This window comes from Papio anubis, chromosome 5, assembly GCF_008728515.1.
Source record: "Papio anubis isolate 15944 chromosome 5, Panubis1.0, whole genome shotgun sequence".
NCBI classification, from domain to species: domain Eukaryota; kingdom Metazoa; phylum Chordata; class Mammalia; order Primates; family Cercopithecidae; genus Papio; species Papio anubis.
The window spans coordinates 125,748,050-125,805,372 of NC_044980.1; the positions used below are offsets into that span (position 1 = coordinate 125,748,050).

Genomic DNA, 57,323 nt, shown 5'->3' on the forward strand with positions numbered 1-57,323 from the left:
AAAAAAAAAATAAACCCACTAAGACAGCACGAACAGGAGAGGAGTGCATAGGGGTGCATCTCCTTATATAAACTTTCTACCAGTCTGCTTTCAAGCCCTCCTTGTGCCTTGGCTGGCAGAAGTCTATGGTGCCATCAAGTTTGGAAGCTTTTCAGAGTCTGCGGCTTGCTTCCTGTTGTCTTTTACTCACTGTGGGCTTAGGCTTTGGCTTTCTTTGGTTATTCAAGTCAACATCCACTTTTCAGGTTCCAGTATGGTTGTCATTTCTCATCTGTTTCATCTCTTATGGTGATGAATTTTATGTGTCAATTTTACTGGGCTAAGGGATGCCCAGATAGCTGGTAAAACATTATTTCTGGGTGTTTTGGGAAAAGATTAGCATTTGAATCAGTAAACTTACTAAAGAAGACCCATTCCCCTAGGCATTATCCAATCCATTGAGAGCCTATATAGAAATAGAAAAGGCAGAGGAAGAGAGAATTCTCTCTCTCTCTTTTTTTTTTTGAGACAGAGTCTCACTCTGTTGCCCAGGCTGGAGTGCAATGGTGCGACCTTGGCTCACTGTAACCTCCACCTCCCAGGTTCAAGCAATTCTCCTGCCTCAGCCTCCCGAGGAGCTGGAATTACAGGTACCCCACCACCATACCTGGCTAATTTTTGTGTTTTTAGTAGAGATGGGGTTTCACCATATTGGCCAGGCTGGTCTCAAACTCCCGACCTCAGGTTATCTGCCCACCTTGGCCTCCCAAAGTGCTGAGATAACAGGCGTGAGCCACTGCACCCGGCCTCTCTCTTTGAGCTGAAACATCCATCTTCTCCTGTCCTTGGACTTTGGAGCTTCTGGTTCTTGGGTCTTTGGACTTTGGGACTTAACATCAGCAGCCTCTCTGCTTCCCAGGTCTTTTTGGACTCAGATTAAGTTACACCACTGGCTTTCTTGTCCTCAAGCTTGCAGACAGCAGATTGTGGGACTTCTCAGCTTCCATAACTGCAAGAGCCAATTCCCACAATAAATATCCTCATATATATCTGTATGTTTATATGTGATATGTGTATATATATAGTCTCCTATTGGTTCTGCCTCTCTGGAGAACACTGACTAGTACATCTCCCCTTTTTTTTCTTCATGCTCTTTTGTCTATTTTCTGCTATTTTAGTCAAATTTTAAGAGGAAATAATAGTGAAAATTGGGTTCAATTTACCATGTTTAATTGAAAGTTCTCTTTTTCGTGTTCCTTTTTTTTTTTTTTTTTTTTTTTGAGACAGGGTCTTGCTCTGTTGCTAGGTTGGAGTGCGGTGGCACTATCTCCACTCACTGCAACCTCCGCCTCCCAGGTTCAAGTGATTCTCCTGCCTCAACCTCCAGAGTAGCTGGGACTACAGGCATGTGCCACCACGCCCAGCTAGTTTTTGTATTTTTAGTAGAGATGGGGTTTCACCATGTTGGCTGGGATGGTCTCCATTTCTTGACCTGGTGATCCTCCCGCCTCAGCCTCCCCAAGTGCTGGTATTACAGGCATGAGCCACTGTGCCCGGCCAACTATTCTTTGTTTTTTTTGTTGTTGTTGTTGTTGTTTTGAGATGGAGTTTCGCTCTTGTTGCCCAGGCTGGAGTGCAATGGCGCAATCTTGGCTCACCGCAACCTCCGCCTCCGGGTTCAAGTGATTCTCCTGCCTCAACCGCCCGAGTAGCTGGGATTACGGGCATGCACCACCACACCTGGCTAATTTTGTATTTTTCGTAGAGACAGGGTTTCTCCATGTTGAGGCTGATCTCGAACTCCTGACCTCAGGTGATCCACCTGCCTCGGCCTCCCAAAGTGCTGGGATTACAGGCGTGAGCCACCGCACCCTGCTTTTTTTTTTTTTTTTTTTTGAAACAGAGTCTTGCTCTGTCACCCAGCCTGGAGTGCAGTGGTGCAATCTCGGCTCACTGCAAGCTCCGCCTCCCGCGTTCAAGAGATTCTCCTGCTTCAGCCTCCCGAGTAGCTGGGACTACAGGCATGTGCCACCAAGCCTGGCTAATTTTTTTGTATTTTTAGTAGAAATAGGGTTTCACCGTGTTAGCCAGGATGGTCTTGATCTCCTGACCTCGTGATATGCCCGCCTCAACCTCCCAAAGTGCTGGGATTACAGGCGTGAGCCACCGCGCCCGGCCATGTTCTTTGTATTTTGTTTGTCTCGTCTCCCCAACTAGATGGCGAATTCCAAGGAAACCACTGTTGAAGTGTTATTTATATGTCTTTGTATAGTACTTTCCAAAGAAGAGTTCTGTTAACGTTTGTGGTTATTACTGATTAGCTTGAATAGCAGACACAAATGCCCTTGGGGGTACACAAAAAACTTTCAAGAACATTGGCAACATCCAGGTCTTCAATTTCCATGGGTACCCACTCCTAAAGTTGAACTGAGAAGGAATCTGTAGCCCAGGTATCATATTGGTTTTCTTTTCTCTCTTCTCCTTTGATAAAGCTGTTCTCCCTCTTTGGCACAAACACACCTCTAAATCTCTTTATGGCACAATTTTTCCCAGGGTGTAAAAACCTACAGGGAAGCATACAAAAGTACAATTTGAAATCGTGTTTTGGGTCAACTTGTTTCAATTAAGGCACCATAATTCAAGGTCTGGTTTCCAGTATTTTCTTTTCTTTTTTTTTTTTTTTTAAATTTCTGTCAAAGGCACAACCTGGTGTCAGAAAATGGATATTCTCCTACTTCAGCCTCCCAAATAGCTGGGATTACAGACATGCTCCACCATGCCCAGCTAATTTTTGTATTTTTAGTAGAGACAAAAATTAGCTGGACGTGGTGGCACATGCCTATAATCCCAGCTACTCGGGAGGCTGAGGCAAGAGAATCACTTGAACCTGGGAGGCAGAGGTTGCAATGAGCAGAGATCGTGCCATTGCACTCCAACCAGGGCAACAAGAGCGTAACTCCAGCTCAAAAAACAAAAAACAAAAAACATGAAAACCATTATTTGGGGTCAGGCTCAGTGGCTCACACCTGTAATCCCAGAACTTTGGGAGGCTGAGGCAGGCGGATCACCTGAAGTCAGGAGTTTGAGACCAGCCTGGCCCACAGGACGAAACCCTGTCTCTACTAAAAACACAAAAATTAGTCAGGCGTGGTGGCAGGTGCCTGTAATCCCAGCTACATGGGAGGCTGAGGCAGGAGAATCACTTGAACCTGGGAGGCAGAGGTTGCAGTGAGCTGAGATTGTGCCACTGCACTCCAGCCTGGGTGACAGAGAAAGACTCTTCAAAAAAAGAAAAAAGAAAACCATCATTTGGAAAAGAAGATAGTATAGTAATAATTGTTGTAGACAAGGTCCACTGATCCACTAAAACTAGTGAGTTTTGCATATACTCAAAATATCTTCCCTAAAGTATCTGTCAACAAACAAGGAAAAGGTAGTAATATACAGTGGAAAAATCTGATTATAACCTTTTTTTAGTTAGGGTCTCACTCTGTCACCCAGACCAGAGTTCAGTGGCCTGATCACGGCTCACTGCAGCCTGGACCTCCTGGGCTCAAGCGATCCTCCCACCCTCTGCCTTCTGAGTAGCTGGGACTTCCGGTGTATGCCATGCCACCATGCCTGGCTTTTTTTTTTTTTTTTTTCTTTTGAGGCGAGGTTTGGTATTTTTGCTCAGTCTGGAGTATGCAGTGGCACAATCTCGGCTTACTGTAGCCCGGGCCTCCTGGGCTCAAGCCATCCCTCCACCTATTCTTCCCCCGTAGCTGGAACTACAGATGCACACCACCACGCCTGGCTAATTTTTTTTGTGGGGGGATGAAGTCTCACTCTGTCGCCCAGGCTGGAGTGCAGTGGTGTGATCTCGGCTCACTGCAACCTCCGCCTCCCAGGTTCAAGTGATTCTCCTGCCTCAGCCTCCTGAGTAGCTGGGATTATAGGCATGCAACACCATGCCTGCCTAATTTGTATTTTCAGTAGAGACGGGATTCACCATGTTAGTCAGGCTAGTCTCAAACTCCTGACCTCATGATCTGCCCGCCTTGGCTCCCAAAGTGCTGGAATTACAGGCATGAGCCACCATGCCCAGCCATGCCTGGCTAATTTTTGTGTTTTTTGTAGAGATGCGGTTTCACCATGTTGCCTAGTCTTGAACTCCTGAGCTCAAGCAATCTGCCTGCTTTGGCCTCCCAAAGTGCTGGGATAACAGCCGTTAGCCACCGCGCCCAGCCTGGAACCACTTTAATCAAGTGATCAAGGTCAACATTGCCAGTAATAAATAAGACACATGAACATTATTAATCTCATGATATCATTGACTGAGGACATTCCATTTCTGTGATATTCTTCCAAAAAGCATAACCTCAGTTCAATCACAAGAAAACATCGGACAAATCCATATTTTTTTTTTTAGAGTCTCACTGTCACCCATGCAGGAATGCAACAGCACGATCTCGGCTCACTGCAACCTCCACCTCCCAGGTTCATGCCATTCTCCTGCCTCAGCCTCCTGAATAGCTGGGACTACAGGCGTGCGCCACCACACCTGGCTAATTTTTTTGTATTTTTAGTAGAGACGGGGTTTTACCATGTCGGTGAGGCTGGTCTTGAACTACTGAACTCAAATGATCCAGCTGCCTCGGCCTCCCAAAGTGCTGGGATTCCAGGTGTGAATCACTGTGCCCGGCCAAACCCAGATTGAGGGGTATTAGACAAAATAATTCTTTAAAAGTGACAAGGGCATGAAAGACAAGGTAACACTGAAATATTGAGACTGTAGTAAAGGTACAAGTATCTAAATGTATTTTCTGGGTAGTATTCTGGAATAGAAAAAGGATATTAGTGGGAAAATGAGCAAAATATGAATAAAGTTTTCAGTTTAATAGTATTTTACTATGCTATAATAGGATGTCTTTAAAAGATAGTATTTTACTAGATGTTAAATTTCTTGGTTCTGGCAACTGTGACATGGTTATGTAAGATGTTAACACTATGGGAAGCTAGATGAGGTTTATAAGGAAATTGTACTATTTTTGTAACTTTTCTATAAATCTACAGTTCAAAATGTAAAAAGAATAAATATGGCTAAGAATATGAAACACCCTCTCTGCACTTTTTTCACTTCCAGTGTTAACTTATGGCTAATGCTGTATTTTCATTCTAGGGCAAAATTGCTATATTGTACAGTCTATTAATAACACAGTATGTGTGTGGAATGAAAACCTATGATCTAATGACTCCTTTTGATATGAATGTGGTTAAGTAACATACTCACTACATTTGCCAGAGACTCAACTTCCAGAGTCCTGCCTTCAGGCAGGACTAAAAATAAAACTCTCTAAAAGTTAGTTTCCACTTTGCCATTGATTCTGTTTTTTGTTTTTTCTCACTCTGTCACCCAGGCTGGAGTGCAATGGCACACTCATGGCTCACTGCAGCCTCAACCTCCTGGGCTCAAACTATTCTCTTGCCACAGCCTCCTGAGTAGCTGGGACTATAGGGGCACATTACCATGCCCAGCTAATTTTTAAATTTTTTTGTAGAGACGGAGTCTTACTATGTTGCCTAGGCTGGTCTCACACTCCTGGACTCAAGTGATTCTCCTGTCTTGGCTTCCCAAAATGTTGGGATTAGAGGCGTGAGCCACTGTGACCAGCCTGATTCTGTGTTTTTGAGTGAAATGCTTGACAAGAAGAACTGAGTTCCTGCTCTCTCTACTTCTCCAGTCATACTTTTAACAGCCATAATAGTAAAACTCTAAAATTGGAATTTGTTCAAATGTCTTTACACCTCAAATGGAATAAGAACTGGCATTAAATAAAACAGTAAAGACATAACAGAATTTTAAGCTTGTGAGCACAAATTGTGAGTTTTATTTAACTGCAAGTGATGCAACCTATGTAACACATTCTTTTCTCATCCGTGTTCTTTAACTGCTAATATTACCTTTACAGAGACAAACATTATAAAATGTACCTGATTGGTAATTTATTAACTCTATCTGTCAAGTGATAATATTCTGTAGGCAGCCTTTGAAATGATGTTTTGAGAATTTATTTACAACCATTGAACACAGATGGTTTTGTAAAACTGACAATTATAGGCTCCTTAAACTCACAACATACATATATTTTAATATTTAAATAGCCTGTTTTCTTCAAAAGTAATTTTCTACTGCTTTTTCATAAAAATATAAAAAAGACAACATTTATAGTTTTAAAAACCTATATTTAACCCAAATCAAATTTTTTCTACAAATGATACCTCTTTCCAAAAAGTTAAAAAGACATCACAGAATACTGTGATGTTAAACCAAAGACTCATCACAATAACAGCATTTTGCTTTTAAGAAATATTGTGCAGTATTTCCTTTTTGACCTTTCATGCTAGATTTCAACTATGTATATCCTATGTAAACACACCAGATTAATCGTAGTCATTCATATATATGCAGTAGACTGTCATATATATGACCAGTTACCATACAAACTGTCATAACGTGTTTTCAAAAATAGCAAAGGCAATCTTTTATGAAAGCTTAAAAACAGCTTTTAATAAAAGGTGACCAACATTGCCCTAATTTTCAGTAAAAATTACGTCTTCTTCCTACCTTTCCCCCTGCTTTGAATGGTACCTTTTATTGCATGTTAATACACAAAGATATTTCTAGCACTTCTACTTGAGTTAGCCTCTTACATGGCTGCTTTCTTTTCTGATACACTGACTTTTGTCAGAAGGCACCAATATTAGACTCCTAAGTAGTTTCAAATGTTTTGTCCCTTTTTAGGTTCCTCTAGAATAATTTTCCTCAGAAAAGGATAACTTGAAAAACTTAAGGAACCAGAAGAAAATGAATGATATAACACAGTAATTTGAAACTTATAGCATTCAAAAACTATAAATATATTAATAGGCTCCTTGAACATACCACTTAGGACAAAAAGGCAGATAACTTTCTGAACATAAATGTAAAAATAGAGCACATTTATTAACGGTAGGAAAACTAAGCTTACAGTAACAACATATTATATCTTACATAACACGCAGCCAAAAGCATTAGAAATTCACTGCCAGATGTCCTGATGCACCATCCTGAAAATATGTCTGATACATACCACCAACATATATAACAAAGTATGGCATTTATTTCACAGAGAGAAAAGATAGTTTCATCACACAAACAGATTTGCAGATTTCAGCTTTAAGTTCTAGAGATATATTTTAAAGATAAAAAAGAAAAACAAGATTCACCCTTCAAATAAAAAAGTCTCTCTCTATAAGCCATTATTAATACTCTTTATGCTCTTACAATGTAAAACATTGACAAACTTTTGAATTCTAGAAATGTTCACCAGTTAACCTACTTGGCCTTAACATATTCTAAATTCCCTTTCAAGAATCACATTAATGTTTTCAGTCCATCGGTCCAATATGGATGGAGCAACTCTATTTCTTTTTCTTCTTCTTTGGTGGTTCATCGTCAGAGCTGCTATCTGTGCTGGTGCTGCTGCTACTGGAAGAACTGGAGTCTGAGTCTGAATCAGAGGAGGAGGAAGAGGTTGTGGAGGAGGCTGAGGATGAGGAACTAGAGGAGCTTTCATCAGTGTCACTGTCCTCTGAGGAGGAAGAGGTAGATGTTTCTTCACTCTCTGATGAAGAATCACTGGCAGAACTGTCACTGCTACTGCTACTGGAACTGGTTACACTCTTAGACCTATCAGACAATACACAGTTATATACATGGGAAGGTGACATGTAATAGAATGTTAAAAGTAATTTCATTTTTTTTTCTTTTCAGGACGGAGTCTTGCTGTGTCACCCAGGCTGGAGTGCAGTGGGTGCACTAAAAATACAAAAATCAGCCCAGCTGATTTTTGTATTTTTAGCAGAGATGGGGTTTCACCATGTTCATCATGTTGGCCAGGCTGGTCTCGAACTCCTGACCTCATGATCCACCCGCCTCAGCCTCCCAAAGTGCTAGGATTACAAGCATGAGCCACCATGCCCAGCCAAAAGCAATTTCATATGATTCCGTTTATAAATATGCTTATATACTGAAGCTTTGCTAGCATGTTATCCTTAGGTTTGATGTTTTGGAGATTGCCTAACTGTTGTAAACCACAGCTCCTCTCTCTACAAGGCATTGTTACTTCAGCAACTTAACTCTCTTGGATGGAATTCAAGATAAGCATATCTACTATATTACGTTTCAGAGGGAATAATGTTAGAATAAAGCTGCAGTGTAACAATTGGGTCTATTTAAACCTCACGTAGCATAGCTGGTGACTGTTTCGTCATCTTTATTTTAACTACTTTGGACTAGATATGGCGGGCCAATAATTTCCTACCAGTCTATTAACACTTCCTATTCTAAGCCAAGGGAAGACAATTATTTATTGTTTCCAGGTATAAGGACTCTAGAAAGTTGGAGTAAAAGGAGAAACAGAAGCAATGCACTTCCAGACAGGTTAAAAAAAGGAACTTATCAGAAAATAGGATTATTATTTAATTATAAATTGCAATAAGAGACTTCAGATCCAAATCTTATAGCTATTTTTTTTGAGACAGAATTTGCTCTGTCGCCCAGGCTGGAATGCAATGGCATGATCTTGGCTTACTGCAACCTCTGCCTCCTGGGTTCAAGCAAGTCTCCTGCCTCAGCCTCCTGAGTAGCTGGGATTACAGGCATGTGCCATGACACCCAGCTAATTTTGTATTTTCAGTAGAGAAAGGGTTTCACCATGTTGGACAGGCTGGTCTCGAACTCCTGACCTCAGGTGATCCACCCACCTCGGCCTCCCAAAGTGCTGGGATTACAGGCATGAGCCACCGCGTCCAGCATAGCTATTATTTTAAAATCACCTTTCCCATCCCTCCAGTTAGTATTACATGTTATCTATAAAACACTACTAAAACCACACATACCTTTTTTTCTTGGCCTTTCTTTCCACATTGGTTTCTCCAATGCTGATAAACATGAGGGGGAAAAAAAGCTCCTGTTAATAGAGTGATTATACACCGCTCAGACAAGCCCTTCTGCTATCCCCCAAACCATTTTACTCTGGAGAAACATTCTGTCTTTTTATCACATCTAGAGTACAGTATTTCTTATTATAAGCAAGTGGAAAGTCTGCTATTGTAGGATGTATATGGTACATGCAGTCAACTTAACCAGCATTTAAGCAAGATAACATATCTTAGCACCTGTATAAAAGTCAGGTAGGTTAGTAGTTAAGATGATTACTTTTTTTTAGTCTGAAACTGAGGCTGACATAGCTATATCACTACTTACTGAACAACAGAACAAAGCAAATAGCACAATAGCCGTAATTTGTAGTTTGAGTTCTCAGAATCATATAAATAGCTATTTCATAATTTTTCAAAAGCAGCCCTTTAATTTAAAATATTTCTTTTTCTGTATGTCCCCCAACTGTTGAGTTATTTACTCTTTTTTTTTTTTTTTTTTTTGAGATGAAATCTTGTTCTGTTGTCCAGGCTGGTGCAGTGGCACGATGTTAACTCACTGCAACCTCCACCTCCCGGGTTCAAGCAATTCTTCTGCCTCAGCCTCCTGAGTAGCTGGGACTACAGGTGTATGCCACCAAGCCCGGCTAATTTTTATATTTTTAGTAGAGATGGAGTTTCACCATACTGGCCAGGCTAGTCTCAAACTCCTGACCTTATGATCCGCCCACCTTGGCCTCCCAAAGTCCTGGGATTACAGGTGTGAGCCACCCTGTCTGGCCGAGTTATTTCCTTTTTTTTTTTTTTTGAGATGGAGTCTCGCTGTCGCCCAGACTGGAGTGCAGTGGCGCAATCTCGGCTCACTGCAAGCTCCGCCACCAGCGTTCACACCATTCTCCTGCCTCAGCCTCCTGAGTAGCTGGGACTACAGGCGCCCGCCACCACACCTGGCTAATTTTTTGTATTTTTAGTAGAGACAGGGTTTTACTGTGTTAGGATGGTCTCGATCTCCTGACCTTGTGATCCGCCCGCCTCGGCCTCCCGAAGTGCTGGGATTACGTGCGTGAGCCAGCCGATTTACTCTTTAAAGACCAGAAATTTGGCCAGGCATGGTGGCTCAACCTGTAATCTCAGCACTTTGGGAGGCCGAGGCGGGTGGATCACAAGGTCAGGAGATTGAGACCATTCTGGCTAACATGGTGAAACCCCGTCTCTACTAAAAATACAAAAAACTAGCCAGGCGTGGTCACGGGCGCCTGTAGTCCCAGCTACTAGGAGGCTGAGGCGGGAGAATGGCGTGAACCCGGGAGGCGGAGCTTGCAGCGAGCGGAGATCGCGCCACTGCACTCCAGCCTGGGCGACACAGCGAGACTCCGTCTCAAAAAAAAAAAAAAAAAAAAAAAGACCAGAAATTTAATACTTCAAAAGTATGTTCACTCACATTATTTATAAAGAATAAAGTCTGGTAAATCTGAACGAAAGGGACAAATGGCTTGCTGCTACTATTCTGTCAAACAACATGCATACTAAATGAGGTTTTTAAATTACAGAATTAGGCCAGGTGCAGTGGCTCACACCTGTAATCCCAGCACTCTGGGAGGATGAAGCGGGCAGATCATTTGACGTCAGGAGTTCAAGACCAGCCTGGCCAACATGGTGAAACTCTGTTTCTACTAAAAAAATACAAAAATTAGCCAGGCTTGGTGGTGCACGCCTATACTCCCAGCTACCCAGGAGACTGAGGCAGGAGAATCTCTTGAACCTGGGAGGCGGAGGTTGCAGTGAGCCGAGATCGCACCATTGCACTCCAGCTTGGGCGACAGAGCAAGACTCTGTCTCAAAATAAAAACAACAACAACAACAACAACAAGAAAAAACAGAATTAATTCTATCACCACTGTCCTGAAAATTTAACTTTTTTTTTTTTTCTTTTTGAGACAGGGTCTCACTATTACCCAGGCTGGAGCGCAGTGGCACGATCTTGGCTTATTGCAACCTCTGCCTCCCAGGCTCAAGCAATCCTCTCACGTCAACCTCCGGAGTAGCTGGGCATACAAGCATGCACCACCAAGCCTAGCTAAATTTTGTATTGTTTGTAGAGACGAGGTTTTACCATGTTGCCCAGGCTGGTCCTGAACTCCTAAGCTCAAGCAATATGCTCACCTCAGCCTCCCAAAGTGTTGGGATTACAAGTGTGAGCCACCACACATGGCCAACGTTTTTATCTTCTGGCCTTCTCTATATTTCCTAGATAATGCTTCCATCCTTATTTCCTGAGTCTCCAAACATAAACATGTATTTATGTAAAGTTTTTTACACAATGGAATTACTTACTGAATTGTCATTTTGGGAGTAAAATAAGAGGGTGAAGTATACTTACTAAATTATAACTGAATCAAAACTCAGCATTCTTTTTTTTTTTTTTTTGAGAATGGAATCTCCCTCTGTTGCCCAGGCTGGAGTGCAGTGGCGTGATCTTGGCTCACTGCAAGCTCCACCTCCCGGGTTCACGCCATTCTCCTGCCTCAGCCTCCTGAGTAGCTGGGACCACAGGCGCCTGCCACCATGCCCAGCTAATTTTTTTGTATTTTTAGTAGAGACAGGGTTTCACCGTGTTAGCCAGGATGGTCTCAAGCTCCTGATCTTGTGATTCACCTGCTTCGGCCTCCCAAAGTGCTGGGATTGCAGGTGTCAGCCACGGTGCCCGGCCAGCAGTCTTTTCTTTAACAAAGCCAGATTTATGTAATTATATATGTTTTAGACCAAAATACTTGTGAGATACAATTAGAAAAACGTAAATGTCAAAATAAAATTTTATTTATTTATTTATTTTTTGTAGAGGTGGGTCTTGCTATGTTGCCCAGGCTGGTCTCAAACTCCTGTCCTCAAGTGATCCTCCCACCTTAGCTTCCCAACGTGCTGGGATTATAGGTGTGTGCCTAAACTAGAATGAAAATTTTCATAACCCGTATTTCATTCTTTAGGACAGGGGTTTTCAAACATTTTTTTTTGCTTACATTCCTAATAAAATAATTTCTGGAAAATTTGTACTAGCAATTCTAAGTTTCAGTATTTGCAAAGGGCATGTTATATAAATATTATTAAAAGTTCTACAATAATTTAATACCTATTATTCACATAAGAACATGTGAACATGTTTAACAGTTGATGCTTTTTTTTTTTGAGGCAGAGGCTCGTTCTGTCGCCCAGGTGGGAGTGCTGTTGCGTGATCTCAGCTCACTTCAACCTCCTCCACCTCCCAGGTTCAAGCAATTCTCCTGTCTCAGACTCCTGAGTAGCTGGGATTACAGGTGCCCGCCACCATGCCTGGCTAATTTTTGTACTTTTAGTAGAGATGGGGTTTCACTATGTTGGCCAGGCTGGTATCGAACTCTTGACCTCAGGTGATCCACCCACCTTGGCCTCCCAAAGTGTTGGGATTATAAGCGTAAGCCATCACACCCAGCCTTTTTTTAAGGAACAGGGTCTTGGCGATACTACTTAGTTCAGGGCCTGGTGGCTAGGCTGGCTCTCTCCTTTCCTGGCGGAGGCTTCTGCCGCAAACATGCTCCGCCAGCTCACGGGTCAGGCCAAGAAGCATGCGAAGCTGATCCCCCTCTTTGTATTTATTGGAACTGGAGGTACTGGAGCAGCACTGTTTCTCTTGCATCTGGCATTGTTCAATCCAGATGTTTGTTGGGACAGAAAGAATAACCCAGAGCCCTGGAACAAACTAGGTCCCAATGATCAATACAAGTTCTACTCAGTGAATGTGGATTACAGCAAATTAAAGAAAGAAGGTACAGATTTCTAAATGAAACGTTTCACTATAAAGCTGCTTTAGAATGAAGGTCTTCCAGAAGCCATCTGCCCAATTTTCCACTTAACCAGGAAATATTTCTCCTCTAAATGCATGAAATCATGTTGATGTAATCTACTGGAGATTACACTGATTAATAAATAACTGAAAGTTAAAAAAAAAAAAAAGAAACAGGGTCTTGCTATGTTGCCTAGACTGGTCTTAAGACTCCTGGCCTCAAGTGATCCTCTTATCTTGGCCTCCCAAAGTGCTGGGATTACAGGCATGAGCCACAGCATCTGGTTGATAGTATAAAGTTTAATAATTATTACATTAAAACAAATTTATTGGTAATGTATATACACATATGTGTGTGTATGTGTGTGTGTGTGTGTGTGTACGTGTATATATATATATTTTTTTTCTTGGTGAGATAGAGTCTTGCTGTATCACCCAGGCTGGAGTGCAGTGGTGTGATTTCAGCTCCCTGCAACTTCTGCCTCCTGGGTTCAAGTGAGCCTCCTGCCTCAGCCTCCCAAGTAGCTGCAATTACAGGGTGCACCACCGCACCCAGCTAATTTTTGTATTTTTAGTAGAGGCAGGGTTTTGCCATGTTGGCCAGGATGGTCTCGAACTCCTGACCTCGAGTGATCCACCCACCTCGGCCTCCCATAGTGCTGGAATTACAGGCATGAGCCACTGTGACCAGTCCGGAAATGCATTTCTTAATGACAGATTTTTTTCTAGTTTATGTATCTATAAATAAATATTTCTTCATAGTAGAATGTGACCAGGTTCGGCATCAATTAAATTCCTATTTTTAAATTTTATTTTTTCAATAGAGATGGCTCCTGGGGAATTAATTCTTATTATTTATTTTTTTTTGAGATGGAGTTTTGCTCTTGTTGCCCAGGCTGGAGTGCAATGGTGCAATCTCGGCTCACCACAACCTCTGCCTCCCTGGTTCAAGCAGTTCTCCTGCCTCAGTCTCCCAAGCAGCTGGGATTATGGGCATGCACCACCATGCCTGGATAATTTTGTATTTTTAGTAGAGACGGCGTTTCTCCATGTTGGTCTCAGGTTGGTCTCGAACTCCCAACCTCAGGTGATCCGCCCGCCTCAGCCTACCAAAGTGCTGGGATTATAGGCATGAGCCACCATGCCCAGCTTAATTCTTATTTTTAAGTGTTACATATTTAACCTAGAGAAACCATAATCTAAATAGATTGATTGGAATGGAAAGACTTTTGTTACTTCCCTATCACTCAATTCTCTGCATTCCATCTGTTATATTCCACAAGTCACATAATAATATACCATTAAAATATATTTTTTAATTGACAATTCAATTAGGTCCTCTTCAATTTTGTTTAAGGAAAAACCTTAAAAAAGAATTTACTCTCGGCTGGGTGCGTTGGCTCACGCCTGTAATCCCAGTACTTTGGGAGGCCGAGGCGGGTGGATCATGAGGTCAGGAGATCAAGACCATCCTGGCTAACATGGTGAAACCCTGTCGCTACTAAAATTACAAAAAATTAGCTGGGTGCGGTGGCACGTGCCTGTACTCCCAGCTACTCTGGAGGCTGAGGCACAATCACTTGAACCTGGGAGGCAGAGGTTGAAGTGAGCTGAGATCGCACCAGTGCACTCCAGCCTGGGTGACACAGCGAGACTCTGACTCAAAAAAAAAAATTTTACTCTCAAAAATTATGGCCAGCTGGGCACGGTGTCTCACCTCTATAATCTCAGCACTTTGGGAGGCTGAGGTGGGTGGACTGCTTGAGCTCAGGAGTTTGAGACCACCCGGGCAACATGGCAAAATCCCATCTCTACCAAAAATACAAAAAATTAGCCAGGCGTGGTGGTGGGCACCTGAAGTCTCAGCTACTTGGGAGGCTGAGGTGGGAGAAGTACTTGAACCCAGGAGGTGGAGGTTGCAGTGAGATGAGACTGCACTCCAGCCTGGGTGACATAGTGAGACCCTGTCTCAAAACAAACAAACGAACAAACAAACAAAACTATTATGACCATTCACTTTCTCAGCCCAAACGTCACCATTCTGAAAAACCGTCTAGGTTTTCATACATGAGGACAATACACTAAGGTATGTTAGAGATGGGTGAGAGGTATACCTTTCTTTTATGAGATTAGAAAAGCATCATTAGAAAAGGGGAAGTAGAAAAGGAGACCAGTAGGCAAGTCCTCATCCAGATTTGTTTTAGGAAGAATTGTATATGAATGTTGATAATCTAGAAATTGGTTATCTGTTCCTGCATAACTCTTGAAGAACTTTCATGTCCACAAATTGGAAGACTGCTGCCTTGAAAGTCTAAATACTTAAGAAACTATTCTACAGCTAACAGCCCTTATGAAGATGCTGCTTTTTTTGTTTGTTTGTTTTTTGTTTTTGAGACAGAGTCTCGCTCTGTCGCCCAGTCAGGAATGCAGTGGCACGATCTCAGCTCACCAAAACCTCCATCGCCCAGGTTCAAGTGATTCTCTTGCCTTAGCCTCCTGAATAGCTGGGATTACAGGTACCTGCCACCATGCCCGGCTAATTTTTGTATTTTTAATAGAGACAGGATTTCACCATGTTGGATGGTCTCAAACTACTGGACTCATGTGATCTGCCCGCCTCAGCCTCCCAAAGTGTTGGGATTACAGGTGTGAGCCATTGTGCCCAGCCAATTCTTCTTTTTATAAACATAAATCATAGCATATTATATATTCTGTTCTCTACCTTATTTAATATACCTGATACTTCTTGGATAGCTTTCCATGTCAGTTCATATAATCAATCTCTTAATTCAATTGTCATTTCATTGACAGTTGAGGCAATAAAGCAAAATGACTAAGACCATGAATCTGGGGGACAGGCTGCATGCTTTAACACATACTTTTTCTTCTTACTAGCTGTATGACAATGAGTAAGTTATTCAACATCTCCTTGCTTTAGTTTCTTCATATGTAAAATGAAGACAATAATACTACCCACCTTAATAGTGTAGATATCAGGTTTAAATAAACTAATACTTATAAAGACCCTAGAATAGTGCTTGGCACATAGTAAGCATCCATTAAACATCACTAACATTATAATTAAAATCTGGAGAACCACCATTAAACATTTGGTCCTTTAATAAAGTCTATAAATACACATTAAAAAAAATTCCTTTGTATACCACATGTAAACCTACCTTTGCTGTAATAATAATCTGTTTTCTTTTTCTTTTAAAGCTTTCTTTAGTTCTGCTGTCCTTGAGGGCCTGTGTAGGTATTTTCTTTTTCCTGTGCATTCGTAAGTCCAATGTCCAAATTCCAAGCATTTCTGACATCTTACATGTTGCTTATTTGCTTCACTACAGAACAAAAAGTAGAATACAAGCCTTAAAATTCTATCTTGTGACTTTCACACTGAGAACTATAAAAAATATGAAGAATAAAATTATGTTTACTCTTATGGTCCAATTCACAAAAATAAACATTTTATTCTTTGTATTATGTGAGATTGAATACAAGTCTAATAAGTATAATTATATGGTTTGGCTGTGTCCCTATCCAAATCTCATATTGAATTCCCACATGTTGTGGAAGAAACCTGGTGGGAGGTAACTTAATCATAGGGGCAGACCTTTCCTGTGCTGTTCTCGTGATAGTGAATAAATCTCACAAGATGTGATGGTTTTAAAAATAGGAGTTTCCGGCCAGGAACGGTGGCTCATGCCTGTAATCCCAGCACTTTGGGAGGCTGAGGCAGGCGGATCACGAGGTCAGGAGATGGAGATCATCCTGGCTAACACGGTGAAATCCCATCTCTACTAAAAATACAAAAAATTAGCTGGGCATGGTGGTGGGCGCCTGCAGTCCCAGTTACTGGGGAGGCTGAGGCAGGAGAATGGCATGAAGCCGGGAGACGGAACTTGCAGTGAGCCAAGATCGTGCCACTGTACTCCAGCCTGGGTGACAGAGTGAGACTCCATCTCAAAAAAAAAAGAAAAAAAAAAAATAGAATCAGAAAATCAGGCCAGGCGCAGTGGCTCATGCCTGTAATCTCAGCACTTTGGGAGGCCGAGGTGGGTGGATCACGAGGTCAGGAGTTCGAGACCAGCCTGGCCAATGTGGTGAAACCCCGTCTCTACTAAAAATACAAAAATTAGCTGGGCGTGGTGGCAGGCACCTGTAATCCCAGCTACATGGGAGGCTGAGGCAGGAGAATCATTTGAACCTGGGAGATGGAGGTTGCAGTGAGCCTCGATTGCGCCATTGCACTCCAGCTCGGGCAACAGGGTGAGACTCCCATCTCAAAAAAAAAAAAAAAATCAGCAAATCAACAAGGGGGTAAAGAATAATCAACCTGACCAGCTGAACTGGCTCACGTCTGTAATCCCAGCATTCTGGGAGGCCACAGGTGGAACGATTGCTTGAGGCCAGGAATTTGAGACCAGCCAGGCAGGACAACACAGCAAGACTCTATCTCTACAACAAATTTTGGAAAATTAGCCCAGGCCAGGCCCGGTGGTTCACGCTTGTAATCCCAGCACTTTGGGAGGCCAAGGCAGGCAGATAATTGGAGCTCAGAAGTTTGAGACTAGCCTGGGCAACATGGTAAAACCCTGTCTCTACAAAAACTACAAAAATTAGCCAGGTGTGGTGGCAAACACCTCTAGTCCCAGCTACTTGGGAAGCTGAGAGAGGAGGCGCAATCGAGCCCAGGAGTTCAAGGCTACAGTAAGCTATCATTGCGCCACTGCACTTCAACCTGGGTGACAGAGGGAGATTCTCTCTCTTTTTTTTTTTAAAAGATGGAGTCTCACTCTGTTGCCCAGGCCGGAGTGCAGTGGCACGATATTGGCTTACCACAACTCTGCCTCCCAGGTTCAAGCGATTCTCCCACCTCAGCCTCCCAAATAGTTGAGACTACAGGCATGCACTATCATGCCCGGCTAATTTTTGTATTTTCTGTAGAGGTGGGGTTTTGCCATGTTGGCCAGGCTGGTCTCAAACTCCTGGCCTCAAGTGATCCACCTACTTCGGCCTCCCAAAGTGCTGGGATTACAGGCATGAGCCACTGTGCCCTGCCTGATTCTGTCTCTTAAAAAAAAAAAAAAAAAAAAAAGGCCAGGCACGGTGGCTTATTCTCGTAATCCCAGCACTTTGTGGGGCTGAGGCAGGCGGATTGCTTGAGGTCAGAAATTCGAGACCAGCGTGGCCAACATGGTGAAACCCTTGTCTTTACTAATACAAAAATTGCCAGGCTTGGTGGCGCACACCTGTAATCTCAGCTACTCAGGAAGCCGAGGCAGGAGAATCGTTTGACCCTAGAAGGCAGACGTTCCAGTGAGCCGAGATCACGCCACTGCACTCTGGCCTGGGTGCCAGAGTGAGGCTCTGTCTCAAAAAAAAAAAAAAAAAAAAATTAAAACAAGATATGGAACAAGACAGAAATCCAGAGTTCAGTCAACTTCTGTGCTGGGTGTGTCTGTCCATCACAAGAGAGTAAGTATCACATATTACAAGCTAAGGAGACAAACTCTGTGTCAGAGTTAAGATGAAGGGCTATACCCTACGAATAAACCCAAGTTTTTACAAACTTCAGCCAACTTCTAGTTACCTAGAAGACTGAGAAAAATCCAGTCCCTGAAATTGGACTGATACAGCCAAGGAAGAAAAAGAAATAAAAGAACTGAAAAGGAAAAAACCTGTCATTTCTTATCGATTACGCATTAGGTACACTGTAAATCCTAATGAATCTACAGATAAAATATTTTGAAATAATTAGAATTAAGTGAGTTTAGCAAGGTTTTACATTTGGGTCCGCAATTTTTTTTTTTTTTTTTTTTGGAGACAAAGTCTTGCTCTGTCGCCCAGGCTGGAGTGCAGTGGCGCGATCTCGGCTTACTGCAACCTCTGCCTCCCAGGTTAAAGCAATTCTCCTGCGTCAGCTTCCGGAGTAGCTGGAACTACAGGCACACACCACCACGCACAGCTAATTTTTTGTATTTTAGTAGAGACGGGGTTTCACCATGTTATCCTGGCTGGTCTCAATCTCCTGGGCTCAGGCAATCCACCCGCCTCAGTCTCCCAAAGTGCTAGCATTACAGGTGTGAGCCACCACGCCCGGTACAGGTCAGCAAATTTTTCTGTAAAGGGTCAGGTAGTAAATATTATAGTCTTTGTGGAACAAGAGGCAAAACTGTGGATGTTATATAGGTACTCATGTAACATGAGAGAAAACAAATTTCCATATTTCGTGGACAAAATGGAGGCTCATACATAAACAACATTCTTAGCTTATGAGCCTCCAAAAACAGGTAGCAGGCAGGATTCAGTGACCATGGTTTATGGAACCTTATATTAGCTATAGAGGCACCATATAAAGATGAATTGAGTTTCTATATAACAAAAACAGTTTTTGTATTTAGTTTGTAGAGATGAGGTCTCCTTATGTTGCCCAGGCTAGTTTCAAATTCCTGAGCTCAAGTGATCCTCGCACCTCGGCCTCCTAAAGTGCTGGGATTACAGGTGTGAATCACTGCACCCAGCCACAAAAACAGTTTAAAAGGAACTTTGTTTTTTTTTTTTTTTGAGATGGAGTTTTGCTCTTGTTGTCCAGGCTGGAGTACAATGGCGCGATCTCAGCTCACTGCAACAGCCACCTCCTGGATTCAAGTGATTCTCCAGCCTTAGCCTCCCCAGTAGCTGGGATTACAGGTGCCTGCCACCATACCCAGCTAATTTTTTTGTATTTTTAGTAGATGCGGGGTTTCACTATGTTGGTCAGGCTGGTCTCGAACTCCTGACCTCAGGTGATCCACCCACCTTGGCCTTCCAAAGTATTGGGATTACAGGTGTGAGCCACCGCACCTGGCTAAAAGGAATCTTTTAATTTAAAAGAAATTTTTTTTTTTTTTTTTTAAGAGAAGAGGTCTCACTAAGTTGCCAAGGCTGGTCTTGAACTCCTGGGCTCAAGCAATCCTCCTGCTTTGGCCTCCCAGATTACAGACATGAGCCACTGCATAAGTGAACATTTTAAAAAGATAATATTTATAATAATCCTAGAAACTACCAAATACCTAGAAAACAGAGAAAAGAAGTGTGAGACTTTTAGGCAAAAACAAACCTTAGACCAGGCGTGGTGGCTCACGCCTGTAATCCCAACACTTTGGGAGGCCAAGGCAGGTGGATCACAAAGTCAGGAGTTCAGGACCATCCTGGCCAAGATGACGAAACCCCATCTCTAATAAAAATACAAAAAAATTAGCTGGGCGCAGTGGCAGACACCTGCAATCCTAGCTACTCAGGAGGCTAAGGCAGGAGAATTGCTTGAACCAAGACCACGGCAGTAGAGGATGCAGTGAGCCAAGATCACACCACTGCAGTCCCGCCTGGGCAGTAGAGTGAGACTCCATCTAAAAACAAAAACAAACAAACAAAAAAACAAAAACCCTGACTGAGATAAATTAAATACCAATATAAGTAGCTAAACAAATAGAGGGATATACCATGTTCATAGACTGGAAGGTTCAATATTATAAAATGTCAATTCTCTCCAAATTCCTGTATAGATTCAAAGCAATTCCAATAAAAATCCCAAAAGTTTCTTTGGGTGCAGAACTTAACAAGCTCATTATAAAATGTGTACACAGCCAGGCTCGATGGCTCTCTCCTGTAACCCCAGCACTCTGGGAGGCCAAGGTAGGCAGATCACTTGAGGTCAGAAGTTCGAGACCAGCATGGGTAACACGGTGAAAGCCCATCTCCACCAAAAAAAAATTTTTTTAAATTATCTGGGCATAGTGGCATGCACCTGTAGTCCCCAACTACCTGGGAGGCCAAGGTAGGCAGATCACTTGAGGTCAGAAGTTCAAGACCAGCGTGGGTAACATGGTGAAAGCCCATTTCCACCAAAAAAATTTTTTTAAAATTATCTGGGCATGGTGGCATGCACCTGTAGTCCCCAACTACCTGGGAGGCTGAGGCAGGAGAATTGCTTGAACCTGGCAGGCAGAGGTTTCAGTGAACCAAGATCGTGCCACTGCACCCCAGCCTGAGCGACAGAGAGAGGATCCATCTCAAAAAAAAAAAAAAAAAAAAAGTGGGCCAGGCTCGGTGGCTCACTCCTGTAATCCCAGCACCTTGGGAGGTCGAGGCAGGCAAATCACCTGAGGCCAGGAGTTCAAGACCAGCCTGGCCAACATGGTGAAACCTCATCTCTACTAAAAATATAAAAATTAGCCAGGTGTGGTGGTGTAGGCCTGTAATCCCAGCTACTTGGGAGGCTGAGGCAGGAGAATTTCTTGAACTTGGGAGGCAGAGGTTGCAGTGAGCCAAGATCATACCACTGCACTCCAGCCTGGGCAACAGACTGAGACTCCATCTCAAAAAAAAAAAAAGTGTACAGAAATTCAAAAGGCTAGTAACAGACAAAATATAACAGAAAAACAAGATGAAGTAGAATATGAAAAGACAGTACAAAAATGGGACTAGGGGCCAATCACAGTGGCTCACGCCTGTAATCCTAGCACTTTGGGAGGCCAAGGCGGGTGGATCAGTTGAGGCCGGAAGCCCAAGACCAGCCTGGCCAACATGGTGAAACCTCGTTTCTACTAAAAATACAAAAAATTAGCTGGGCATGGCAACACACACCTGTGGTCCCAGCTACTTGCAAGGCTGAGGCAGGAGAATTGCTTGAACCTGAGAGGCAGAGACTGCAGTGAGCCAAGACAGCGCCGCTGCACTCCAGCCTGGGCGACAGAATGAGGCTCCATCTCAAAAACAAAAAACAAAAAACAAAAAAATTTTTAAAAAGGGACTAGGAAACACAAATGAACAATAAACATATGAAAAAGTATTCATTAGTAATCAAAGAAAAGCAAATTAAAACCCCAACACCACTACACCCCTCCCAGAAAGACTAAAAATAAAAACTAGTAATAGCAAATGTTAGCAAAGATATGTAGCAAAAGAGGCCAGGCGTGGTGGCTCACATGTGTAATCCCAGCACTTTGGAAGGCTGAGGCAGGCAGATCACAAGGTCAGTAGTTCGAGACCAGCCTGGACAACATAGTGAAACCCCATCTCTACTAAAAATACAAAAATTAGCGGGGCATGGTGGTGCGCACCTGTAGTACCAGCTACTAGGAGGGCTGAGGCAGGAGACTCGCTTGAACCCAGGTGGCGGACACTGTGGTCAGACAAGTTTGTGCCACTGCATTCCAGCCTGGGCAACAAAGCAAGACTCCGTCTCAAACAGAAAAAAAAAAAAAAAAAAGTTATGTAGGAAAAGAAACATCCATCCACTGTTGATAAGAATACAAATTGGCACAACTATTTTGGAAAAAAAAAAAAAACTCAAAAACAACCATTTACTATATTTGAAAAGATATGCTTACTCTATGGCTCAGCAATTCTACTTGCATGCAATAGAAATCCACGCGCAAGTATACCAAAAAATATTTACAATATTGCTTTTCCTTTATGTATTATAGCTTTTAAAAATTTTCAGTCACAATCTTACATAAAAGTTCTAACTCTGTTTCAAATAATTATTTTTCCTGAATCATTTGTAAGTTGCCCACTTGATTCCTCATCAACCCAAAATATTTTACTGCATATTTTCTGTAAACTAGAAACTTCTCCTATATATCAATCAAAATCAAGAAATTAATATTGATACATTCCTACTATTTACTCTTTAGACCACATTTAAGTTTCATCAAATGTCTTAACGTCCCGTATAGCAAATTCAGTTTAGCGCCAGAGTTGCACTTGTCACATTTCTTTAGTCTCCTTCAGTAGGAAGAGTTCCTCCGTCACGTCTTGCTTTCATGATCTTGACACTTTTTTGAAAATTACAAGCCAGGTATCTTTGCAGTGTGCTTTAATTTGAGTTGGAAAATTTGCTTCCAAGCCCACTCATGTGGCTATTTGCAGAAGGCGTTAGTTTCTTGCCATGTTGGCCTTTCCACAGTGCTGCTTACAACACAGCTTTGCTCAGAGTGAATGACCAAGACCATCACTTTTGCTGTATTCTACTGATCACACAGACCAACCATGGTATAATGCGTGATTACACAAGGGTGTACCAGGAGACAGAGATCATCATAGTCCATCTTGGAGGCTGGCTATCACATCTGATATCTCTGAGAATCTTTGGCAGGAATAAAATAGAAGTGATGCTGTGTACTTCTCATTGTATCCTAGCAGGTTACCATAAGACTTAAATTTGTCTTATTACTGATGACGTTCACTTTGATCCCTTGGTTAAGGAGTGTCTACCAGAGTTCGCCATTGTGAGGTTTTTTTGTTTTTTGTTTTGCTTTTTTTTGAGACTGAGTCTTGCTCTGGCACCCAGGATGGAGTGCAGTGGCATGATCTCAGCTCACTGCAGCCTCTGCCTCCCGGGTTCCAGAGATTCTCCTGCCTCAGCCTGCTGAGTAGCTGGGATTACAGGCGCGCATCACCACACCCGGCTAATTTCTGTATTTTCAGTAGAGACAGGGTTTCACCATGTTGACCAGGCTGGTCTCGAACTCCTGACCTCAAGTGATCTGGCTGACTTTGCCTCCCAAAGTGCTGGGATTACAGGCAGAAGCCACAGCGTTTGGCCTGTAAACTTACTTTTCATCCTTTTGTAATTGTGGCAGTTTTAAAATATGTCCACAAATTTTGTGGAATTGTAATTCCCCTCTCCTTGGGTGTGGCTTGGACTTCACAACTTGCTTCCAACTAACAGAATGAAGCAAGGTGAGGGAGTGTGACTTTGAAGACTAGGTCAAGCAGCTGTCATGTTATCAAGATAGTCAAGCAGCCGCCACAATGACCTATGTGGCAAGGAACCTCACCCTTCTGTCAATAGCCATGTAAGTGAACCATCTGGGAAGCAGATTCCTAGTTCTGGTCAAGCCTTCAGATAACTGCTGCCCCTACCAACATCCTGATCACAACCACATGGGACAGCCTGAGTCAGAACCACTCACCTAGGTCACTCCTCAATTCCTGACCCAGGGAAATTATGCATTAATACTTATTGTTATAAGCCACTAAATTTTAGAAGTAATCTGTTACACAGTAATTGGTAACTAATACAGTAATTATTTTGTGGGCTAATACTTGAAAGTCCATAAATATCCTACTCCTCATTAAATATTTAGTTCCTTTATTCATGAGTATGGATTAATGTTTTTCAATTTTATTCAATGGGTTATAATCCATCACCATCTTTTAGTCTGAGGCTCAAATTGTCACAGTTTTGGTCAGTGGGAGCCCCTTCAAGCTGGATTCTGTGTTCTTTTGACACAGCTCCTTTATTATTTGAGTATTTCCTTGCTTTCTGGTACAACAACAACAAAATCCAGGCTCAGTTTGTATTTTCCCTGCCCTAGCCTGAAACCACCATTTCTCCAAGGTGCTCTGATAATGTTTGGAGCCAACATGGGGGCACACACGTGCTTGCTGTTACTGGGATATTGCTGCTCCTAGTTAGTGTCAGCGGATAGAGCTAGGGAACACACACACCTACTCATCTGTCAAATATACACACTTACATCTATATTTAATATTTTGAAAACCATGATTTCACACTGATAATCTTAATTCTAACCCAATTTCACTGATTTTTAAAATTTTTCTCCACTTCATCTTAGCCAAAAAGCCAAGAAGCAACTATTGTTTATTTTTCTCTTTTTTTTTGAGATGGACTTTTGCTCCTGTGCCCAGGCTGGAATGCAATGGTGTGATCTCGGCTCACTGCAACCTCCACCTACTGGGTTCAATCGATTCTCTTGCCTCAGCCTCCCAAACAGCTGGGATTACAGGCGCCTGCCACCACACCCGGCTAATTTTTACATTTTTAGTAGAAGTGGGGTTTCACTATGTTGGACAGGCTGGTCTTGAACTCCTGACCTCAGGTGATCCCGCCCACCTCAGCCTTCCAAAGTGCTGGGATTATAGGCGTGACCCACCGCGCCCAGCTATTTTTCTCTTCTATATTTCCTTCTTCAAGAATAAACCTGGTTGCCACTATCCTTAATAGATTACTTATTTGGTCAATTCCCCTTACGTAACCAAATGCCCATTGTTGCCACTGCTGACTCCTCCCCCATATCCTCTTCACTTCACTTGAGATCTGCCCTGCACCCCCACCCCCCTGACTCCCATTGCCAGGCGGGCCCCCCAGCCACATTTCTCTTTATACTCAGGCTCCGGTACCCTATACCAAATTATACCCACTCACATACCCTGTGTGGATGTTCTCTCCATGAGGAGACAACTTTTGTTAAACTGCCTTGTGTGGACACCCCTGACCCAGCTTGGGATCTGACACCCTGCACCAGACTTCCCCACTACTGGATGCCCTCTGCAACCTGTTGACATCACAAGCCAGTTCAAGCTCCTCTGTAGGTGCTCTCCTGACTCCACATTCAGCTCTAATATTTCAAAGCCAGGTTGATCCTCTGCATAGACACCTAGTGTGCTCTATTCTAACCAATACCTTTAGGATTGCATTGTTCAGGAAAGGAAGAGGAAGAACTATAAAAATGTTTATAGCATGATTTTTTCATTTTTGAGACAAGAGTCTCACCCTGTTGCCCAGACTGGAGTGCAATGGTATGATCATGGCTCACTGCCCCCTCAATCTCCTAAGCTCAAGCCATCCTTCCACCTCAGCCTCTCAAGTAGCTGGGACCACAGGTGCCTACCACTATGCATGGCTAATATTTTTAGTTTTTGTAGAGATAGGGTCTCGCTCTGTTGCCCAGGCCAGTTTCAAACTCTTGGCCTCAAGCAATATTTCCACCTCAGCATCCCAAAGTGCTGGGATTGTAGGCATGAGCCACTGTGGTTGGCAGCATGATTTGCAGTATCCTCAAAATTGGAAATAATATGAAAGTAGAACAGAAATTTGTGGTACAGAATACAGTGGAATACTTCATGGTAATAAAAAAGAATAAATTACAGCTTCATTTAACATAAGATATAAGATAGACTCAAAAGAATCTAAATTGAACGATTCTATACAAAGTTTAAAGAGATAGCCAGGTGTGGTAGCTCACTCCTGTAATCCCAACACTTTGGGAGGCCAGGTGGGTGGATCACTTGAAGCCAGTAGTTCGAGACTAGCCTGGGCAACATGGCAAAACTCTGTCTCTACTAAAAATACAAAAAATTAGCTGTGTGTCGTGGCACATGCCTGTAGTCCCAACTGCTCGGGAGGCTGAGGCCTACGAATCACTTGAACCCAGAAGGTGGAGGTTGCAGTGAGCCGAGATCACGCCATAGCACTCCAGTCTGGGCAACAAAATGAGAATCTGTCTCAAAAAAAAAAAAAAAGACAAAATTAAACTGTAGTGCACAGACAGTAAAAATATAAACCGAGGCCAGGCGTGCTGGTTCACACCTGTAACCCCAGCACTTCTTTAAAGTTTTAAAGAAATCTTTACTCTTCCACTACATAGCTATATGATCTTCAGCAAGCTGATTTTTTTTTTTAATTACAATAGAGACAACGTCTCACTATGTTGCCCAATCAGGTCTCAAACTCCTGGGCTGAAGCGATCCTCCCTCCTTGGCCTCTCTTTTTTTTGAGACGGAGTCTTCCTCTGTCGTCCAGATTGGAGTGCAGTGACGCAATCTCAGCTCACTGCAACCTCCACCTCCTAGGTTCAAACAATTCTCGTGCCTCAGCCTCCCAAGTAGCTAGGACTACAGGGCGTGCCACCCTGCACTGCTAATTTTTGTATTTTTAGTAGAGACAGGGTTTCGTCACGTCAACCAGGCTTGTCTTGAACTCCTGACCTCAGGTGATCCTTGACCTCGGCCCACCTTGGCCTCCCAAAGTGCTGGGATTACAGGTGTGAGCCACCATGCCTGGCTGAGCAAGCCGATTTTTGAACTGAGTTCCCTCTTCTGAAAAATGTGGTAATACTGGCCAGGTGTGGAGGCTCATGCCTATAATCCCAGTACTTTGGGAGGCCAAGGCAGGAGGATTGCTTGAGGCCAAGAGTTTGAGACTTACCCTGGCCAACATAGCAAGACTCCATCTCTATTTAAAAAGAAAAAGTAGTAATATCTACTTTACTAGGTTATTCAGAGAATTAGCTGAGACCATAACCATGGCTCATACAAACTGTGTGCCAAGAATTTAAGTAAGTACTACTTATATGTGGTCACACCCAATCATAACAACCCAATGAATTAAGGGCACTATCTACTCTGTAGATTGGGAAGCAGTATCTCCATTCTATAGATTGGAAAGTATATAAAGCAAGCAGTAAGGCATCTGACATAAAGTAACAAATAAATTAGAGCTATTTAATCCACATATTAGAGCAATCAGAACGATGTGGACTAATGATACACAGAAATTAACATGTTCTCAAAACATGGTTGTTGGTTTTTTTGTTTGTTTTTGAGACAGAGTTTCGCTCTTATTGCCCAGGCTGGAGTGCAATGGCACAATCTCAGCTTACCGCAACCTCTACCTCCTGGGTTCACGCAATTCTCCTGCCTCAGCCTCTCGAGTAGCTAGGATTACAGGCGTGGGCCTGGCTAATTTTGTATTTTTAGTAGAGATGAGGTTTCTCCATGTTGGTCTGGCTCGTCTCGAACTCCTGACCTCAGGTGATCCATCTGCCTCGGCCTCCCAAAGTGCTGGGATTACAGGCGTCAGCCATCGCGCCCAGCAAAACATGGTTGTTTTAAAAATAAAAGGTGTGAAGTCGCATGCAGGCCTCCCACCTCCCAGGCTCAAGACTAGCCTGGATAACACAGTGAGACCTCATCTCTACAAAAAAACAAAAATTAAGGCTGGGCGTGGTGGCTCACACCTGTAATCCTAGCACATTGGGAGGCCGAGGCAGGTGGATCATGTGAGGTAATAAGTTTGAGGTCAGCCTGGCCAACATGGTAAAACCCCGTGTCTACTAAAAATACAAAACTAAGCCGGGCGCGGTGGTGGGCTCCTGTAATCCCAGCTACTAGGAAGGCTGAAGCACGAGAATTGCTTGAACATGGCAGATGGAGGTTGCAAAGAGCTAAGATTGTGCCACTGCACTCCAGCCTCGGTGACAAGAGAAAAACTCTGTCTCAAAAAAAATAAAAAAAAAAAGTAGGCCGGGCACAGTGGCTCACACCTGTAATCCCAGCACTCTGGGAGGCCGAGGCAGGCGGATCACGAGGTCAAGAGATCGAAACCATCCTGCCCAATATGGCGAAACCCCGTTTCTACTAAAAATACAAAAATTAGCTGGGCGGGGTGGCGCGCACCTGTAGTCCCAGCTCCTTGGGAGGCTGAGGCAGGAGAATTGCTTCATCCTGGGAGGTAGAGGTTGCAGTGAGCCAAGATGGTGCCATTGCATTCCAGCCTTGGCACAGAGCCAGATACCGACTCAAAAAGTAAATAAATAAAAATAAAAATAAAAATAAATAAATAAATAATTAGCTGGGTGTAGTGGCACCCCGTAGTCCCAGTTACTCAGGAGGCTGAGGTGAGAGGATCATTTGAGCCCAGGAGGTTGAGGCTCCAGTGAGCCATGATAGCACCACTGTGCTCCAGCCTGGGTGACAGAGTGAGACCCTGTCTCAGGAAAAACACAAAAACAAAAAAGTCATTGAGGGAGCCAGTAGATATTGTCACTGGTTCAAAAGATAATTCAGGCTGGGCATGGTGGCTCACGCCTGTAATGCCAGTACTTTGGGAGGCTGAGGCGGGTGGATCACCTGAGGTCAGGAGTTCAAGACCCGCTTGGCCAACATGGGGAAACCCCATCTCTACTAAAAATACAGAAAATTAGCTGGGCATGGTGGCGGTCACTTGTATTCCCAGCTACTCGAGAGGCTGAGGCAGGAGAATCACTTGAACCTGGGAAGTGGAGGTTGCAGTGAGCCGAGATCATGCCACTGCACTCCAGCCTGGACAACAAGAGCAAAACTTCTATCTCAAAAAAAAAAAAAAAGATAATTCCAACAACACACTTATATGGGCAATCAGTAATGCTGAAATGAATTTACAAATAGTTGACAACTGGTCAGTAGACATTGGGCAATAACTGATTGTATTGCACTGCCTTTTTAAAATTTTATTTTATTTTATTTTTTTTTGGAGATGGCATCTTGCTCTGTGGCCTAGGCTGCAGTATAGTGGCATGATCTCAGCTCACTGCAACCTCTGCTTCCCGAGTTCAAGCAATTCTCCTGCCTCAGGCTCCTGAGTAGCTGGGACTATAGGCATGCACTACCACACCTGGCTAATTTTTGTATTTTTTAGTAGAGATGGGGTTTCACCATATTGGCCAGGCTGATCTTGAACTCCTGACCTCAAGTGATCCACCCTCCTCGGCCTCCCAAAGTGCTGGGGTTACAGGCGTGAGCCACCACGCCCAGCCTCTTTTTTTTTTTTTTTTTTTTTTGAGAGAGGGGGTCTTGCTTTGTCACCCAGGCCACTGCAACCTCCGCCTCCCAGATTCAATCAATTCTCCTGCCTCAGCTTCCCCAGTACCTGGGATTACAGGCGCCTGCCACCATGCCCGGCTAATTTTTGTATTTAGTAGAGATGGGGTTTCACTATGTTGGCCAGGCTGGTCTCAAACTCCCGACCTCAAGTGATCCGCCTGCCTCGGCCTCCCAAAGTGCTGGAATTATAGGTGTGAGCCACCACATCCGGCCTGCACTGCATTTTTACGAGCAAGAATCTTCCACAATACTGTAAGTTTCCTATGACTTAAAGATTTGAGAAACAGTGCAAAGACATTGAAAGAAGCGGGCCCTCATAGAGTCACATAGCCAGGAAGGGTGGACTAAACGGAGCACTCAATAATCATCTTGTCTTTCTGTCCACTTCAAAGCCTTTCACGACTTTCCCTAAAAATGAAAATATGTGAGGGTGTTAGGGGTGGAGGTCCATAGTCTTCTTTTCCAAGCTTATAGGTTGTTTTCTCCAAATTGAGAAATTGATAGCTTGGGACCCTAGTCATTAAAAATATCCACCAGACATTGTGCAGCTTGTTTTTTATTGTTATAAATACGACATTCACAAATATCATCTAAAGCTCAGGTACGAGGCTGGACGCAGTGGCTTACGCCTATAATCCTGGCACTCTGAGCGGCCAAGGCAGGATCACCCGAGCTCAGGAGTTTGAGACCAGCCTGGGCAACACTGTCTCTAAAACAAGAAAAAAAAAAGAAAAAAAGGAAAAAAAAAGAGAGAGAGAGAAAACAAATGAAGCCCAGGTATGATTAACATATTTTATATGTATGTTTTAAACACTCACAACTCACGAATCACCCCTAAAAATACTAATCTTCCATAAAGATTGCTGAGTTAGACAAACATAATTTCAAAACAAACACGATTACCATTTCTTTCTACCCAAATGAATTATCTATTCAAACAATATTTCATTTCTGTTTGCTAAGGTAAAGTTGAAGGATGTATTTGAATGTTACAGGCTTTTTACGTGAAAGGACGTTCTTTGATACCAAAAATACTAGGACACACTTCCCATATTGGCAAAGTTGTTTTTTTAATGCCTATTGTCGGCAAAAGCGGGGAATAGCCACTCTATAAATGGACACCGCTGGTGAGAATGTAAAGTGGCACAAATTTTTCAAAGAGCAACTTGTTAATATGCAACGAAAAAATTTAAAATGTGCACACCAGCCAGGTGCAGTGACTCACACCTATAATCCCAGCACTTTGGGAGGCCAAGGCGGGCAGATCACTTGAGGTCAGGAGTGACCTGTTGACTAGCCTGGCCAACATGGTAAAACCCTATCTCTACTAAAAATAAAAAAATTAGCTGGGTGGGGTGGTGCATCTGTAGTCCTACCTACTCAGGAGGCTGAGACAGGAGAATTGCTTGAATTCCAGAGGCAGAGGTTGCAGTGAGCTGAAATCGTGCCTCTGCACTCTAGCCTAGGTGACAAAGTGAGACTCCATGTCAAAAATAAATAAATAAAAAGTGCATACCAAAAAGGGAACACAAAAGATGACCATTTATCTAGAAAATACCTAAGAATCCAAAAAATAGAGCAACTAGACCAGGCACAGTGGCTCACGCCTATAATCCCAGCACTTTGGGAAAGAGAGGTGGGAGGATCATTTGAGCCCAGGAGTTCAAGACAAGCCTGGGCAACATAGCGACACCCTGCCTACACAAAAAATAAAATTGTGACCAGGAGTGGTGGTTCACGCTTGTAATATCCCAGCACTTTGGAAGGTCAAGGCAGATCACTTGATACCAGGAGTTTAAGACCAGCCCAGCCAACACGGCGAAACCCTGACTCTCCTGAAAATACAAAAATTAGCCTGTAATCTCAGCAACTTGGGAGCTGAGGCATGAGAATCACTTTAGCCAGGGAGGCAGAGGCTACAAGGAACCGAGATCGTGCTACTGTACTCTAGCCTGGGCCACAGAGCAAGACTCTGCCTCAAAAAAATATAAATAAAAAAATAAAATAAAATTGCTGAGTGTAGTGGGTTGCAGCTGTAGTCTCAGTTACTCGGGAGGCTGTGGTGGGAGAATCATTTGAGCCAGGAGTTCGAGGCTGTAGTGAGAGATATGATCATACAACTATACTCCAGCCTGGGTGACAGAGCAAAAGCCTGTCTCTTAAAAAAAAAAAAAAGAGCTACTAGAACTAAAAAATTAGTAAGGTCAGAGGACATAAGAACATTATACAGAAGACCACCAGCAACAACTGAAACTAAAAATTTTTTTAAATTTGTATTTATTTATTTTTTTGAGACGGAGTCTCGCGCTGTCACCCAGACTGGAGTGCAGTGGTGCAATCTTGGCTCACTGCAAGCTTTGCCTCCCAGGTTCACGCCATTCTCCCACCTCAGCCTCCTGAGTAGCTGGAACTACAGGCACCCACCACCATGACCAGCTAATTTTTTGTATTTTTAGTAGACGGGGTTTCACCATGTTAGCCAGGATGTTCTTGATCTCCTGACCTTGTGATCCACCCACCTTGGCCTCCCAAAGTGCTGGGATTACAGGCGTGAGCCACAGCACCTGGCCTAATTTTTTGTATTTTTAGTAGAGATGGGGTTTCACCGTGTTAGCCAGGATGGTCTCAGCCTAATTTTTTGTATTTTTAGTTAGTAGAGACGGGGTTTCACCGTGTTAGCCAGGATGGTCTCTATCTTCTAACCTTGTGATCCGCCCACCTCGGCCTCCCAAAGTGCTGGGATTACAGGTGTGGGCCACTGCGCCTAGCCTTTTGAAACTAAAATTTTTTAAAAACACTATTACAATACTTCAGGACAAATCTGACAAAAGACATGCAAGACCTCTACCCTGAAAACTACAAAACACCGCTAAGAGAAATTAAAGATGACCTAAACAAATGGCGAGATATACACATGCACGGATCAGAGAACTCAATACTGTTAAGATGTCAATTCTCCATAGGTTGATCTGTACACTCAACGCAATCCCAGCTGAAATTGCGGTAGCTCTTGGTAAGCTAATTCTAAAATTTATCTGGAAATACAATATAAAATAGTCAAAATAACTCTGAAAAAGAGAAAAATCAGAGGGCTAACACGTGGTTTCAAGACTTACTATGAAGCTACAGTAATCATGACACTACCAGACTTTATAAATACTGTCCATTCGGCCACTCTAAATTTACAAATTTTTTTTACTTCAATATTAAATTCATCTTAGCTTACTATAATTTTACTTGATAACTTTTTTTTTTTTGGAAACAGAGTCTTGCTGTGTCACCCAGGCTGGAGTGCAATGGTGCGATCTCGGCTCACTGCAACCTCTGCCTCCCAGGTGACAGTGATTCTTCTGCCTCAGCCTCCCAAGTAGCTGGGATTACAGGTGCCCGCCATGACACCTGGCTAATTTTTTGTATTTTTAGTAGATATGGGGTTTCACCATGTTGGTCAAGCTGGTCTCGAACTCCGGACCTCAGGTCATCTACCTGCCATGGGCCACCCAAAGTGCTGGGATTACAGACGTGAGCCACCACACCCAGCCTACTTTATAACTTATAAATGTTTAAAACTTTTTGACTCTTTTGTAATAACAACACACAAACACATAGCTGTACAAAAATACTTTTCTTTCTTTGTATCTCCATTCTATAAGCTGTTTTCTGTTAAAATTTATTTTTCTTTTTAAACTTTTTTGTTAAAAACTAAGACACACACACATTAGCCTAGGTCTACACAGGGTCAGGATCATCAAGATGTCACTAGGCAATAAAAATTTTTTTTTTACCTCCATTATAATCTTATGGGACAACCACAGAATTAATATATGGGATCTGTTATGTGGTGCATGACAAAAGAGAGAAAGATCCAGTTACGGCCTGCATGGTTTGGTACCGTCCAACCTTTTTTTTTTTTTTTTTTGAGACGGACTCTCGCTCTGTCACCAGGCTGGAGTGCAATAGTGCAATCCTGGCCCACTGCAACCTCTGTCTCCTGGGTTCAAGCAATTCTCCTGCCTAGCCTCCTGAGTAGCTGGGACTATAGGCGCGTGCCACCACACCCAGCTAATTTTTGTAGAGACGGGGTTTCACCATGTTGGCCAGGATGGTCTCGATCTCTTGACCTTGTGATCCACCCGCCTTGGCCTCCCAAAGTGCTGGGATTACAGGTGTGAGCCACCACACCCGGCCTTGTTCAACATTTTCATAAATGCCTTGTATGAGGACACAAATGTACATATTTATCAAACCTGCAGTTGACACAAAGCTGACAGGGATACCTAATAACGATGGATGGCTGAATCAGGATCCAAAACGTCTTGACAGGCTGCAACTCTGTGTCGAATCTAACAAGATGAAATTTAACAAGGACAAAGGTAAGTGTGACACTTAAGTCCAGAAAATCAGTACAAGGCAGGGGAGGTCTGACTTGATGACAATTCAAGTAGAAAACAAGGTTTTTTAGCCGACTGAAATCATAGCAAGGGTCAAAAACAAGGGAGTCAGAAAGAAGTGAGGTTTAACTTTATAAATATTATTTCTTTTCAGCTCAACATAAACTTTTAGATAGATTTGAAAAACACAACAGGCCACGTCAGGAGGTAGTACACATTACTGGAAATCTTCAAGCCAAGTTTGATAACGACTCTGGATGTTGAAGAGGAAGTAGTGGAATCTCATATAAGGTTTAATAGAAGAAATGACCCCAAATGTTGCCTAGATTCCATAGTTTACTTAATATGGGAATATGTAAGTACAGTTTAAAAGGTAAAAATAATTTCATTCCAATTGATTTAGTAGACTGACTAGTTAAGTCTCTGAAAGAGCTACTCAATGAGGAGTTTGTATTTAGGCTTTTTTCCCCGTTTTCTTCTATTAGTCCAAAGATCTTTTTTTTTTTTTTTTTTTAAGAACGATAAGGCCAGGGACGGTGGTTCACGCCTGTAATCCCAGCACTTTGGGAGGCTGAAGCGGGCAGATTACCTGAGGTTAGGAGTTCGAGACCAGCCTGACCAACATGGAGAAACCCCGTCTCTACCAAAAATACAAAATTAGTCAGGCGGGTGGCACATGCCTGTAATCCCAGCTAAAGGAGGCTGAGGCAGGAGAATCACTTGAACCTGGGAGGCGGAGGTTGTGGTGAGCCAAGATTGTGCCACTGCACTCCAGCCTGGGCAACAAGAGCGAAACTCCATCTCAAAAAAAAAAAAAAAAAAAAAAATGATGATAGTACTTTCTCACTTCTCATTACTAACTTAAAAACTATTTTAAATTTGTTGTTATAGAAGTAATATATGCTCCTTGTAAATAAAATTAAACCTTTTTGATGAATATAAAATGAAAAGTAAAGGCTCCTCTCCTGCTTTCCCCCCAAATACATTCCCCAAACTCTCTTGGACTTCACAAGCCTCTAAAGGCCCTCCTTTGCTGAATCCCTTGGAGACTTACACTCTGTATACCACAACGGTTTTTACAGTATGCCACATGTTTGCTTCCCAACAAGACCAAAAGCTCCTTAAAGGTAAGATTTGTCTTTTACAAATCATGTAACTCATGTACCAAATGCAGACACATTGTAGATATAAAACATTTAACTTTTGATACTTCTGAAACAATAAATAGCAGTATTATTCAGATGCTAAGTCTTATTTTCACTTCATATTTAAAGTGGACATTAGTTTTGCCAATCCTGCATTCATTTACCTCCTCTGACCTATCTACCCTGGTTATCATTGGCTTATGGTCATCCATTCAGTTGTACTGAAAGGAGAATAAGATCTCTAAATCAATCAGATATTCACAATCCCACAGGCATAGTTTAACATTGGGCATGTAATCCAATCTAGACCAAAGAAGTGCAATCAACTTGAAGCTGAGAGAATATAAAGGACCCTGGATACTGCAGCCATCTTGGGAGCAAAGAATAGAGCCTATTCAAATATGGAGCCAACAACCAAAGAGCAAGCGTGAGAGACAGACAGGGAGAAACGGAACCCTGGTGACATCATTTAGCACTCCCTTTAAGTATTATCATCCCATTTTTGATCTCAGAATTGTCTGACTTAATGGTAGGCACAGTGGCTCATGCCTGTAATCCCGGCACTTTGGGAGGCTAAGATGGGATCACTTGAGATAAGGAGTTCGAGACCAGCCTGACCAACATAGTGAAACCCCGTCTCTACTAAAAATACAAAAATTAGCAGGGCATAGTGGTGGGCACCTGTAGTTCCAGCTACTCGGGAGGCTGAGGCAGGATAATCATTTGAACCAGGGAGGCAGAGGTTGCAGTGAGCCAAGATCACACCACTGCATTCCAGCCTGGGCAACAGAGTGAGACTCCATCTCAAAAAAAGAACCGTCTGATTTCAAGCCTTCTTTCTTCACCAAGCTTACTACTCTAACTCCCTAAGTCTGTCTGTACATTTGAGGAACTCTTCTTATCAGGCCTGAAAGTGTAGATGGAAAGGAAAAGAGAAAGAAAGGGATTATTTGAATTAAAAAAATACAAAAAGATATAAATACATATATATATACTAGCAGACTTTGAGCTATATATGGACATGAAAATGGAGATGGCATGAAATATTTTATGAAAAAGAGGCAGATGTTTGGATGTGCAAAGGCTGTTGGGAAAAAAAGCTTTATAAGAAAGGGCATCTGGGGTGACCCTTGCATTATTTGTCAGGTGTGAATCTTTTCTGCCACTCTCTCTTATTCATTAGGCGTAATGGCCATCTTTCAGTTCTTTAAAAAGTAAGTTTCAGCCTCAAAGCAATTATGCCACTATCTGGATGCTCTTTCTCCAAATCCTCTTACGACTGTTAATTTTTCACCCTTTAAATCTCTGTTCAAATTCCACCTCTTCAGAGATGCCTTTTCAGTCCAACCAACCTAAAGTGGGCCTTCCTCTCTTTCCATCACAACAGTTTGTTTCCTTCAAAGCTGTTATCACCAGCTGTATTTACATTTAGTAGTTTATCGACTGTTTCCATCACTAGAATGTAAGCTCTCTGAAAGCAAGGATTTTTGTCCTAAAAAACACCTCTTTTTCTTTATACCCAATGTCTGGCACAGAACGGTAGGTACTAGATAAATTAATATTTATTGAAAGAATGAGTACCAAAAAGTGATAAGATAGCTTGGGAGGGCAGTCGGCATTGTAGGCAGGATTCCTAGGGAAGGCGCTAGAATAAGGAAGTAGGAAAAGGCAGCAGGGATGGACGCTAAATAGGAAACTGAAGGTTTACGTCGGCCGGCATAAAGGTGTCGGACCGGGGCTTCAGGGCTCCCTTGTCGACGCGTGGGGTTGGCGGAGGGGCATAAATCACTGAGTGACCAACTGTGGGCGTTCCCTTCAGAGAAACCAAACGCGACAGTTGTCTTCAAACCCCGCTCTGTCCCGTGCCGCAGACTTTACACGGCTGTCTTCCGTGAAATCGCTAACCCATGGTCACCAGACTTATCGCTCGGGCCCGAGCCCCTCGGGAGCCAGAAGCGTGTTTGAGAAACAGACATTCTCCGCCGGTCCCAATAGGGGTCCGACACCAGCCCGTTGACGCGCGTTTCACCGCTCCCAGCCCGCCGATGGGCCCGAACCGGATCCTTACTTACGCTTGTCTCCGAGCTATGAGCCGATGCATGGGAGTCGCCATCTTAGCGCGGTCAAAGCCGGCCGCGCAGGGTTTTGGGAAACTCCTCGGAAGGGCGGGGCTTCCAACTGGGAGGCCGTAGACGTAGGCGGGGCCAGACAGGCCTCTAGGGGTTCTGGGGCAGCCTCCGCGGGAGGATCTCAGTGCCGGCTCGGGAGGTCGGGAGGTCGGGAGGTCGGGAGGTCGGGAGGTCGGGAGGTCGGGAGGGGGGGAGGGGGGGGGGGGGGGGGGGGGGAAGGGGGGGAGGGGGGGTCGGAAGGGGAGGGGAGGAGAGGGGCTGGTGGATCGGGAGGGGCCGGTGTCTCCAGTGTGGGTCTCGGGTTCTCTGGCGGAACCGGGTTTCAAAGGATGATTACAGGCAAGAACATTATCTGTGGAAAATGAGGACCACATTCTCGAACGAGGGATACACATACAAAGACAAAGAATGAAACTGTGGTGTTCAGAAACTTAGAAGTAGTCTGGAGAATAGAAAGGAATTAGTTGACCAGCAATTGAAAGAATGACTTTAGCAAGCCATAGAGTGCAAACATACACGTTATTTCTGTTTTGTATGTATTTCACAGGGTTGTTACAAGTACTAAATGGGACTGTGTAAAGCTGCTTTGTCAAGCAGAAAAGGACTATACAAATATTTTACAATATTTTAGCTGCACCTACATCTAATGTCAGCTCACGGAGCTATTATTCTCTTAAAACTCACGTTCTCTGAAATATATATAACTTTCTGAAGTGTATGTGTGTGTGTGTTTCCGGGTCATCCATATTTTTTCCTTTTTTTTTTTTTTTCCATTTGAGACAGAGTCTCGCTGTGTCGCCAGGCTGGAGTGCAGTGGCGCCACCTTGGCTCAGTGCAACCTCCGGGTCTCTGGTTCAAGAGATTCTCTTGCCTCAGCCTCCCGAGTAACTGGGATTACAGGCACACACCACTATGCCCAGCTAATTTTTGTGTTTTTACTAGGGACGAGGTTTCACCATGTTGGCCAGGATTTCCTCGATCTCCTGACCTCATAATCCGCCCGCCTCAGCCTCCTAAAGTGTTGGGGTTACAGGCTTGAGCCACCGCGCCCAGCCATATGTTTTCAATTAATAATTAACACTTAAAATGTTTTAGGAGCTGAGGACAGAGCATTTGAACAAATAAAATCCGTGTACACATGGAACTTTCTACACACCATGAATGAAAACTATTCCCATGGGATAAGTACTCTTAACGAAAAATATCTCAGAGTAAGGGATTAAAGAGTGATTAGGAGTTAGGGAGAGTGATGATGTGACCTTTGAGCACAACTTGTTCTTCAAAAATCTTGGGCTCTTACGTGTTGTGTTTTCTAGCTTGCTTTTTTCATTCATCATGAAAATGTTTCCCGGCCAGGCGCAGCGGCTCATGCCTGTAATCCCAGCACTTTTGGAGGCCGAGAAGGGTGGATCACCTGAGGTTGGGAGTTCCAGACCAGCTTGACCAACATGGAGAAACCCCGTCTCTACTAAAAATACAAAGAAATTAGCCGGGCATGGTGTTGCATTCCTGTAATCCCAGCTACTCGGGAGGCTGAGGCAAGAGAATCACTTGAACTCGGGAGGCGGAGGTTGCAGTGAGCTGAGATCGCACCATTGCACTCCAGCCTGGGCAACAAGAGTGAAACTCCGTCTCAAAAAAAAAAAAAAAAAAAGAGGCCGGGCGCGGTGGCTCAAGCCTGTAATCCCAGCACTTTGGGAGGCCGAGACGGGCGGATCACGAGGTCAGGAGATCGAGACCATCCTGGCTAACACAGTGAAACCCCGTCTCTACTAAAAAAATACAAAAAATTAGCCGGGCGTGGTGGCGGGCGCCTGTAGTCCCAGCTACTCGGGAGGCTGAGGCAGGAGAATGGAATGAACCCGGGAGGCAGAGCTTGCAGTGAGCAGAGATCGCACCGCTGCACTCCAGCCTGGGCGACAGAGCGAGACTCCGCCTCAAAAAAAGAAAAAAAAAAAAAGAAGAAGAAGAAGAAAAAGAAAACTAACTTGGATAACTAGGGGAGCAGGGTGACCACTCATTTTGTAAAGAAGAGTGGCTATGCAAGGGGATTTGAGAATGGCCATTCTGGGCCTCTGTGGGTAAGAAGCTCTGATTCTCCAAATGAAAACAGGATTGGCGCTTGAGGGCATGAGTAGTGCCTGAAACTCCCCAGAATGAGGTGAGAGCTGCTTTCCTCAGTTTATTTCCACTTTCCAAGATGACCTAAAAACAAAATGCTCAAAAGTTGTGTCATGTTTCCTTATCTTCAGATGAAGCTTCTTGGGTTCCTTAAAGTCCTTGGGTTTCGATGCAGCACTTTGCTGTAACATAGATCATAAGGCTGTGTGATTGTGAGTCCAGGATTTGCTGGCTCCTCTGGTAATTTAAACTAGTCTGCAGTAGAAGAGAAGGAAATTGACATACCAAGAGAAACAGAGATGAGAGACAGAAAAAGACCTACCTAGACTTGATTTGCTTTTCCTTTGATTATTTGGGGTTATCTCAGCTTCCTCAGTATATTCCTTTTTTTTTTTTTTTTTTTTTTTTTTGAGATGAAGTCTCACTCTGTCACCCAGGCTGGAGTGCAGCAGCATGATCTCGGCTCACTGCAACCTCTGCCTCCCGGGTTCAAACAATTTTCGTGCCCCAGCTTCCCAAGTAGCTGGGATTACAGGCATGTATCACCATGCCTGGCTAAATTTTTTGTATTTTTAGTAGAGATGGTGTTTCACCATGTTGGTCAGGCTGATCTCAAACTCCTGGCCTGAAATGATCTGCTCGTCTTGGCCTCCCAAAATGTTGGGATTACAGGTATGAGCCATCGCACCCAGCCTGTATTCCTTTTTTTATTAAGATAGTTCAAGTTAGGTTTCTGTTTCTTGACCCCAAATGATTCTTGACTTTATCACCAGAGGTAGGGTTTATCCTCATTTTACAAAAAAAGGGACTGAGACTCAGGCATGTTAAGAGATGTGTCCAAGGCCCATAGCCTTGAGCTTTTTCCATTACACATCTGTTCTTCCCATTCAGCCAGTTTTGTTTGAGATAACATAGAACCAATTTCCTTATGTTAATTCAGATTCGATTGTAAGAAAAACAAAACAAAACTCTGGCTAAATAAACAATGAATTTATTGGAAGTTTATTGGCTAGCTCATAGTATATAAGTAATTGAACACCCAGGCCTTGCAAAGATCTTGAATCAGAAAATTTCAGATCTCAGGACTGGGAACTTGTGTGCTTCCTTTTTAGACAATTGCCAGCAAGCAGATCATCAGGTTCAACCCCCTGCAGTATCAGTGTACCTAATGTTGCCTCGGCTTGAGCCGAGGTCACACCACTGCACTCCAGCCTGGTTGACAGACTAAGACCCTATCTCAAAAAGAAAAATACTAAATCAAGATTAAGTTTACATGGTGTGTAATGCAAAATAAAACAGTAATTATAATTTGTTTTATAAATAAGAATGGCAAGATAGCCTGTCTCCACAAAAAGCAAATATAGCTTAAGAACACTTTAGGGCCAGTCATGGTGGTTCATCCTGGTAATCCCAGCAGTTTGGGAGGCTGAGGTGAGTGGATTGCTTGAGCCCAGGAATTTGAGACCAGCCTGGGCAAAATGGCAAAACTCTGTCTCTATTATATATATATATATATATGATAGAACTATATTATATATAATTTTTAAATTTGTTTTTATTTAATTTTATTTTTGAGACAGAGTCTTACTCTGTCACCCAGGCTAGAATGCAGTGGCGCGATCACAGCTCACTGCAACCTCCACTTCCCAGGTTCAAGCCATCCTTCCACCTCAGCCTCCCAAGTAGCTGAAACTACAGGCATGTGCCACCACACCCGGCTAGTTTGTGTGTGCGTGTGTGTGTGTGTGGGCGTGCCCAGGCTGCTCTTGAACTCCTGGGCTCAAGTAACCCACCAGTCTCAGCCTCCGAAAGTGCTAGGATCACATGCATATTAAAGCTTGCTTCAAATTTCCAAGTATTGCCAGCATTTGTAAATGTGTCCACTTTAGGTAATACAGTACACTTGTTCATTTATTATATGTGGGGCCAGGATTATTTTTGTGACAAAATATTCATGTTCTATCTTTGCATTTAAAAAATACTGTTTCTGGCCAGGCGCGGTGGCTCACACCTGTAATACCAGCACTTTGGGAGACCAAGGCGGGCAGATCACCTGAGGCCGGGAGTTTGAGACCAGCCTGACCAATATGGAGAAACCCCATCTCTACTAAACACACAAAATTAGCTGGGCGTGGTGGTGCATGCCTGTAATCCCAGCTACTCCGGAGGCTGAGGCAGGAAAATCACTTGAACTCGGGAGGCAGAGGTTGTGGTAAGACGAGATCGTGCCACTGCACTCCAGCCTAGGCAACAAGAGCAAAACTCCATCTCAAAATAAAAACAAAAAACTGTTTCTTTTCCATTTTCTCTGATGAAATTTTATTAGAGGTCATTTAAAAATCGATGTTCTGAAGGGCTATTTTTTAAATTTTTAATTTAATTTAATTTAATTTAATTTTGAGATGGAGTCTTGCTCAGTCGCCTAGGCTGGAGTGCAGTGGCGTGATCTCGGCTCACTGAAACCTCAGCCTCCCAGGTTCAACCGATTCTCCTGCCTCAGCCTCCTGAATAGCTAGGACTATTAGAGAGCGGTGGTGCATTCATAGCTCACTGCAGCCTCAACCTCCTGGGCTCAAGCCATCCTCCAGCCTCAGCCTCCTGAGTAGCTGGGATTACAGGCATGTGCCATCATGCTTGGCTAATTTAAAAAAATAAAATTGTGGGAGGATAGAGATAGGGTCTTGCAGGTTCACGACCACACAGGCTAGTCTTAAACTTCTGGACTCAAGTGATTCTCCTGCCTCAGCCTCCCGATTAGCTAGGACTACAGGTGCTCACCACCAGATCCAGCTAAAGGGTTTTTCATCATTGATAAACCCTCAAAGTATATTTTAATCCCTGGCACTTTTATGTGTACATACCTACTGCACCTGCATCATGAATTTTATATGTGGTAGACTGATTCGTTAGGGCTCCTCAAATTGCAAGTGAACCAAAATCAATCCTTGAAAAAAAAAGTGTATTTAAAGGATGGGAAGATACTGGGAGATGCCAGAGCAGGGAAACTAAGCTCCTCGGTCCAAAACCAAGGATGTGATGCCTTTTGGCAGGACAAACTAGCCTCTGCTTTCCTCCAAGTAGTGGTCTCTTTCCTTCAGGCCTCTCTGGCTGAAAGTATGGCCACTGAAACCTTGGGAACACATTCTTATGATTCCACAGCCTGTCAAAGACAAAACCCAAGCAAATAAGGAAATGGATTTTATTCAGGCTGTTGTGATAGAGAAAGCACCTTAGATCTGAAGGTCAGACTCTTGACAGGGTATGTTTGTCGGACACTTACAGGGAGGAGTCGATAATTCATAGGTGGGGTGTTCTATAGTTGGAATTGTTTTTGTGATCAAGGTGAGTCTCAATCAGCTGAACAGGAAATATCTCTATGGCTAGCTAGTCTCAGGGGGAGAAACAGTTCCCCTTATGAGAAAATAATGCAAATTTGGAGAGTCTGTGTCTGGTCTTGCCATAAGTAAACAGGGGTGTCTTCAGTGGCCTTACCTAAGTCCTATCCAGAAGAGTGATTCTTTGCAGTAAGCTGGGACAAAGGGTGTGTGTGTCAGCGGGGGGGGGGGGGGGGGGGGGGCGGTTGGTTCTTAACCATCTCAGTTTTCTAGAAGTGTAGGACTTACATAGAGTTCAACATTGTGAAAACAGGAGAAAGAAAGACTATTCCACCAGCTGAAAGAGACACTCTGAAGAGAGCTCCATATGCTTGGTCACATGCTTATCTGCTTATCTCTCATTCAAATCATCGTGGTCCAGTGAGAGGAGGTGCTGTGAATAACTCAGCTTGGGTTATGCCCACTCCTATTGTTAGCGTGGTAAAAAGAATGGGTCCTGGGCAGATCAAGAAAAATCACCACCACAGTGGGCAAACTGTCACAATTTAATTCCAATGGAACTTAATTTGAAAACTTTTTCTTAGAGCAGAAAAAGACACAAACTTTTGTTCAAAATTAGATTAAAAATTAGATAAAATCAGATAGTGGCACTATAATGATGATGCTCCTAAGTTACCATGAATCTTTTTCTAGACCTTTAGACAGTCCAAGGAGTCTCATGTTTCCCTTCCTCAGAAAAATTGCCCCTCCCTCTTTCAAATCTTAGTTCTATAAAATTGAGACAGCAAGGCCAGGCGTGGTGGTTCACGCCTGTAATCCCAGTACTTTGGGAGGCCAAGGCAGGCCGATTACCTGAGAAGGTGGGCAGATCACCTGAGGTCGGGAGTTTGAGACCAGCCTGACCAACACGGAGAAATCCCGTCTCCACTAAAAATACAAAATTATCCGGGCATGGTGGCGCATGCCTATAATCCCAGATATTCAGTAGGCTGAGGCAGGAGAATCGCTTGAACCTGGGAGGTGGAGGTTGTGGTGAGCTGAGATCATGCCATTGCGCTCCAGCCTGGGTAACAAGAGTGAAACTCTGTCTCAAAAAAAAAAAAAAAAAAAAAAGGTGAGATGGCAAAATGTTAAGAAGCGTTGGTAATATTTTTTTTCCTTTTTTTTTTTTTTTTTTGAGATGGAGTCTCACTCTGTCACCCAGGCTGGAGTGCAGTGGCACGGTCTCAGCTCACTGCAAGCTCCGCCTCCTGGGTTCACGCCATTCTCCTGCCTCAGCCTCTCTTGTAGCTGGGACTACCAGGCATCCGCCACCATGCCCGGCTTTTTGTATTTTTAGTAGAGACGGGGTTTCACCGTTTGAGCCAGGATGATCTCGATCTCCTGACCTTGTGATCTGCCTGTCTCGGCCTCCCAAAGTGCTGGGATTACAGGCATGGGCCACCGTGCCCAGCCGCGTTGGTAATATTTCAAGTTACTCTGTTTTTGACAATTCTTCTGTCAGTACTTCCTAATTTCCCATCCTACCTCAAGGCCTAATTTGGCTTAATGTGAGCTAGAGGTCACAGAAGTCCCTATTCCCAACACCTAAGAGCTTTAAAGCCTCAAGATATCTGAATCAGTAAGGTGAGAAAACAGCCTTTCAATAATGCTCCAGGGAAATTGGATTCCTTGGGCCAAAAGAAGCAAATATAGACAGGAAGTCTTAGAGCTTAAGAAACACAGAAGAGTTTTTAAATCCTTACCTTTCCATTCCAACCAGTGAAAATGCAAACAGGGAAAAAGAGCTCAGAAATCTCTTCTTGCGAATAATTGGATTTCCAACCAGTAGTTAATTGGGCTTAATGTAATCACAGGTTATTTAATCAGGCTACTATTAGTGAAATCTACGTGGTTTTCTTTTTTTGACCCTTAAAATTATAACCCAGGTTTACCTAGGGGCTTTGTTGAACTTGGAGAACTGGGTTTTCTTGGCTCCAACATCTAGGGTCTAGGGTAGTTGAAAGATGACTCTATACTTTTAGGGATTTAATTTCACATAGGCTTCACTGTCTCTGTTCCTGCTCCAGGTCACATCTGAATAAGAGGCTGCATCTCATTTGTGGGTGCCCACCAGAAATCCCACTGCGCCAAGCATCTCATGATTTTATTGAAGGTTTGTGGGCTGCAGTAAAGGATTGTCACATGCCAGATGACGTGACCGCTGTCTCTCTGGCTCTCAATGACTTTCCCCACTTCCTCTCTGATCAGGACCCCTTCCAGAACCCCACACTCCCTACATATCGCCTTGCGAAACTACTAGAAAGTTATGTAAATAAGTGTCCCCTCCCCTATATAATTTAACTCAAAGCCCACCCAGGCCTATTTGGATTCCTCTGCTCACTGGTACTCTGGTGCACAACTTTTCCTCTAATTACATCAACACTGTGAGATATCTTTTAAGGTTTTTTTTTTTTTTTTGAGACGGAGTTTGGCTGTGTCGCTGAGGCTGGAGTGCAGTGGCATGATCTTGGCTCACTGCAAGCTACACCTCCCGGGTTCACACCATTCTCCTGCCTCAGCCTCCCGGGTAGCTGGGATTACAGGCGACCACCACTACGTCTGGCTAATTTTCCTATTTTTAGTAGAGACAGGGTTTCACCGTGTTAGCCAGGATGGTCTTGATCTCCTGACCTCGTGATCCACCCGCCTTGGCCTCCCAAAGTGCTGGGATTGCATGCGTGAGCCGCCATGCCTGGCCAGGGTATTTTTTTTTTTTTTAGACAGAGTCTTGCTCTGCCGCCCAGGCTGGAGTGCAGTGGTGTAATCTCCTCTCACTGCAACCTCCGCCTCCCAGGTTCAAGAAATTCTTCTGCCTCAGCCTCCCAACTGCTAATTGTTGTATTATTAATAGAAACGGGATTTCACCATGTTGGCCAGGCTAGTCTTGAACTCCTGTCCTCAAGTGATCCACCAGCCTCGGCCTCCCAAAGCGCTGGGATTACAGGCGTGAGTCACTGAGCCCGGCCATTTTAGTATATCTTTCTAGTTCATGATGATAGTCCTCTAAAAACTGGATGTTGGTGACCCTGTACCCCTAGCCACACTTGACTGAACTAGTTTGACTGATCCGAGCTGGGTCAGTCAAGGCCTCTTATCTGAAAATTTTATGTTAGAACTGACGGTCTTAGATGCCGGGTGCGGTGGCTCACGCCTGTAATCCCAACACTCTGGGAGACCGAGGCAGGTGGATCACGAGGTCAGGAGATCGAGACCATCCTGGCTAACACGGTGAAACCCTGTCTCTACTAAAAATACAAAAAATTAGCTGGGCGTGGTGGTGGGCGCCTGTAGTCCCAGCTACTTGGGAGGCTGAGGCAGGAGAATGGCGTAAACCCGGGAGGTGGAGCTTGCAGTGAGCCGAGATTGCGCCACTGTACTCCAGCCCAGGCAACAGAGTGAGACTCCATCTCAAGGAAAAAAAAAGAAAGAAAGAAAAAAAAAGAACTGACAGTCTTTACTTTTCATCCCTGTATAGGGCTGGTCCTGAAGCATGTATATTCAGAGCTAAGGGGCAGCCAGTGTCTGGAGAGAGAGAAATCTGGTCTACAGAGAAAGAAGGCTGAGGCAGGTGGATCACTTGAAGTCAGGAGTTCAAGACCAGCCTAAAATGGTGAAACCCTGTCTCTATTAAAAACACAGGGCCAGGCATGGTGGCTCATGCCTGTAATCCCAGCACTTCAGGAGGCTGAGGCGGGCAGATCATGAGGTCAGGAGTTTGAAATCAGCCTGGCCAGCATGGTGAAACCCTGTCTCTACTAAAAATACAAAAAATTAGCCAGGCATGGCGGTACATGCTTGTAGTCTCAGCTACTTGGGAGGCTGAGTCAGGAGAATTGCTTGAACCCAGCAGGCGGAGGTTGCAGTGAGCTGAGATTGCGCCACTACATTCCAGCCTGGGCAAGAGAGATTCCATCTCAAAAAACAAAAAAACAAAAAAACAAAAAAAAAACTAGCCGAGCATGTTGACACATACCTGTAGTCCCAGCTACTCAGGAGCCTGAGGTGGGAGGATCTCTTGAACCCAGGAGGTGGAGATTGCAGTGAGCCGAAATGGCGCCACTGCACTCCAGCCTGGGTGACAGAGTGAGACTCTCTCTCCGATAATAATAATAATAATAATAATTAATAAATAAATAAAAATAAATGCTTTTTGTAGAGACAGGGTCTCACTATATTGCCCAGGCTGGTCTCAAACTCTGGGGCTCCAGTGATCTCCCCACCCAGACCTTCCAAAGTGCTGGGATTACAGGCGTGAGCCACCGTGTCTGGCAGCCATCACTACTACCTGTTTCCAGAACATTTTCATCATCCCAAATAGAAACTCTGTATTCACTTAAAAACGATTCCCCATCTGGCTGGGCATGGTGGCTCATGCCTGTAATCGTAGCACTTTGGGAGGCCGAGGCGGGCAGATCACGAGGTCAGGAGGAGTTGGAGGCCAGCCTGACCAACATAATGAAACCCTGTCTCTACTTAAAATACAAAAATTAGCCGGGCATGGTAGTGGGTGCCTGTAGTCCCAGCTACTCAGGAGGCTGAGGCAGGAGAATTGCTTGAACCAGGGAGGCAGAGGTTGCAGTGAGGCAAGATCGTGCCATTGCACTCTAGGCGGGGTGACAGACTGAGACTCCATCTCAAAAACAACCAACCAACCAACCCCATCCATTCTGCTTAGCCACTGTTAACCTCTATTTTACATCTGTCTCTGTGAGTCTGCTTATTCTAGGTAACTTTTATAAGTGTAATCATATCCTATTTGTCCTTTTGGGTCTGGCTTATTTCACTTAGCATAATAATTTCAAAGTTCAGCTAGGGGGGTGGTGGTTCACACCTGTAATCCCAGCACTTTGGGAGGCCAAGGCAGGTGGACTGCTTGAGCCCAGGAGTTTGAGACCAGCCTAGGCAACATGGCAAAACTCTGTCTCTACAAAAAATACAAAAATTAGTGAAGTGTGGTGGCATAAGTCTGTAGTCCCAGCTACTCAGGAGGCTGAGATGGGAGGATCACTTGAGCCTGGGAGGTGGGGGTCTCAGCAAGCCGAGATTGTGCCACTGCACTCCAGCCTGGGTGACAGAGTGAGACCCTATCTCAAACAAACAAACAAACAAACAAAAAACAATGTTTTCAAGGTTTATTCATGTTCTAGCATTTATCTGGATTTCATTCCTTTTTATGACTGAATTATGGTCAATGTAGAGCCGGGTATGGTGGCTCACGCCTGTAATCAATCTCAGCACTTTGGGAGGCTGAGGTGAGAGGATCACCTGAGGTCAGGAGTTCGAGACCAGCCTGGCCAACCAACATGGTGAAATCCTGTCTCTACTAAAAATACAAAATTAGCTGTTCGAGGTGGTGGGTGCCTGTAATCCCAGCTATTTGGGAGGCTGAGGTAGGAGAATCGTTTGAACCCAGGAGGCAGAGGTTGTAGTGAGCAGAGATCATGTCATTGCACTCCAGCCTGGGCAGTAAGAGCGAGACTGTCTCAAAAAAAAAAAAAAAAGTCTATGTATATAGCACATTTTGTTTATTTATCTGTTGAGGGACATGGGTTGCTTCCATCTTTTGGCTATTGTGAATAATGCTGCTATAAACATTGACGCACAAGTATCTGTTTGAGTCTTTGCTTTCAATTCCTTTGGGTATACAGGCACTTGTGAGTGGAACTGCAGGCTCACAGGTAACACTATGCTTGGGTCTAAATTAGATACAAAACTTGTTATTCTACAGAGCATAAAAACATAATTTTGGAGAATATTTTATCTTTTTTTTTTTTTTTTTTTGAGACGGAATCTCACCCTGTAGTCCAAACTGGAGTGCAGTGGCGCCATCTCAGCTCACTGCAACCTCCACCTCCCGGGTTCAAGTGATTCTCGTGTCTCAGCCTCCCGACTAGCTGGGACTACAGGCATGTGTCACCATGCCTGGCTAATTTTTTGTATTTTAGTAGAGATGGGGTGTCACCATGTTGCCCAGGATGGTCTCAAACTCCTGAGCTCAGGCGATCTGCCTACTTCAGCCTCCCAAAGTTCTGGGATAACAGGCATGAGCCACTGTGCCCAGCCTTTTTTTTTTCCAGACAGAGTCTTGCTCTGTCACCCAGGCTGGAGTGCAGTGGCGCTCTCTTGGCTCACTGCAACCTCCACCTCCCGGATTCAAGCGATTCTCCTGCCTCAGTCTCCTGAGTAGCTGGGATAACAGGTGCTTGCCACCACGCCCAGCTAATTTTTATATATTTTTTTAGTAGAGTCGGAGTTTCACCATGTTGGCCAGGCTGATCTCGAACTCCTGACCTCAAGTGATCCCCCTGCCTTGGCCTCCCACAATGATAGGATTACAGGCGCAATCCATTGCTCCTGTGGGGGAATATTTTTTTCTACCAGATACAAATAATTTACATCTCAGCTGGACATGGTGGGTGAGTTATGCTTATAATCTTAGTACTTTGGGAGGATGCAGCAGGTGGACTGCTTGAGCCTAGGAGTTTGAGACCAGCATGGGCAAGATGAAGAAATCCTGTCTCTGCAAATAAAATAAAATAAAATAAATTAACGAAGCATAGTGGCATGAGCCTGTAGTCCCAGTTACTTCAGAAGATGAAGCAGGAGGATGGCTTGAGCCTGAGAGGTGGAGGCAAAAAAGAAAAGGAAAAAAAAAAAAAAGAAATAATCAATATCTCTACCATACAAATAGTATTTGCAATTTATCAGTCTTCTATAAGTTAACAGCTAATTTTATAGTCCGAACCTTAATCAGTAGAAAACGGCAAGTCAAACAGTTACATTTTCTTTGAGAAGTGCATGACTATTAGATGGACTCATTAGACAACGATTTAGTATGATATCGAAAGGTCAAGCAAGTCAGGTGCGGTGGCTCACGCCTGTAATCCCAGCACTTTGGGAGGCCAAGGCAGATCACCTGAGGTCGGGAGTTTGAGACCAGCCTGACCAACATGGAGAAACCCCATTTCTACTAAAAATACAAAATTAGCCGGGTATAGTGGCGCATGCCTGTAATCCCAGCTACTCGAGAGGCTGAGGCAGAAGAATCGCTTGAACCTGGGAGGCAGAAGTTGAGGTAAGCTGAGATTGCGTCATTGCACTCCAGCCTGGGCAACAAGAGCAAAACTCTGTCTCAAAAAAAAAAAAAAGAACTTCCATTGAAAGTCCTAGAGAAAGACACTAACTTAAGGAACTTGAAAGCTAAGCAAATGCTCAGTGGTGTGTGTGTGTGTGTGTGTGTGTGTGTGTATGTGTGTGTGTGTGTGTCTAGGTGGGGAGAGATAGAATCAGCAAACTTGTGTACTCAGAGAAGGCAAATAAATGAAATCTTTGACTTGAGTGGTTCTCAAAAGAGAAGCCCTTTCTTTTCGGTACTTTTCCCTTTGCCATTTTTCTTTTTCTTTCTTTTTTTCTGAGATGGAGTCTTACTGTGTCGCCCAGGCTGGAGTGCAGCAGCATGATCTTGACTCACTGCAACCTCTGCCTCCCAGGTTCAAGCAATTCTGTCTCAGCCTACCGAGTAGCTGGGATTATAGGTGCCTGCCACCACACCTGGCTAATTTTTTGTATTTTAGTAGAAACAAGATTTCACCATCTTGCCCAGGCTGGTCTCGAACTCCTGAGCTCAGGCAATCCACCCGCCTCGGCCTCCCAAAGTGCTAGGAATACAGGTATGAGCCACAGCGCCCAGCCACCATTTTTCACTCTTGCCCTTCTTAGGCCATATTCTTTGAGCTGAGGCTGCACCTCCTCCTCTTCATCCTGGCATGCAGTGAGGTCTCAGGAACAGGCATCAGGGGCCTGCCTACACTAGGAAAAGAATGGCCTGTTTCCGGGAATGATCTCCCAGAAGTTCAAGATGTGAGTTTATAGGATTTTAACTGTCAGGCAGAAGTGTTAAGAGCAGCCTTCCAGCCGGGCGCGGTGGCTCAAGCCTGTAATCCCAGCACTTTGGGAGGTCGAGGCGGGTGGATCACGAGGTCAGGAGATCGAGACTATCCTGGCTAACATGGTGAAACCCCGTCTCTACTAAAAATACAAAAAACTAGCCGGGCGTGGTGGCGGGCGCCTGTAGTTCCAGCTACTTGGGAGGCTGAGGCAGGAGAATGGCATGAACCTGGGAGGCGGAGCTTGCAGTGAGCGGAGATCACGCCACTGCACTCCAGCCTGGGAGACACAGCGAGACTCCGTCTCACAAAAAAAAAAAAAAAAGCAGCCTTCCAAAACCAGCCAGGTACCACAGGTCTTCATTTTTTGTTTTCTGATCTGTCCCTTCCTTCTCCAATCTTCTTAATTTATCCCCTCCTCCCTAGATCGGGCACACAGGCATTGTCTCTCCCTATGTTACATGTGCCTGCATGCCCACACACCCACAGCTGGGCTTGTAACTTTAAATTCACAGTCCCTTTGCAATCTGGCTTGCAACTTCATATTTAAAGTCCCTTTGAAGCTACTCCATGTACTCCCTGAACACTGAGTTAAGATTTGACCAAATCAGACCCAAACAAATGAAGAGTCATGATGCACCTAGAGAAAAGGTTGGTTGGTCCAGGTACCCTGTATTCTATCGTTAGGCCATGGTATTTGGAATCCTAGTTTTTGATTCCATCTTATCTTCTCATGGTGTGTGTGGGTTTTTGTTACTTTTATTTATTATTATTTTTGAGACGGAGTCTCACTCTGTCACCAGGCTGGAGTGCAGTAGCATGAATAGGGTTCACTGCAGCCTCCATCTACTGGGCTCAAGCAATCCTCCTGTCTCAGCTTCCAAAAGTGCTGGGATTATAGGCATGAGCCACCGTGCCCAACCTCCTGGTGGTTTTGAATTAAAACAACATCCTGATTTGGCCTGTGGTAGGATCTCTAGAGGGATTCAATATGCTGCCACATAACTTTCCATTCCTTTAAAAGGGTTCTGTTATTAATGTTAAATTATTTTTGCCACTCTCCAAAAAAAGCCTACTCTAACTGGATTAGATAGTGCATAGTCGGCCCCTTCAGCAAAACGGTAAAGTTGGTAACGTTTGTCTGCCTTTGCCCCTTTGAGCCTTCCTTCTTGTGCTTGCATTACATGCTTTTTCCTAAACTCCTCTCATTTCTGTGGTTATCATTTGTCTTCATTCACATGGAGATCTCAGACTGTTACTTTGTCTCCTAACCTTGGAAAGGAATTTTACTTTGAGAGAGGATGCCCTTGGAAAGAACATGAGAGAGAAACCCTAATGGAGATATTTCAGGTACTGTTCTAAACTACAGAAAGTGATTTTTAAATTTTATTTATTTATGTATGTATTTATTTATTTACTTACTTATTGAGATGGAGTCTTGCTCTGTTGCCCAGGCTGGAGTGCAGTGGCACAATCTCGGCTCACTGCAACCTCTGCCTCAGCCTCCTGAGTAGGTGGGACTACAGGTGCGCACCACCACGCCTGGCTAATTATTTTGTATTTTTAGTGGAGACGGGGTTTCACGTTAGCCAGGCTGGTCTTGAACTCCTGACCTCAGGCAATCTGCCTGCCTCAGCCTCTCACAGTGTTGGGATTGCAGGCGTGAGCCACTGCGCCCAGCCGAAAGTAACCTTTTTAGTATAGGTAGGACATTCATATACATAAAGAAGAGTTTATTAACTTAAATGATCACAGGGTCCCACAATAGACTGTCTGTAAGCTGAGGAGCAAGGAAAGCCAGTCCGAGTCCCAAAACTGAGGAACCTGGAGTACAATGTCGGAGGGCAGGAAGCATCCAGCACGGGAAAAAGATATAGGCTGGGAGGCGAGGCCCCTCTCCTCACTTCATGTTTGTTTGCTTCGTATTTGCTGGTGGCTGATTAGATGGTGCCTACCATCTAATCCCCAGCCTGCCCACCATCTAATTCCCTATCCCACTGACTTGAATATTAATCTTCTTAGGCAACACTCTCACAGACACACTCAGGATCCATATTGCACCCTTCAATCAAGTTGATGCTCAGTATTAACCATCACACTGATCCTTTATCAAATTCACACTCACTGAGGTGGCTCACGCCTGTAGTTCCGGCACTTTGGGAAGCTGAGGTGGGTGGATTACCTGAGGTCAGGGGTTTGAGACGAGCCTGGCCAAAATGGTGAAACTCCATCTTTATTAAAAATACAAACAAATTGGCCAGGCGCGGTGGCTCATGCCTTAATCCCAGCATTTTGGGAGGCCGAGGTGGGTGGATCACCAGGTCAGGAGATCGAGACTATCCTGGTTAACACGGTGAAACCCTGTCTCTACTAAAAAATACAAAAAATTAGCCGGGCGTGGTGGCAGGCACCTGTAGTCCCAGCTACTCGGGAGGCTGAGGCAGGAGAATGGCATGAAGCCGGGAGATGGAACTTGCAGTGAGCCAAGATCGCGCCACTGGGCGCAACAGCCTGGGCGACAGAGCAAGACTCCGTCTCAAAAAATAATAAAAAAAACCAAAAAACAAAAGCCAAACAAATTAGCTGGGTGTGGTGGTGAGCGCTTATAGTCCCAGCTACCTGGGAGGCTGAGGCAGGAGAATCGCTTGAACCCAGGAGGCGGAGGTTGCAGTAAGCTGAGATCGTGCCATTGCACTCAAGCCTGGGCAACAGAGTGAGACTCTTAAAAAAAAAAAAAAAAAAAGTTTTGTAAGTTGCAGGTATGAGATGGCAGCTGCTGTTACTGCAGTATAGTTCCCTGTAGGGGCCTATATACTCAGCAATAGGACAGGGACAGGCCAGGCCAGAGCAGAGCTAAGCAGGGAATCATGTTGGGCATCAGCATACTAGGCCAGTAGGCAGGACTTGGGGGTGGAGTTGGAACATTAGCTGCTAGAGGTGGAAAAAGACCTAGTCTGGGGCTAGGTGAGGAGTGTTGGAGCCAGTGAAAATGTGAGTCATGTCAGGAAAATCACTGATGATCAAGGGTCCTAGATGAAAGGGTTAACATTTCAGAATAATGTCAGCTTATGTGGCCCAGAGAAATCTGTGCAGAGTTCCCACAGCATTTAAAAGTTACAGAGGGAAAGGGCTGGGACTATTAATGACACTGCAAGCCACATACATTAAGTGAACCAACCTGAATAAGGACAAAAAAAATAGGGCTTAAGAGAAAAGGCCGCTCGATTAGATCATAGTGCTGTTATATAAGCAGACAGTTTGATAGCCAGAGTGGAGTAAAGACCCTGGGATTTTAGCCAATTTGGAGTTAGAAGTGAACTGTGAGGCCGGGAGCGATGGCTCATGCCTGTAATCCCAGCACTTTGGGAGGCTGAGGCAGGCAGATCACGAGGTCAACCTCGTGAGGTCAATCCTGGCCAACATGGTGAAACCCCGTCTCTACTAAAAATACAAAAATTAGCTGGGCGTGGTAGCATGTGCCTGTAACCCCAGCTACTCAGGAGGCTGAGGCAGGAGAATCACTTGAACCAGGGAGTCGGAGGTTGCAGTGAGCCGAGGTTGCACCACTGCACTCCAGCCTGGCAATACTGAGACTGCATCTTAAAAAAAAAAAAAAAAAAAAGAGAAGTGGACTGTGATGGTAGTTTTTGTATCAAGAGCATTATGGGCCTGGCATGGTGGCTCACGCCTGTAATTCCAGCACTTTGGGAGGCCAAGGTGGGAAGATCACTTGAGCACAGGAGTTTGAGTCCAGTCTGGGTGACAAAGAGAGACCCTATATATACAAATAATTAAAAAATTAGCTGGGTGTGGTGGCATGCACTTGTGGCCTGAACTACCTAGGAGCCTGGGGCCTGAGCCCGGGAGGTTGAAGTTGCAGTGTACCATGATCAAGCCATTGCACTCCAGCCTGGGCAACAAAGTGAGACCCTGTGTCAAAAAAAAAAAGCGTTATGCTTAGAAAAATGCTTGAGTGGCTGGGTGAGGTGGCTCAGGCCTGTAATCCCAGCACTTTGGAAGGCCAAAGTGGGTGAATCACTTGAGGTCAGGAGTTCGAGTCTAGCCTGGCCAAATAGTGAAACCCTGTCTCTACTAAAAATACAAAAATTGGCCAGGTGTGGTGGCTCACGTCTGTAATCCCAGCACTTTGGGAGGCCGAGGTGGGTGGATCACCTCAGGTCAGGAGTTTGAGACTAGCCTGACCAACAAGACAAACCCTGTCTCTATTAAAAATACAAAATTAGTCAGGCGTGTTGGCACATGCCTCTAATCCCAGCTACTCGGGAGGCTGAGGCAGGAGAATCACTTGAACCTGGGAGGTGGAGGTTGTGGTGAGCTGAGATTGTGCCATTGCACTCCAGCCTGGGCAGCAAGAGTGAAACTCCATCTCAAAACAAACAAACAAACATTAGCTGGGTGTGGTGGTAGGCACCTATAATCCCAGCTACCTGGAAGGCTGAGGCAGGAGAATCGCTTGAACCCAGGAGGTGGAGGTTGCAGTGAGCAGAGTTCTCGCCACTGCACTCCAGCCTGGGCAACAGAGTGAGACTCCATCTGAAAAAAAAAAAAAAAGAAAAATGCTTGAGTAAAAAAAGCAGAAGACTAAACTATGTTCTCCCAGTATTTTAATATTTTAACCTGGTATTTCTTTCTTTTTCTTTTTTTTTTTTGTTTGAGAAGTCGTCTTGTTCTGTTGCTTAGGCTGGAGAGCAGTGGCGCGATCTCGGCTCACTGCAGCCTCTGCCTCCCAGGTTCAAGCAATTCTTCTGCCTCAGCCTCCAGAGCAGCTGGGACTACAGGCGCACACTGTGACGCCCAGCTAATTTTTGTATTCTTACTAGAGATGGGGTTTCACCATGTTGGCCAGGATGGTCTTGATCTCTTGACCTCGTGATCTGCCCTCCTCCGCCTCCCAAAGTGCTGGGATTACAGGTGTGAGCCACTGTGCCCAGCCATTAATCTGGTAGTTTTTTTTTTTTTTTTTTTGTGAGATGGAGTCTTGCTCTGTGGTTCGGGCTGGAGTGCAGTGGTGCGATCTCAGCTCACTGCAATCTCCCCAGGTTCAAGTGATTCTCTTCCCTCTGCCTCCTGAGTTGCTGGGGCTATAGGCATGTGCCACCGCGTCTGACAAATTTTTGTATTTCTGGTAGAGAAGGGGCTTCACTATATTGGTCAGGCTGGTCTTGAACTCCTGACCTCATGATCTGCCCGCCTTGGCCCCGCAAAGTGCTGGGATTACAGGCGTGAGCCACTGCCCCCGAGCTCCCAGTATTTCTTATATTTATATTTTTATTTATGATTACACAAAGTTAAAGAGGTTTTCCACAGGACTTCTCGGAACCTTAAAAATGGTACTATTAACCTATCGATATCTCCTAGAACAAACGCTGTCCTGTGAAACACAGTTTGGGAGGCCGAGGTGGAAGAACTGCTTGAGGCCAGGAATTCAAGACCTGTCTGAGCAATGTAGCAAGACCCCCATCCATTTCCTTCTTTCTTTCTTTCCTTCCTTTTTTTTTTTCTTCAGAGTCTCGCTCTGTCGCCCAGGCTGGAGTGCAGTGGTGCGATCTTGGCTCACCACAAGCTCTGCCTCCCGGGTTCATGCCATTCTCCTGCCTCAGCCTCCCATGTAGCGGGACTACAGACGCCCGCCACCACGCCTGGCTAACACTTACCTGATGGTCTCGATCTTCTGACCTTGTGATCTGCCCACTTCAGCCTCCCAAAGTGCTGGGATTAGAGGCGTAAGCCACCGCACCCGGCCTCTTTCTCTCTTTTCTTTCCTTCATTTCCTTTCTCTCTTTCCTCTTTTCTTTCTTCTTTCTCCCTTCCTTCCTCCCTCCCTCCTTCCCTTCCCCTTCCCTTTCTTTCTTTTCTCTCCCTCTCTCTCTTTAAGACGGAGTCTCTTTCTCTTGCCGAGGTTGGAGTGCTGTGGTACCATTTCAGCTTACTGCAACCTCTGCAACCTCCACCTCCCAGGCTCAAGCGGTTCTCCTGCCCCTGCCTCCCGAGTAGCTGGGATTACAAATGCGTGACATCAGGCCCAGCTAATTTTTGTATTTTTAGTAGAGAAGAGGTTTCACCATGTTGGCCAGGATGGTCTTGAACTCCCGACTTCAGGTGATCCACCCGCCTCAGCCTCCCAAAGTGCTGGGATTACAGGCGTGAGCCACTGCACCTGGCTACAAGATCCTCGTTTTTACAAAAAAATAAAAAAATGAGCTGCATGTGGCAGCACATGCCTGTAGTCCCAGTTACTCAGGAGGCTGAGGTGGGAGGACTGCTTGAGGCCAGGCTGCAGTGAGCTATGACCGTGCCACTGCACTCCAGTCTGGGTGACAGAACATGATCATCTAAAAGAAAAATAAATCGAGAAGCAGTGTAGTTGTGAGAAAGTTGTGTGATCTTGAACAAGTTCCTTAACCTTATCAGGTCTCTATAAAATAGGAAAAATAACACCTACCTGATGGGTTTGCTATGTAAAGGAATTATGATATTGAAATCAGTAAAATGTCTGCCATAATGCTAGCATATGCTGTAGGAATGCCAGAGACATGGTAATTACATTATTGAGTTATTGGAGTTTTAGAGTTTAAGAAAGAGTTGTTGCTTTGACTATAGGCATTGATCCACTCACTGCAAGATCAGGGAGGTCAGAAAATCACCATTACCTGAGGAAGTAGTTTCCTTGTGAAGCAAAAAATTGCAGAAACTGCTCCAGAGTGTAGGGCAGGATTCCACTGGACACTTGGCAGGGAGAAATATGAGTCCCCAGTTGATGGAGAACCTTTTGTCTTTTGATGGGCAGCCTATGAACACTGTATATCTAAAAACAAACACTTCCGGAATTGCTTAGGACTAAATTTAATCATATTTGAGAGTGGCATTTAACAACTTCCTGCTTCTAAAATACTTAAATACTTAAGATACTCTGCCAAGTGGAAAGAATTTGTCCTCCGATCACAGTGTCTCCAACATTAAATATTCTGGACACTTTGTTGGTTCACAATTGTGATTCTTGGAAACTTGCCACTTTAGATTCCTCAGGATTCTAAAATAACCTTTTCCTGACTTCATTTATTT

The 57,323-nt window shown here is 44.1% G+C and overlaps 2 protein-coding genes across 6 annotated transcripts; one reads left to right on the forward strand and one right to left on the reverse strand.

Annotated features, from left to right (window-relative positions):
- Window positions 1-5,818: 5,818 nt before the first annotated feature.
- On the reverse strand, window positions 5,819-36,930 carry ZCCHC10 (zinc finger CCHC-type containing 10). 5 transcript variants are annotated; one of them, XM_017959856.2, is made up of 6 exons: window positions 36,800-36,847; window positions 33,469-33,534; window positions 21,386-21,507; window positions 15,937-16,098; window positions 8,902-8,943; window positions 5,819-7,690 (listed from the first exon to the last, which is right to left on the reverse strand). In XM_017959856.2, exons 3-6 carry the CDS (start codon window positions 21,505-21,507, stop codon window positions 7,423-7,425), a joined length of 594 nt encoding a protein of 197 aa, XP_017815345.1. In that variant the 5' UTR covers window positions 33,469-33,534; window positions 36,800-36,847; the 3' UTR covers window positions 5,819-7,422. The 5 variants fall into 5 exon arrangements, 4 of the variants coding, with proteins under 4 accessions (XP_017815345.1, XP_003900143.1, XP_009207332.1 ...); XR_648489.3 differs by lacking the exon at window positions 21,386-21,507 and adding an exon at window positions 19,860-19,976 and having other exon boundaries at window positions 7,448-7,690; window positions 36,800-36,838; XM_003900094.5 differs by lacking the exon at window positions 21,386-21,507 and having other exon boundaries at window positions 36,800-36,930.
- Window positions 12,469-12,986, forward strand: LOC108586421 (cytochrome c oxidase subunit NDUFA4). The gene has a single exon (XM_031666455.1). It carries the CDS (start codon window positions 12,506-12,508, stop codon window positions 12,752-12,754), a length of 249 nt encoding a protein of 82 aa, XP_031522315.1. The 5' UTR covers window positions 12,469-12,505; the 3' UTR covers window positions 12,755-12,986.
- Window positions 36,931-57,323: the final 20,393 nt, after the last annotated feature.

What these genes read in the sequence shown, in the direction of transcription:
- LOC108586421 (XM_031666455.1), top strand. Translation starts at nt 12,506, where the DNA reads ATGCTCCGCCAGCTCACGGGTCAGGCCAAGAAGCATGCGAAGCTGATC.
- ZCCHC10 (XM_009209068.4), bottom strand. Translation starts at nt 36,840, where the DNA reads ATGGCGACTCCCATGCATCGGCTCATAGCTCGGAGACAAGC. An exon ending in CAGCTTTGTGTCAACTGCAG is followed by an intron (nt 16,099 to 33,438) that starts GTTTGATAAATA and finishes TTTGTTCTGTAG; the next exon opens with TGAAGCAAATAAGCAACATG. An exon ending in AGATTATTATTACAGCAAAG is followed by an intron (nt 8,944 to 15,936) that starts GTAGGTTTACAT and finishes CATGTTTATCAG; the next exon opens with CATTGGAGAAACCAATGTGG.